The sequence below is a fragment of the Rhinatrema bivittatum genome, chromosome 2 (assembly GCF_901001135.1).
Source record: "Rhinatrema bivittatum chromosome 2, aRhiBiv1.1, whole genome shotgun sequence".
Classification (NCBI taxonomy): Eukaryota; Metazoa; Chordata; class Amphibia; order Gymnophiona; family Rhinatrematidae; genus Rhinatrema; species Rhinatrema bivittatum.
In genome coordinates this window covers 690,506,073-690,578,161 of record NC_042616.1, presented here as the reverse complement: position 1 = coordinate 690,578,161, position 72,089 = coordinate 690,506,073, and the positions used below count along the sequence as shown (strand labels likewise).

Sequence of the window (72,089 nt, the reverse complement as noted above, 5' to 3'; positions counted from 1 at the left end):
TAAAAGGACCAGAACTTGCATGCCTCAGAGCTCCATACTATCAATTTACTACTGAAGGAATTTAATTCAAAATAAGAGTCAATAAAGTGGATAAGTAAGTAATTATAAGTAGATTAATTGTAGTGTTTTGAGGGTCACTGACAGACAATATTAAACAAATCAATAGTATAAAAGTACTTTAGATTAGCTTTACATCCCTACGCCCTTAAAACTTTTAATTCAATAATAAATCATCAAAATTTAGATGCAGATAGCAGTCCAGTAGCGAGATGGAGGCTTCCATTCTTTTGCACTGAGTGCCACATGTATGATTATCTCTCACAGTTGGCAAGAGTTGTAGGTGTGTACTAGTTACAAAGAGCTCCTAGCGCTCAGAGAATGAGTCTGATCTCCGGAGGCTAGAATGGCAAACCTGGAGGAGCTGAGGGAGACAGAGAGATATATAGAGGAGATCTTCAGCGACATAGTAGAGCAGTCCCACCTCCAATCTGGCAGCCCCTGTGGTGCCTTGGAGGAGAAAGGTTACCTGGAAGGAAAGCATCACCTTGATGAGACAGGAAGCAATCCTGTATCTAGGACCTGCTCTCAAGGTGATGTAGTATCCTCTTGCAATGAGGATATGTCTCCAGGGATATGTGCCTAGGAGTGAAGAGTTAGGACAGCTGTTGTAGTTGGTGATTTGATTATTAGGAATGTAGATAGCTGGGTGGTTCATGTGTGTGAGGATTGCTTGGTAACTTGTCTGCCTGATGCAAAGGTGGAGGACGTCATGTGTCACTTAGATAGGATTTTAGATAGTGCTGAGGACGAGGCAGGTGTCTTATTAGATATGGGTACCAATAACATAGGAAAGTGCAGAAGAGAGGTTCTGGAAGCCAAATGTAGGGTTTTAGGTAGAAAATAAGATGGGAGAGTTAGAATGCATAGCACTGAATGAAGAGGTAGATATAATTGGCATCTCTGAGACCTGTGAAAGGAGGATAACCAATGGGACACTGTGATGCCAAGGTATAAATTTTAACAAATGAAAAGATGGATCAAATTGGTGGAGGGGTGGCCCTATATATTAAATAGAGCATTGAATCAAACAGGATAAAATTTCTGCAGGAAACAATTTTGAATCTTTACAGTTGAAAAGGGGAATAAAATAGTATTGGGGGTGTATTACTAACTAGGGATGTGAATCGTGTCCTCGATCGTCTTAACGATCGATTTCGGCTGGGAGGGGGAGGGAATCGTATTGTTGCCATTTGGGGGGGTAAAATATCGTGAAAAATCGTGAAAAATCGTGAAAAATCTAAAAATCTAAAAATCGCAAAACCGGCACATTAAAACCCCCTAAAACCCACCCCCGACCCTTTAAATTAAATCCCCCACCCTCCCGAACCCCCCCCAAATGAGTTAAATAACCTGCGGGTCCAGCGGCGGTCCGGAACGGCAGCGGTCCGGAACGGGCTCCTGCTCCTGAATCTTGTTGTCTTCAGCCGGCGCCATTTTCCAAAATGGCGCCGAAAAATGGCGGCGGCCATAGACGAACACGATTGGACGGCAGAAGGTCCTTCCGGACCCCCGCTGGACTTTTGGCAAGTCTCGTGGGGGTCAGGAGGCCCCCCACAAGCTGGCCAAAAGTTCCTGGAGGTCCAGCGGGGGTCAGGGAGCGATTTCCCGCCGCGAATCGTTTTCGTACGGAAAATGGCGCCGGCAGGAGATCGACTGCAGGAGGTCGTTCAGCGAGGGTTCCGGCGCCTCGCTGAACAACCTCCTGCAGTCGATCTCCTGCCGGCGCCATTTTCCGTACGAAAACGATTCGCGGCGGGAAATCGCTCCCTGACCCCCGCTGGACCTCCAGGAACTTTTGGCCAGCTTGTGGGGGGCCTCCTGACCCCCACGAGACTTGCCAAAAGTCCAGCGGGGGTCCGGAAGGACCTCCTGCCGTCCAATCGTGTTCGTCTATGGCCGCCGCCATTTTTCGGCGCCATTTTGGAAAATGGCGCCGGCTGAAGACAACAAGATTCAGGAGCAGGAGCCCGTTCCGGACCGCTGCCGTTCCGGACCGCCGCTGGACCCGCAGGTTATTTAACTCATTTGGGGGGGGGTTCGGGAGGGTGGGGGATTTAATTTAAAGGGTCGGGGGTGGGTTTTAGGGGGTTTTAGTGTGCCGGCTCACGATTCTAACGATTTATAACGATAAATCGTTAGAATCTCTATTGTATTGTGTTCCATAACGGTTTAAGACGATATTAAAATTATCAGACGATAATTTTAATCGTCCTAAAACGATTCACATCCCTATTACTAACCACCTGGTCAGAATGAACAAAGAGACAATGAAATGCTAAAATAATTAGGGAAGATAAAAAATATGCAGCAGAGTAATAATGATTGATTTCAATTGCCCCAGTACTGAATGGGTGAATGTCAAATCAGGACATGTGCAGCAGATTGATGGTCTGGTCTCCTGGGCTAGAGTGATGCAACTCTGTCGTGGCTTGGCCTCCGGAAGCCTGCAACGGGCAGTCTGGGAAAAATCGTCTTTAGCATCCTGTGCTCCTTCCTCCAAGGTAGCTTTAGCTTCCATTTTGTACGTTCAGCTCTGCTTAAAAAAAAAAAATCCCAACAGTACTGATTCTTGCTAAAAGCCTGGGGCCATGGCCTACCCCTTTCAGGCCTATGTAACAAGATGGTCCAAAAAATAAAATGCAGACGGCAAGCTGTTACTTGCCCCCTTTTAGATGCCCCAAAAAGAACCTCTGGTCTGACCCGACCACCCCAGGCTCTATATTCCCCCTTGCACATAAAGCCACAGAGGGAAATTGTTTTATGTTCACATGCAAATGTCCCAGTAGTAACTAGGGAAGCTTGGACAAGTGCTGCTTCCACCCAGTCTCTTGAAAAAAAAAACTAAGGGCAGCCAGGTTTCTTCACACCTGCAAACGACTCAAAAAAAAAAACAACTTGGTAAAATCTGCCTCCCCTTTAGCTGGGAGATTGCCTATGCCTTTTTCCACCAGAGTCCAAACACAACCAAAAAAAAAGGAAGAACCACTGCTCTCTGCTTATCAGGAAATGTTGCAGTGCTAATTAGCAAACTCAGGTAATTGCTGCCTTTTCAGTCTTTATATAAAAATAAATATCCTGCAGGTAAGCGGTTGCCTGCTCACTTGTTGCAGCAGTCATTAGCAAGTGATGGCTGTCCCTTTCAGTCTCTGCGTGTAACGAAAAAGAGTCCTGACAGAGGCTCTCTCCTGCTGTTGTAAGACTGCCAGCAGGGTTTTTTTTTTTTTTTTTTTCCAAACATCCAGTGTCAGTAGTATAACCCATGTCTCCTAGCAGAGAAACTTATTAGCACGCACGTATAATGCTGTTGGGGATTTCAACCTCCCTCTCCTCCCTCTGAAATCCACTTTGTGTGCAGTACTCAGCTGTCTGTTTTCCCTTCTTTTTATTTTTTTTGCATAAGAAAGCTCTTTGTCCTAAGCCCCAGTTGGGGCATACCTCCTTTGGTATTATCCTGATGTATCCGTGAGCTCAGAATTATCTTGAGGCTCCTCTGTTTCTCCATTCTCCATGGGTCTGGAGCCTGAAGTTCTGCTGCTTCCCTTCCTGAAAAGGGCTCTCCCCTGCTGTTCGGGAAATAGTCCCACTCCTCTGAGCAGTACCTCCTCCCAGTATAGATCCTGTCTTTGCCTTATGAGTGATTCCTCCCTGTGTCTCCCCTCCCTCTTCTTGCCACCAGCTTTCCCTTGCCTGAGGGACCATGGGAACTGTAGTTTACAGGTGTTTTTTTTGTTTTGTTTTTTTTTTTAACCTGGCCAGATTGTGGGCTCTGAGTAGAGCCAGAGGGAATCTCCTCTTCTTTGCTACAACAAAGTTTCCAGACAAAAAAAATGACAGCTTCATGGAACAGCTGGCACAAGAACCAACGAGGGAAAACTATTTTAGATCTAGTCATTAGTGGAACACAGGATTTAGTGCGAGAGTTAACAGTGTTGGAGCCACTTGGCAACAGTGATAACAACATGGCCAAATCTGACTTAATAACTGGAGGGAGGCCACTAAAGAAAACTACTGCAACAGCATGTAACTTTGAAAAGGTTGACTATGATGAAATGAGGAAAATGGTTAGGAAAAAACACAGGCTTGGCATGACCCACTGCATAAGCTGTACACTTGCACAGAGCTCTGGCCCTGAAGGGGCAGCAGCCTAGGGACCACTACTCCAGCCCATCACACTGCAGGCTGAATCAACCTGCGAGAACCCATGACCACTGTGGTATCCCATCCCGCCCTGCAGTCCAACTGGAGGAGGCCCTACGGCTGCTAGGGAATTGCGCCCTGCCTGGATGCCCAACTAAAGGAGGACATGTAGTTGCAGGGGGATTCACCTCCTACCTGCCTGCTACATAGAGTGCACTTCTGTGAATATGTGTAAGCATATGTGTCTGAGACAGAGGGAGCCTGTGTGTGTGTAAGTATGTATGCTGAAAGAGATGGAGCATATGTGTGTGTGTGTGTGTAAGCGAGTTTTGAGAGAGGAAGATTGTGAGAGGAGAGCAAGTTTGGGCACCTCCCTTCACTTCCAACCAATCCATGACAATCTTATGTTGACCAGACGTCAGAAGTTCCCAGTTATGGAAAGTAAGCAATTATTTTATCCTTATTGATTTTAATTAATTGGGTATTATTTGAGGTGTTTTGAAGGGTTTTTTTTAAAGATTATATGAGTTTTTAATTATTGGATGTTGTTCTGTTTTTCGGATGTTTTGAAATATTAATTATTTTAATAAGTATGGTATTAATATTATGATTGATGCTTTATATTTCTTGATTTTATTCTTTGTTCTGAGAATTGGTGATATTTCTGTTTTTCTATTGTTGCACTTCAGAGTCAGACTTGCTGCAGTTTCTAGTTCAATTTATGTCTGTACTTTTCTGTTTATACTTATGGTCACTTTATTTTGTATTTGCTGAGGGTCCACCTCTGTATGTCTGAGGTGATCTGAGGTGAGGTATTCTGCTAACATGTTGTTTCTATATAGGAATCTATAGAAGCCTGGCTTGTTCTGTTTTCCTAATCAGAGGTGTAGTGATGTTTTAGGGCCTGGTGTAATAGTTGCAGTGTTGCCTTTTCGTACGTAGGGTTCTGTTTGAGTGCTGGCAGTTAATGCTGTTTAGGTATGGGAGGTTTACTATATTGTAATTGTAATTCAGTTTACTCTTGGCTTTCTGAGGACCAAGCCCAAATCCAACTTGCATTACAACAGGCCTAATGCCATATGTGTTCCAAGTAGGTTTTGGGCTTTTTTGCAGGATTTTCTGGTTGGCACCACAGAAGAGCATTTAAATATGATATTATGATATTTTTACCTCAAAAGATTATACTTTGAGTGTCCTTTTTCATGTAAAATCTTTTATTATTAAATGCATAATATTAAATTGTGTGTGTAGAGAGCTAAGATGGGAGGAGGGCTGGCCACAAAGCTGGAAGGTTCACTTAGAGCAGGGGTCGGGAACCCATGGCTCGCGAGCCAGATATGGCTCTTTTGATGGCTGCATCTGGCTCGCAGACAAATCTACTAAATCAGTGTGTCGCCACACTTTCCAGTCCCCTGTTGACCCAGCTGCTCCTCGGTCCTCCTCCGCCCGGGCTTAAAATGCTGTCAGCCCGGGCGGAACTCGGCAGAATAGCTGGAGTCGGCAGCACCGGCGTGCTCTCTTCTTCCCGCGGCCCCCCCGCGGCCCGGAAGAGGAAGTGGTGAGCATCGGGTGCGTGTGCGGGAAGAAGAGACCACGCTAGTGTGGTCAGCGTCGGTCCGACGAAAAGAAGACTGTGCAGCGCGGCTCGGAGGAAAATAAAGAAGAGCTTCAACCGCGGCCGATGGGACTCCTCCTCCGCGAGGGCTGAAAATGAAGGTTAGCGTTGGGAGGAGGCTGCTGCTGCCGCGAGTTATGGGGGTGGGGGAGAGAGAGAGTGAATGAGCGAGCAAGCATGTGTGTTTGAGATCTTGTGTGTGTGAGTGAGAGATTGCATTTATGTGAATGACTGAGAGCCTGTATATGTGAAAGAGAGTATGTCTGTGATTGAGAGCCTGCCTGTGAGAGAGAGAGCATGAATGTAAGTTTACAATTGGGAACCTGTGTGTGTAAGTTTGTGATTACAAACCTGTTTGTGTGAAAGAGTATGTGTGTATGATTGAAATCCTTTGTGTGTGAGAGAGATCATGTGTATATGATTAAGAGCCTGTGTGTATAAGTAAGAGAGAGCATGTGTGTCTGTGTGAGACCGAGAGCTGGTTTAGGTGATGGAGCATGTGAGTATGTGATTGAAAGCCTGTGTGTAAATGAGAGAAAGAGAGGACATGTTTATAAGCATGTGAATGAGAGTCTGTGTGTGAGAGAAAAAGACAGCATGTATTTATGTGATTGAAAGCCTGTGTGTGTGTGTGTAAGCGTGAAAAGATAGACAGCATGTGTGTAAATGTGTAATTAAGAGCCTATATAAGTGAGAGAGAAAAAGCATGTGTATATGTGAGTGACTGAGAGCATGTGTGTATAGGTGTGTAATTGAGAGCCAGTGTGAGAGAGAGCGCTGGTATGTGACTGAGAGAGGAGAAAGTTCCAAGCAAACCACCCCTCCTCCTAATTCAGAACAATCTCAGGACACCTGGATATCAAACGTTCCCAGGTATGCAGAGCAAAACATTTTTTGTATCCTTATTATTTTTCATTACTGGGTCTTTGTGTCTGCTATTTTGAAATATTTTGTTGGTATCTGGAAATTTTTTATATGAGTTTTTAATTATTGGATATTCCACTCATCAGCTGTTTCAAAATATGTTTTTTGTTAGTACAGTTTTACTGCTGATGATTTTATATTTCTTGATTTGTTTTATAAGGATGGGTGATGTTTCTTTTTTCCTTTGTTACACTACATACAGAGACTCTGGCTTGTTGCAGTTTCCAATTCAGTTTTTTCTGCATGCTTCTTGTTATGCGTTTTGGTCTCTTTATTCTATGTTAGGTGAGGGTCAGCACGTGATTCAGGTGAGGTTTTCTGCTGGCGTGTAGTTTCTGTGTAGGACTCTATAACAGCCTGACTTGGTCCGTTTTCCTAATAGGAGATGTATTGGTGTCTTAAGGCCTGGTGTAATATTTTCAGAGACTTATTGTACTTTAAAAGTGTGATCTTACATAAAATGCACACATTTACTTGTATTTAGTTTTAAACATATTGCATGGCTCTCATGGAATTACATTTTAAAATATGTGGCGTTCATGGCTCTCTCAGCCAAAAAGGTTCCTGACCCCTGACTTAGAGTGTCTAAGACATTTGCACTGGCCCTGATTAGAAAAGGAATACAAATTTAAGCATTAAAAAAACCCCAAAAACTGAATGAGGAAGCAGCACAGTAATTGTTTGCACAGTGCAGTAGAAAAACTAGAGCCGGCCTGGAAAAAAACTGAAAGGAGCAGCTGAAAAGGTTAAAAGTTTATATTAGGCATGGACCTCGTTTAAAAATGCCATCATGGTAGCCCAGACCAGATTTATTCCACACATTAGAAAAGGGGAAAGGAAGGTTAAACAATTACTGGCAATGTTCAAAAGTGAGGTGAGAGATGCTGTATTCACTAAAAGAACATCTTTCAAGAAATGGAAAAGGGATCTGATTGAAGACAACAGGAAATAGAATAAGCACTGGTAAATTAGATGCAAAGCATTGATAAGGAAGGCAAAGAGAATTTTAAAAGAAGCTTGCTGTGGAAGCAAAAACTCATAATAAAAACTTTTAAAACTAAAGAAATGTTGTTTCATTTGTTTATTTGTGTTACATTAAAAGGAATGGGGGAAGCTCTGCAATCTGTTTTGGGCTCCAGAATAGTGGTTTTCTTATAAATTCTAATGAAACTTGTGGAAGAAATCATCAGAAGTGGGAAAGAACTCCAAGGAACTTAGACTGTGGCAAATTTGTATAAATAGCCTGATTCCGCATAGGGGCATAGGGATTCTCCATAGCTCCATGACAGCAGCAAAGAAGCAGCAAGAGGAGGAAGAATACCCCAAGGTTCAAAAAGAGGAAACCAGCAAGAGTGACATCAACACTGGATGGTATCACAAAAGGCAAAATGGCATCAAAAGTGGCATCCGTATTATAAGGCACCATGAAGGGGAAATGAAACAGAAAATTGACAGGAAAAATCCCAAGGCATTAATAAAGGGACCAAGAATCAGAGAGTGGTATCAAGATTTCAAAAGCATGTGTCAGGTACACAGGAGCGCCCCCCCCCCCTCCCCCATGGCAAGAACACCTCAAGGTATAAGAACTGGAGTATGCCTGGAAGGTACAGTAGAAGAAAGAATGGCCCCAGTGGTTGTGGTTGGAGAGTGGCAAGATGAAGCATGATGATGTCAGGTCACGGTGGTGATGTTTGGAGCAAAGGAGGCAAAAGAACTCAGTGGAGTCATGCCCAGTGGAGGTGATTGTGGCAAATCAGGCAGAGGACATCAATAGAATCATGCTCCAGTGGAGGTGTTTGGCAAACAGAGTCATGATCCTGCTTGGAGCTAAATAGGCAGAGGAACTAATTGGAGTCATGACCTTGTGATGGTTCTTGGAAGAAAACCAACACTCTGTCAAATGCACATGGTTCAGAATGATGTATCTTTGAAGGATACGAAGAGAACAGGGAATTTAGGTCATCCCAATAGAGAGGTTGCAATAAATAGCAAAGTGGACCAGGTGCCTTTAAGTAAAGAGCAGACCAAGCATATCCCTGTTAACTGATAAGTAAGTTGTTAATACAAACAAAACATACTTTGAAATGCCTGTATACAAATGCTAGAAGTCTAAAAAATAAGATTGGAAAGTTAGAGTGATTAGCACTGGATGAAGAGGTAGATATAATTGGCATCTCAGAGACCTGGTGGAAGGAGAATAACCAATGGGACGCTGTTATACCAGGGTACAAACTATACTGAAATGATAGGATGGATCAAATTGGTGGAGGGGTGGCATTATATATTAGAGAGCATTGAGTCAAACAGGATAAACATTCTGCAAGAAAAATTGCAATTTTAAATCTTTATTGATAGAAATTCCAGGTGAAAAGGGGAATAAAATAGTAGTGTAGATATATTACCATTCACCTGAGAAGAATGAACAGACAATGAAATGCTGAAAGAAATTAGGGAAACAAACAAAATCAGCAGCACAGAAATAATGGATGATTTCTATTACCCTAGTAGTAAATGAGTGAATGTCACATCAGGACATGCTAGAAAGGTACATTTTCTAGATGAAATAAATGCTTCATGGAGCAGCTAGTACAAAAACCAACAATATGGGAAACTATTTTAAACCTAGTCCTGGGCCTATCCCTGCCGGCGAATCCCCATCGGATGGGGTAATTAGGAGCTGGGGGGATTATGGTCCCAGCATTTTTCCGGGAGGGTGGCCTAGTTTTTATTCTTTGGCTTTTTTTTTTTTTTTTATTATTATTATTGCTTGATTTGTGTTTTTCAGATGAATGAAATGAATCAAGCAATCCACAAACTAAAATTCATGGGAAAAAAAATCCTTCTGAAAATGAATCGAAAACAAAAAGTAATTTTTTCCCCTGCACATTCTTAATAAGCATGTGAAAAAAAGTTTGACATTTGATATAGTGTACCTGGATTTCAAAAAGCATTTGACAAACTCGTTTATAAACAACTTGTTACAAAATTAAAAAGTCATGGAATAGCAGGCAGTGCCCTATTGTGGATTGGGAACTAGTTAAAAGATAGAAAACAGAGAGAAGGTGTAAATGGTAAAATTTCTCAGTGGAGAAAGATAAATAGTGGAGTGCCCTGGGAATCCATTCTAGGATTACTACTTTTAAAATATATTTATAAACAAACTGGAAATGAGAACAAAGAGTGAGATGATCAAATTTGCAGATGACACCAAATTATTCAAAGCTGTTAAATCACAAGAGGATTGTCAGAAATTGCAAGAGGACCTTGTAAAACTGGGAGACTGGGCATGCAAATGACAAATGAAATGTAATGTGGACAAGTGCAAAGTGATGCACTTAGTGAACATAACCCAAATTATAGCTACACAATGCAAGGCTTCATCATTGATGATAAACTGAAATTTTCTGTGAAGTGTGTAGCAGCAGCCAGGAAAGCAAATATAATGCTAGGAATTATTAGGGAAGGAATGGAAAATAGAACAGAGAATATCATAGTGTCTCTTAATCACTCCATGGTGTGAACTCATCTTCAGTATTGTGTTCAGTTCTGGTCAATACATCTCAAAGAAGATATAGTAGAATCAGAAAAGGTAGAGAAAGGTGACCAAAATGATAAAGAGGACAGAATGATTCCCCTATGAGGCAAGGCTAAAGAGGATAGTGCTTGGAGCACAGCAGGAAGAGAAACTTGGTGGAGTCATGACCCAGTGCCAGTGTTTGGAGCATGGCAGGCTAAATCAGGATGTGTCAGACCCCTGTGGTGTATTAGGGGTATGGTAGTGGAAGGCTGCTCCTGGATGGACTGTGTCAAACCCCTGTAATTGTGCTAGGAGCAAGACAATGAAAGGCTGATGCTAGATGGGCTGTCAGTGTTGGGGTATGACAGTGAAAGGCTGATGCTGAATGGACTGTGTCATGCCTGTATTGTGAAGTTAGGAGCATAACAGTGGAAGGCTGTTACTGCTGGATGTGCTGTCAAACTCCTGACCTTTTGGTGTTGTGGTATGGCAGTGGAAGGCTGATGCTACTGGATTTCTTGTCAGACTTCTTTAGTGTCAGGTCCCAGTGTTGCTATTGGAGACATGGCAGAAGGCGGTAAGATGTATAAGGCTCCAGTTGGGGACATGACAGTAGGCCAAAGAATGTGTCAAGCTCCATTGTTGCTGTTGGGATCATGGCAAGAGGTCAAAGAATGTGTCAGGCTCCAGTGCTGCTGTTGCAGACATGCCAGGAGGTAACAGGATGTGTCAGGCCCCAGTGTTGCTGTTGAAAACATAGCAGGAAGCAGTATGATGTGTCAGGCCCCATTGTTGCTGTTGGAGATATGGCAGAAGGCAGCAGGATGTCAGGCCCCAGTGTTGCCATTAAGGATATGGCAAGAGGCAGTTAGATGATGTCAGTACATGTTGGCCCTAGTGGTGGTATATAGGACAAGGTAGTCAGATGCTACGTATGGCAAATGCCACCCCAACTTTAAACACCAGATTGGGCAGAGATAAACCAAACCCCTGTCTGATCCAACCAATGGTAATACACCTCCCTACCCTAACCCACCCTCCCCCCAGCAACACTCTAGATTCAGTGTGTTAAGGCCTTTGAACTGGCATCTCTGGCCTGGGAAGCAGAAGCAGCATTTAGAGGTATAGCTTTACTAGCAGTGTTGGAGACACAGCAGGACTCTGGATTCAGTATGTTCTGGCCCTTGGACTTGCATCTTGGACCTCAGAGGCAACAACAGAGTATTAGGGGTGTAGCCCAACTGGCAGTGTTGGGGACACGGACTCAGAAGTTGGTGTATTTTGGCTCTTGGACTGGCATCTTGGGCCTAGGAGGCAGCATCAGCATGTTAAGACCGTAGCCCAACTGGTGATGTTGACAACATAGCAGGACTATGCATTTAGTGTGCTCTGGCCCTTTTACTGACATCTTGGGCCTAGAGGCAGCAAAAGTGTATTAGTAGTATGGCCCAACTGGTGGTGTTGGGGGCCATAGCAGTCAGATATAGTCACTGGATGTAGGAACCATTGCTGGTAAGCAGATGCAGGACCCAAGCATGTCAAGCAGACAGGCAGAGCAGCTACAAGACTTTAAATGGCTTTCATTCATTTTGCAACTCACATGGCAAATCTGAAAACCTAAGCAAAGGCAGATTGATTTTCAGGAACACTGGCTTTGCCATGAAGTATGGTGACAACTTTGAGCAATGAGAGATCACAAAGTCCCCTGTCATCGAAAATACTCTTTCACTGAGCACACTAATTGGTCAGCAAGAGATAGCACTGAGCCACTCTAGCTAGGTCTGGCCAGATGGACTTGGGACCAATAGGCCAGCACATCTGTGTCGATGTCCTCAATGGTCTCTGCAAAATAGCATGTCATAGAAATTTGTCCTGCCATTTCCTTTGCTTGTCCTTCTTCCCAGTTGTTTTCACAATCATCTGGGACAGAAGTGAGGATTCTTTCTATATGGCTTTGATGGTTTACAGTGGAGGAGGGATTGCTAGATATCGATCAGGGTGCTGCTCTGACTTACCATCAGTGGACATGTCAGACAGTAGAGCGTGTGCTCCCCTTCAGGATTGTTCAGGCCCCCCCAGTTTGCTCATCCCTGATCTATTGTTACCAATCTTATCCTGGAAGTTCTACGCCTTCTCCTCTGTGACGACATAGTATAGCACAGGTGCTGCTAGATGGTACAGAGACTCTGTCACTAAGTACATATTACCTGGGCAAGTTAAGGCAGAGGCCAAGAAGGGGAATGGGTACTTGGCAGGAGAATCAGGACAAGCATTCCCATAAGGGGTATGGTTGTGGAAGTAGGTAAAAAAAACATTTATCCTGTTTTAACATTTCAAAATTCCAGAGTGTAGGACAAGGACAGCCCAATTCGGAGTTTGTTAATATCATGAGTGGCAGAGCAATTCTGAGCCAATGAAAGTGTACAGTTGGAGTGGTAAAAAACTGTTTCCCCATGGAAAAGGGTTGGTCTTCTAAGGAAGGGGTCTCTGGAGGCCATGATATTCCGAAGGCACCAGCTTTACCTATAATTGTTTACTTCTCCCCTTAATTTGATCTTGTTAGAAGGCATGGACAGGAATTGTTTGGATTCAGTTCAAAGTTCTTTGCAGAATTTGGTGGTTTCTATCCCAGAGCCTGTATTGCCTTCTGCATCTTTGAATCTAGGTTCAGTGAATTTGTTGGTTCTGAACATGAAGATATCACCCTTAAGGATATATGGAGGATTGTGAATAGAAGTGATTAATTCCTTGACAAATACCGTGATCAATTTGTTATTCTTCATCAGGGTTATCTACACTATGGGCCAGATTTTCTAACCTACACGCGGGCGCAGATTTGTGCACGCAATCCGGCACCCCGCAAATCTATGCCTGATTTTATAATATGCATGCGCAGCAGCGCATGTCATAAAATCTGGGGTCGGCACATGCAAGGGGGTGCACACTTGTGTACCTTGTGCGCACCGAGCCCTAGGGGAGCCCCGATGGCTTTCCCCATTCCCTCAGAGGAAGCTCCAAAATCGGAGCGGCCTCGGAGGGAACTTTCCTTTTGCCCCCCCCCCCCCGCCCTACCTAAATCCCCCTCCCCACCGTTATTATTTAAGTTGCGCCTGCCTCTGGGCAGGCATAGGTTGCTCGTGCTGGCTGAGTGTAGGCCCACAATCCCCCAGCATAGCAGGCCTTCGGAGGCCTCTGGCCACGCCCCCGCCCTGGTCCACCCTTTCCCCGCCCCTTTTTTCAAGCCCTGGGACATACGCACGACCTGGGGCTTGCGCGCATTGCCGAGCCTATGCAAAATAGGCTTGGCGCACGGAGCGGGTTTTCGGGGTTACGTCCCTATCTGATTTAGATTGCAGAATGAGGGTGCTTGAATGCCAATTGAGCCCATATTCTGGTGCTATAACATTGCAAAGACTATGGCAGCTACTATTAAGAATAATTTTAATATCCATCATCAATATGAAATGTTTGAAAACAGAATTAGATCTATGAATCTTAGGGTTTTGATTTTTCCCAAAGTGTCGATTAGTGTCTCGGACAGAACTACTTAAATGGTATGTTACTGAGATGCTCCAGTTTTAACCCGATAAGTCTTTTTTGCTGTCAAAGAATTACTATGCATCCAGTATGAGGAAGAGCTTGGGGCCTACTAAAGGAGCATTAGATGTTTTTGCTATCTCTAGCCCAAAGTTTTCCCAATGTTTTCAAGATGATAACATAACATCTAGAGCTTCCTCTGTGATTTTGTTTGCCTTAGAAACTGACAGAGCTTTATTTTTTCAGCAATATTTTAAGTATAAAGAGTCTTTGTTCTGTGACAAAAAATTACATTATTTTTCCTGACATCTCCAGGGAGACTCAGGCTAAAAGGAATCTTTTCTTACAGTTAAGGCAAAAGGTCTTGTCTTTGGGGGCAACTTTCTTTTTAAAGTTCCCTTGTAAATATTTGATACCGTAGCATACCAGGGCAATAAATATATTTTTGTTGACCCAGTTAATTTGCAATCCTTCTTAGTAGATAAATCTCAGTGATTTCCTGTCCATTGTAGGTAGAGAGGTATAATGAGCTACCTTGTATGTTATATATTATGTTTTCCTCCATAAAATGTGGACTTAATTCCTTGTATAGATCTTCTGAAGTATATTTTTGTTTTGTTGTATTCCTTGATTTTATATCATGTAAAAGTTTAAAATGTAAGAATAAATGAAAAAAAAAGGTATTAGGAAAAGACAGAGAGTGTTAGGAAATATACTAAACACAATACCAGAGTTATTGCTGTTTTTATTATAGAATATATTGAAAATACACTATTTGAATTTTTTACATCCTAGGTAACATTTAATTTATAAGTTGTTACAATTATTGTACAATAAAGACAATAAATTGTGCAGATAAACTTTAAAGAATTTAATTCAAAATGTACTGTTAATTCATTATATACATATTTTATGACCAGAAATTTAAAATTAAATTGTTTAAAATATAAATTGTCTAGCTTCTTAAAATCTGTCTTCAGCAACATCCATTTCATGTTCTATATTAATATAAAACTTAACTCTTCTGTTAAATACTCATTGTTAAATAATCATTTGAAAATGTGAATATCTCTCTCAAAAATATTCAGTGCTTCATGAATCAACAATTAGTGAAGTGCAGTACAATTTGTGGGTGACAATAAAGACCTTCTTTGGCCTACACTGAAGAATTATCCATGGAAGAGTAAGAGCAAGCGACAGAAATTAATTTCAAGTGTTGAAGGAGAGGTTCAGAGTGTTTTCACATTAAAGTTACTTGTCTGCCTTTCACATTGCATTACTCAGAGCGCCAGGCACAGAAAGGAAAGGATTAAAGTTCCAGCAGGAGAGCAGACTGATTCATTGTGCTTCATAGAAAGGTTTACTCAATTGAAAAAAAGCAATGCGAAACTGGAAGCAGCGCAGATGTTAAGGGAAGGAGGTTCTCACTTTGCGACCCTTCAGTGGCTGAGGTGGACGATAGTTATTCTCCATGTGACAAGGCGTCTCATTCTCACTGCTGAAGTAAAGGCTGCGCAGCTTTAGCATCTAATCAAGACCAGAAACACAATCATGATTTTTCACAAAATCGGCACAGAGCGTTACGAAAATACATGGAGAATGTGCACCTTATTTTTATATTCATGGATTCGAACGATGCATTTCTAACACTTCAGTTATATATAAATAAATACCTCCACTCAATGTTCCTTCAAATGTTTTAAAGATTGTGTGTGCAAAAGTTTTCTTTGTGCAACATTTATAAGCCAAGTTCAAATTTATGCACTACAAACCAGTATAATGCAAATATCAGGATTTCTTGTGCGTGTTATGTTTTGCTGTGGGCATGGGGTTCCCGACTTAGAGAGAACAGTGCCTCCGTTAGAATAGTTCATTAAAAATACCCTCTAAATAAAGAATGGAAATTAAAAAAAAAACTCTGCTCAGATGAAAATTATAATTAATAGAAAGGACTGTTATGCATGCATGGATATGGCCTATTGCATAAACTCTTCTCCTGCCACAAAAAGAGATACATTAATGTGATCTTTTCACCTGGAGTGTCTTAAGTACAAAAATAAATTATTTATATTAGAACATTTTTATGAATATCTCTTGATCATGTAGAACTTACAGTATGTCTTGACTATGTAAATCAAATCACAACTGAATACAATTGGACATATACTATAATTAGTATTTCATAAGTTTTCAGTCTACAAAAGTACTACAGAGTTCCACAAACCTTGACAGGAAATGGCAAGAATCCAGTTCTTCCCTCAAGATGACATGCCAAGGATTGTTTAAGAGTAATCTGGCCTAAATGATTAGCTACGTTATGTGCCACATAGTTTAAAATAATCCTTCTTAATCCTGAGCAAACAGAATCTCTAGGAATTTATTTCAAACTCATTTTTACAGTACAGCATTACAAAGTACTGGGTTTTAAAACTGATGATTCAGGATGTAGTCCTTTAAGGAGAGCAAATAATTTAATCCATCCTATTGGTTATAAAGAGAATAGAAACAGTACATTACTGGATCTTTCAATATGGGGATTGTTAGCAAAGTGTTTATATAGAGAACTTGTAGACCCTTGAACAATAAGTTGAGATTTTGCCAAAAGGTGTGTAGATAGAAATTTTGAGTTTCTAAACTAATCTTACAATCCATTGTCTTTTTGACAGTACTGGGGCTGGTTCTTTTAAATATCTTTATTAGAGACATTGCTGAGGGTCTGTCGAGAAAAATGTTTGTTTTCAGATTTAAAAAAAGTCTGTAAGAGTTGACATGCCAGAAGGGGTGAAAAAATGCCGGGGGGGGGCCTTGAAAAAATGTGGCAGAATGGGCAATGATTTTGAAAGTGGAGCTTCAGTGCTAAAAAGTGCCCAGTAACGGTATAATCAATGTCAGCAGGAAAAAAGAGATAATATTGACTTTGAATAGGTCACTAGAAAGACCTCATCTAGAGTACTGTGCTCATTTCTGGAGATCATACCTTCACATAACCCAGAGACTGGATGAGAATCAGAAAATGACTACTAAAATGATACAATCCCTCATTATAGGGAAACAATTAATTGGATTTCACTTTAAATGGAAATTCCATTTTGGCACTACAGGGCCTCACTACAATGGAATTTTGACCTAGCTCTCTTTCCATACTGCTGAGCTTCCTATAGGCTTCATGTTCTTCACAGTGGTAAAAGCTTGCTTTAGCTCAGTCATTCTTTAACAGTGACCTAAGTTTCAGGAGAGGAAACCTGGCATGTACAGCTGCAGATCCACTTCAGTAGAGGAAAACTTGACACAAAAGCTCTTGCCACAGTTAATAGCCTCTCTTCAAATTCTGTCTCATTGTGTGTAATAAAAGTAAGTGCAGATATCTGCCAAGCCTCTCCTATGTGAAGGTCAAAGCTGAAGCAGCATAATGATAAAACATCCACAGTAGGAACAATCCATGAAGATAAAGACAAAGTTAAAGTTAGTTCCCAAGCAGTAACACATTTAAGGGCTTCCAGACTGTTCTATGACAGGAATGGTATCATGGAAAACTTCTGAATGTATGGATTGAAGATCAGAGCCAATATAATGTTCCCATAAGCATAATGATAAAACAGGGGAAGGCACAACATTTGTATGAACACTAAAGCATGACTACAGAAAGACCTGAAAGGGAAACTTTTATTGCCAGTAAAGAGTAGTTTACGAGATTAAAATAGTAGTATGGTTTGCACAACATCAAGGAGACTACAGAAAGCACCTGTGCTGATGTAGATGCTGCTCATAAATATCCTGAACAGCTGAACAAAACCACTGAAGGAGAGAGGCACAAACCAGAGCAAGTTTTCAGGGTTGAAGAGACAGGCCTTTTCTGGAAGCAAATGCCTGACAGAACATGTATTGCTAAGAAAGAAAAATGACTGGTATTAAAGCTGCAAAGCTCGCCTGACATCTCCTGGGTAGTGACAATACAGGTGATTTTAAATTGAAACCCCAGCTGGCGTATCATTCAGAAAACAAGGATATTGGGGAATAACTAGTACGGTATTATTATTCAGCTGTGCCTGGTCAAACAGACCTTTTGAGCTGGAGGCACGGCAGCGCGGCAAAATAAAAGTTCTACATTGCAAGCGCCAGATAAGTGCTCCACTATAAAATCATAAAACTTGTGGGGATTTTTAAGGAGTATTGGACACTAGAAGCACAAAGATGTGCTTTACAAAAGGACATAATTGTCATTTGTTGGAAGTTTGAAAGAAAAAAGAAATTTGAAAGAAGGGCTGCTAAGAAATAATTTGAATTAATTTTTGCTGCAGAGGAAAGCATCAAATGGTGTCATTTGGTTCATTAGCCAGTGATGAAAGAGAGTATATAAATTACAATGTTTCAGCATTTAAAACACAGCTGAATAATAATGAACAAATTACAAAGACTGTAACAGCTGAAGATAAGTGCCAGGGTTAAAAAAGAAAAAGAAATCATCATCTAAGTTGGAGACACAATGAGACAGCTATGACTGTTGGAGAAATATGATAACATCATAAGGATTATAAAAAGTAGAAACATCGGCATTCAAGTTGTGACTGTGGATAAAACGGTAAATAATAATCAAGTCACAAGGAGTGTAATTTTTTCAATTAAGATAAATATTGTTAATAGAAATTCATCAAATAACTGGTTAAAACCAAATTACAGTGACATTGGTATAAAAATATAATTACAAAATATAAATAAGAAATAGTTTCTTCAAGTAATTTTACTAAAATAAAAAATAAGAGAATATAAGACCGGTGACTGAAACAATTGGCTACAAAGTAGTTTCTGAATTTCAGATCTCTTGCCAATACGGAGGTCTTTTCTCTAAAATAAAAATAGTTGAGTTATATTGAGATAAATAAAGTTTCATTGCTTTAGATAGAGACAATGCTGGAGATTTAAGTTGGTTCTCAGCAGCAAATATATAGCTAGTTATTTTCCATATGTATCATTCAGAAAATACAGGGGCCATGAAAAGTTATGCAAAACCAAATCTGTCATTTGGAAATCAAACAAAAAGGTCTGGGTGATTTTGAGCATTTTTCAGGAGTGGTTTACAACTTTTTTTGTCCTGTAGTAGAACACTACTGGGCTAGGATGAATCTTGCTAAGATGGTACTGCTCCTCATAGACAATGCCCCATGCCATCTAGCCAACCTAGGGGATCCATCTGATAATATGAAGGTCACGTACCACCCCAAGAACAAACAGTATTAATCAAACGAATGGATCAAGAAGCAAAAAGACAGACCTATAGGCAACTCACCAAGGAACTGATGGGGAAGATACACCAACATTTAGAGAGTTCTGGTGAAACTCCAATATTATGAACACCACTGACATCACCATCAAGTCCTGGGAGAAACTGAAAGTATCAACTCTGAATGGCATGTGAAAGAAGATATGGCCAGATTGAGTGTGTTGTCCAGGGCCGTCAGAAATGGAAACCATTCCACAAATTCGACAGAACCTAGTGACCTTGCAATTGATGTCAAATCTGAAGACATCATAAAAACACTTGTGGTTGAATTGCTACATTCATATGAAAAAGATGTGTCTGATGATAACCAGATATAGTTAGAATAAGAGTGTGCTGCAAAGGACTATGAGATAATAGACGCTTCCACCCTCACGGACTGAAAACAAAACAACTGTCTGAAGCCTCCCCACACTGAGGCTGGCCTGCAGATCCTCAAGGATAACTATCCTAATCACAAATGTAAGACTTTAAACTATAACCATGAATTCATGGTTTATTGATACTCCAGAATATTTGAAAGTGACAAGGTCCTGTTTTGCACCTATTTCTAAATTTGAAGTGACTCAAACTACCAATTAATTCATCTTTTTGTCATATGAATCCCTGTAATGTAGCCACCTTATAAACCATTAGAGACACAATCTAGCCCTAATGCTCTATCATAATTAATCTCTCTCTGAAAGAAGAGTTTATTCCTAACCTGTTAAAACAAGCTGCTGTTAGGCAATTGTTAAAAAAGCCAGATCCTTAAGAACCTTTCAATTACCGTCTGATCTCGTCTCTGCCCTTTGCCAAAGTTATGCAATCAGTGGTTTTGCATCAACTTGATAAGCTGATGCAAAACCATCACGTTCTGAACCAGTTTCAATTTGGTTTTAGAAGAGCTCTTAGTATGGAGACATTCTTCTCTAGTTTAGATATAGTCATAAGAGGCCTTGACAATGAATAGAGAATTGTGCTTGACTGCGGGATACAAATGATCATCAGATCCTTCCATATTGTTTGAGAGAATAGGGGATTTCTGGCACAGTGCTGAAATGGTTCAGGCCATATTTTTTTGATAGACTGTAGCAGATGAGAACGGAGACTGCTGTAGATAGCATCCATTAAGGACCAGGGACCCACAAGGCTCTGTTGGGTAGGCTCTGAGCAGGATACAGGCTGTATGCAGATGTACAGTTTTTTTGTTCCTGTACAATTATTTTGATCTGATACAATCAAATTACAATTTGCCTTTCAGCTTACACACATTTCAGCATTAAGTTTCACTAAAATGGAGATCATTGTGCTTCAATTGTCTATGGGAGAGTATGTGCCTTCTGCTATAGCTTTGGAGAATAATTAGTAGTCGATCGTGGCCTGTGTGAAAGGTCTGGGGGGTAGACCCAAATTTGACTTTTCAGGAGCAAATTAAAGGGGTAGTAAGACTGGGCTTCTTTAAGCTTCGATTGCTTCATAGGCTCAAATCACAGTTGAAATATTCAGATTTTTGCACGTTAGTGCAAGCTATGGGGTAGATTTTCAAAACCTACCCCTGTGCGCGCCAGGCCTATTTTGCATAGGCTCGGCGGTGCATGGAAGCCCCCGGACGCGCGTATGTCCCGGGGATTTGAAAATGGGCAGATCGGGGGTGGGGCTGGGGGGCGTGGCGGCGGTGTTCCCAAGTCCTCCTACACATCGGCAGCGCTGGCGCGCGCAAGTTACACCTGTCAGAGGCAAGCATAACTCCATCAAATAAGGTAGGGGGGGATTTAGGTAGGGCCGGGGGGTGGGGGGGGGATCCAAAAAAAAAGTTCCCTCCAAGCGGTTTTGGAGGGAACGGGGAAAGCCATCGGGGCTCCCCTTGGGCTTGGCACGCGCAAGGTGCACAAGTGTGCACCCCCTTGTGCGCGCTGACCCCGGATTTTATAACATGCGCACGGCAGCTAATAATCTTGTCCCAGTCATGGTTTCCATGTACCACGTCTCCATGAAATTCACTACATCAAAGTCAGCCTCTTCCATGATTACCTCTAGATCCGGGACTTTTTTTTCCATATTATGAGCATTAGTGTACTTGGCTTTCTAGATATTGCCCTTTTGTTTTTTCCCATTTCTACATAAGTGTTTTAATGTATTACTTATTTGAATAATTTTGGTTACCTTAGGGCTTTGATCACCCATTCCCAAAAATCCTATTTAGCAGATTTCTAAACTGCCTACTGCTGAAGATCTAGGTGAGTGTCTACTTATCAAAGATGAAAGGAAAAAAAAAAAAAAAAAGACTGACATACATTTTATATCACTTTTACAAAATTTAGTGATAAACTCTGCACCATGGAGTGAATGTTCAAAAGCATGTAAAAAACATTGTTTGGCATGTATATATAGATATTTTGAAAATGACACTGGGTTTGTACACACAAAAGTATGCATGGAAGCAGTTTCAAGTGTACTTTTATGTGTACTTGAGAGAGGCGTTCCTGGGGCAGAGTTAGGGTGGGAAAGCCATTGACGCATGTACTTTCCGAAATGAAGTGCATAGCTAATAGTGCTCAACACATGCAAATTCCATGTAGATGAGGCCAGTAGCTATTACCCTACAATTCTAAAAACTGCCGTGTGGCCAAGGCACCTATTTTAACAGGTCAAATTTAACCCCTGTCTGGAAGCTGGCATTAAAGCAGGATTAAATTAATATCAAATGCTCCCATGCATGCATAAATATGGGTGTGTATACTGGGTCAGAGTTCACTCATACTGCTAAATTTACAAAAGCGGACTGGTGTGCAAAATCCCACCTTGAAAATTACAATTGAAGTCTGCATGTACTTTGCACATGCAGACTTCAGCTCCAAGCACTGTTAAAAAAAAACAAAAAAAAAACCGGGCTCTATATGATAACCATTTTAGTAGCTGTTTCTAAAGCAAATATCTTATCCAGCCATTAACCAGCTACAAAGGGTGACGCCCTCAAAATGCTGCTGAAATGAATTTGGCAACGACACTATCTCCCCAATGCATATGGATGAAAACATACCCTATCTAGAACACATTTTCAAATGACAGGCTTGTCTCATCAGAGCAGCCTCCATCACCATTTCTGAAAATACTGTTCCAATAATGCTATACGAGGACACGATGGCTCCCCTGCCATGAACCTCAACTGTGGACTTTTCTAGTTCTGGTGCTGAACATAAATACTGAAGATGTACCTGCTCCTTGCTGACACTGATGGGCTCTTTTAGAACATTCCAGGTAACACACTCCAGAAGAGGGGGTGTGGTCAGAGATCCATCATAGGTCCAGAAATCCAAGGTTGCAGGAAGCAGACCCGAAGGATCAAAGTTTGTAAAAGAAGCACTTTTACCCTAAAACACATGAAAAGAATATTAACTTTTAACACACTTCCAGGTAAAGCAGTTGAGGCTGGGCAGTAATATGAGAGGAGGGCAAGCTCCAGGTATCAGGGCAGAGAAGGCATATTTTGAACCTGTCCAATAGTGAAAGACCCACTCCTTGTCACATATGGATTCTGTACATATTACAGTGATAAACAGAAACCCCAGAACAAATTCTGATATTCAAACAGTCAGAGAAACATCTAATGAAATCACAGTATCTGACGATGGTAAAACAACTTGCTTTTTAAAGGTCGCATAATCACAGGTGGAAGTTAGTCATAAAGAAAGATGTATTGTGCAATATTTCAAACTGAATGCCTTCCCTCAACGATATATTTTACTGCCAAATCACTAATGTTAAGCATCTCCTTGGCAGTTTTGCTAAGCATCCTGGGCATAGCCATGTTTGGAATGCATTATGACATCGGTGACAGGATAGCAAGGATTTATTATTTTATTTATTTAGACTTAGCTCATGCCTTGTTCATTCACAGGCCAAGGCGAGCTACGTTCAGGTGCAGTAGGCATTTCTCTGTACTCAGAGGCCTTACGGTCTAAGGGGGGGGTCATTCACCAAGCAGCATTAGGTGTTTACTGCACAGTGAATGCCTTGGATACCAATAGAGTGTCCTGTTTTACCTCAATAATGCCAATTTGATTATGAGCTGCTTTGCAATGCAAAATGTATATAAAGCAGATCACTGCTAGGCAATTTCTTGGTAATTAACATAGCTTGCCTGAAAAATCACTTTCCCGGGGAACATCAGGTGCTAATATGGGTCCCAGGGACCCAGAGCTGTAAGTTAAAGAGCCAGAGCAGCCCAAAGTTCCTCTACCACCCCCCCCCCTCCACCCCCCAAAGTGTGAGAACCTCCTGTCCTACTCCCCAGCACCTCTAGAGGCAGCTCCAGTGCCCAAATTAAAAAAAAAAAAGAGGCATAGCAGCACCCTCCCTTCCTAATGCCACCCATTTGACTAAATTCCCCCACCCTCTCTAGGTGGAGTAGGGGGTCCCAGAGCACCCCTTTAGCTTTAGATTTTGCACCCTCCTAGAAAACCAGTCAGCTGGTGCCATTTTATGTCCCTATCACATGATGGGGCGCCATTTTCTCTAGGAGGGTGCAGGGCCTGAAGCCAAGGGTTAACTCCAGTCCCCATTAGGCCACAAGGTTTTAGAGGTATGATTTAAGGATGATGGAGATGATTTCCTGAGGGGGGGGGGGGGGGGATTTCAGTTACTCTGTCCCTTTAACAAGATGGCATCCCTATTATGAGGGGCTCTTAATGGGATCCACTAAACCATGGTATTTTACTGCTGGGGAAAACACCACACAATTTTCTAAACTAAGGAACCAAGTTTTGGTTTTTTTTTGTTTTAATTCTGACAGAAATTATCACAGCTTAGTAAAAATATACTGTAAAGTGTATATGGAAGGTAAAGGGACTTGCCCAAGGTCACAAGAAGTGTCGGTTGGAGAAGTGAGATTTGAACCCTGACTTCCCTGCTATTCCAGCCACCAGTCTACTCAAGCCAGATCCAGCAAGTATACAGAAATTTGCGACTCTCCTCCTACACGTCTACAAGGCTGATTGGACTTGTGGAGGAGCTATATAAAGACTTAAAAAATTATAAGATTTACCAATAAAATGTGTAAACGATACAGGGTGGATATTACTTTGGAACTATTAAACATTACACAGATGGTATAGCTTTCTTTCAAAGCATCAGTTTCCGTAGGTTATATTATTTCTATCTTCATAACATTTTCTGAATGTTTCACAATCTTGACTCATCCTTCAAAATATTCATGCTTTGAGCTCTGCAGTCTTTCAGCTCCTAGTTTCTCTTATTATATAATGTAACCATGGTTGATGGCAATTCTTTTCTGCTGTTGTACCTATTGCCTGGAATGACCTCCCAATTTTTAATCACTTCACTGAGTTTCTCTCCCTCCAAAATCTCACATCACTATTTCTGTTCGCTGTACTTTGTCCTCTCAAGTTGAATTGCATCACAGTGTATTCTCACCACTTGAATAATCTCCAGACAGGGCCAGATTTTCAAAAGGTTACACGTGCCGGGCCTATTTTCAAAAGGCCCGGCGACGCGCGTAAGTCCCGGGGCTTGCAAAAAGGGACAGGGAGGGGGCAGGGTGTGGTCAGAGGTTCTGGCACAGTGGCCATTTGCCACTGTGCCGGGGATCACGTGCCAGCAGTCGGCCGGCGCGCGCAACTTACTTCAGCCCCGGGGCTGAAGTAACATTTACAACAAAAGACAAAAAAAAGAAAAAAAGGTAGGGGGGAAAGGGCGGGAGAGGTAGGGAAGTTCTCTCCGAGGCCGTTCCGATTTCGGAGCGGCCTGGGAGGGAACGGGGAAGGCAGTGTGGCTCGGCGCACGCAGGGTGCACAATTGTGCACCCCCTTGCATGCGCCGACCCCTGATTTTATAACATGTATGCGCCTGCATGTTATAAAATTGGGCGTACACGTGTGAGCGCCGGGTAGTACGCGCACATGTACGCCCGCGGACACCTCTGAAAATCTACCCCTAAGTTAAATAGGAATGGATAACAATTCCATACTTTGGTTGAGAACATTTATTAAAAATAGATTCAGGGATAGAGCCTTTCCAGAGAAAGGCAATGATAAAACCACCCCACATTTCACTTACATTCACCAGTATGATGAGGAAGAGAGGCAAAATTTAGTAAACATTTGTCGGAAAGATTTTACAGAAATACAGTGAATTATAAAATGGATTTATATCATAAGCTTAGCTTCAGAAAAAGAAACAAATTTTCAAGGAAGATCTCTACCAAAGATAGTCTCAGTAAAAGCTTAAAAGGACATTTTCAAAAGGATTTATGTGCTTAAAACTGGGTTTTACGAGTGCGAACGCATTTTATGTGAGTGGGCTTTTGAAAATTGCTATGATAAATGCTACTTTCACTTGCTTAAATCCTTTTGAAAATTACCTCCGTAGTGTGGATCTGGGCAAGTATTCTCCATTGTGAAACTGAAGAATCTTCCTACAACAAACTTTTAAAGAAATATTCAACAGTCCACAATAAAAGAAGGTACAAAGAAGGTCAACCAAAATGATAAAGGGGATGGAACTGCTCCCCTATGAGGAAAGGCTGAAGAGGTTAGGGCTGTTCAGCTTGGAGAAGAGACGGCTGAGGGGGGGATATGATAGAGGTCTTTAAGATCATGAGAGGACTTGAACGAGTAGATGTGACTCGGTTATTTACACTTTCGAATAATAGAAGGACTAGGGGGCATTCCATGAAGTTAGCAAGTAGCACATTTAAGACTAATCGGAGAAAATTCTTTTTCACTCAATGCACAATAAAGCTCTGGAATTTGTTGCCAGAGGATGTGGTTAGTGCAGTTAGTGTAGCTGGGTTCAAAAAAGGTTTGGATAAGTTCTTGGAGGAGAAGTCCATTAACGGCTATTAATGAAATTTACTTAGGGAATAGACACTGCTATTAATTGCATTAGTGGCATGGGTTCTTCTTAGTGTTTGGGTAATTGCCAGGTTCTTGGGGCCGGGTTTGGCCTCTGTAGGAAACAGGATGCTGGGCTTGATGGACCCTTGGTCTGACCCAGCATGGCAATTTCTTATGTTCTAAAATGGACATCCTGGTTCAGAAGCATGACCTAAACACCCTGCAGGACACGTAATAGTAAGCTGCTATCAGCAGACTGCAGTTCCATATCCACACACATATATATATCTGGGAGACATCTCAATGAAATTCAAAGGTAAATAAGACATTAACAAATTTTCTACTTTTGAAGTTTTTTCTTTGTTATCTATTTGGTATTACCTTTGTTTCAATAGAGTCCAGGGCATCAATAACTTTCTGCAGCTGTGGCCTGGCATTTCCTACCTGTAAAATGGAAAATGAGAAATTTATGGCCATCTGTCTTACTGGCTCAGTGAACATAAATAATATTTTAAATGGCCTACGAATGATGGGCACCAGCAGTGAAATGGATATTAAAATGAAGCAGCATGGAACTGTCTCAGGACAGTCAACATAGCACAGCTACTTAACTTCTCCAGGAGTATACATACACTGCATGATCTCACGTAAACATCCAAGGATTGTAGGCCAAGAGTACAGCCATAAATCGTGAAATACGGATTAGAGATACTGTAGTTTAAAAGTAAGTGGATTTTGCTAACCTTCAAGAAAACTCCAACAACAGCTAGTCCATCACAGTGCTGCGCAGCTTCACCAAAACTGCCATACTTTGTATTCCAGTGTACCAAGTGAAGCTGCAAACAAAAGAGTAAATTAAATGTACCATCCCATTAATGTTATTTTTAAATAGTTAAACCTTACCCAAACATAATCAATGTAACAAAAGAGGGAAAGGAAACCACCTTTCAAACCCATTTCCAATCTAGGCTCAGATTTTTTTTTTTTACATTTCTGCCCAGGCTTTGCCACTATGCATTAGGCCTGTGCCTAGGATGGCAACAATTAGGGGGGGGGGGGGGGGGGGGGGGGGGGAGCAGGACATCTCAAAATTTGCTGCCTCCCCACAGGGCTGAATCTTACTCAGCAGAGAACAGCCTTCTGCTTCCTGCTTCAGTCCCTCCCTAGTGCAGACAATAGGAGGAGAGAGTAAGAAAGGCTGGAGTAGGGAGTAGAGCAGTTTTTCTCCTCCTGCCATTCAGGAGCAATTACAATTTTGTCTTTTATTGGTTTTTTTTAATTATATTTTTGTATGTTGTAAACTATTTTATTGTATCTCGCTATGATGGATATTCTGATATGGCACACAATCAAATATGGTTAAAGAAAAATAAACAAACATGAAGGGATAAGGTGAGCCTGGAGACAGAGCAGAGCAAAGAAGGCTGTGACTAGATCTTCCACTCTATTGCCCTTTATATTGATCCATTCTTCATAGTATTGGTCCCAGTGTACCAGGGAGTGTACTCTATTTTTACCCAGATACAACTTTGGTAAAAATATATATATATATTATTTTATATTATATTTTTATGTATTGAACCAAAAATATTAAAAATATTAATTACAAATATTTAATATTTTTAACCAAAAATATAATATATTTTTTATATTATACATTTTTTAATATATCTTTTTTTTTAACCAAAGTTGTATCTGGGTAAAAATGGTCACTGCCATCATTCCAGTATATCCTGTTCAGTTCATATTATTGCATCTTAACACATATAAACGATAAATAGGGAACCACTATTCCTTTACTTACAGGAGAACACAGTTATATAAACAAAGATAACTAACGGGGTCATTTTCCAAGTGGCTCGCACGCGAAAAGTCCCTTATCGCGTGCGATACCAGGATGGGGGCGGAGTCGGCCCGGGAAGAGGAGGAGTCGGGGCATCACCGGAGCAGACTCCATGAAGACGCCGCAGACGGCGAAAAGGTAGGTGCCTTTTCGCGTCCTAGTTCGTGCCCAATAGCTACACCTTCTATGGTGGCGCTATTGGGTGCGAAACCGGCAGCGATTGCACCGCGGCGGTGCGATCGCTGCCGGCTAGCGCAGGTCCGCCCCCCGTTTCGGGGTAGCGATACTTTAGAAAATGAGGCCCTAAATCTCCAATCTGAAAAAAACCCACAAAAACAGATCTACCGACACTTGACCAGACACACTTGGTGGGTTGGATGAAGTCACTAAGGCCTGGATTCATTCTTCGCAGAATGTTGAATCCTGCGAAAACGGGGGACGGGCCTGGTAAAGCCCGCAGCCTTCGCACCATGGCGGTGGGATTTCAGCGGCCGCGGTATGCCGGCTGCCGGCTTTCGCATCGAATAGCGCCACCATGAAAGGTGGTGCTATTGGGCTCGCAACTGGCGACAATAATGTTAGTAACATTATCACCGGCAGCAAAGCCGCCGACTCCGCCCCCTCCCTGCCATGACTCCACCTCCAATCTAATTTGCATGCTATCACACACAAAAAGGGCGATAAGCCTTTGGAAAATAACCCCCTAATTTTGTTATTTCTGTCGGATCCAGGAAAATAAAGGGCCACTAAACACAAAATCTTATAACCTGACAGAAGCATCAATTTCTTTTTCAAAGGAAATTCAACATTTCACGTATTTGTATCATCAGATACAAAACTCTTAAAAAAACCCCCAAAAAACCCTCAACTCAGATTTTCAGGCTATAACACTGTGCTGCTAGCAGCATCAAAGCAGCTTACAGGAACCCAGCAGGAATATATTCTCCTATGTATCAATAACACCCCACGTAAAAAGCAGATCACATGGTACCTCAGCTGAATACTTCACTCCATTGACAGTGTGCTCGGACCCATGTTCATCACAGGATCCCCAATGGATGTGGAACTGCTTTAGTCTGTAGATTCCATTAAGACATCCTCCTGTCAGTACTGCAAACCAGATAACATGGGTTAATGCTAGATAGAAGCCAATTGATTGAAGCCTTACTTCAAAACATAATGTGGCCAATGCAATACTATCACGTAAAAAATGTGCATCCAAACTGGGCACACATTTTTTGAACGCCCGCACATCCACATCTCCTGGGTGCTTGATGCAATAGGAAAATGAGCTACTGTGCTAAAAGGGATGTGCAATGCATAATGGGCCAGATTTTCAAAAGGTTATGCCGTAAATCCAGAGGATTTATGCACTTAACTGGTCATACATGCGCCAGGTCTATTTTCAAAAGGCCCAGCGATGCGCGTAAAGCCCAGGTACGCATGTAAGTCCCAGGGCGGGGCATGGGCGGGGTCAGCGGCCTCCGACACATCAGCCATTTGCTGCTGTGCTGGGGATCGTGCGCCGGCAGTAAGCCGGCGCGCGCAACTTACTTCACCCCAGGGCTGAAGTAAGTTTTGAAACAAAAAGTTAAAAAAAAGAAAAAGGTAGGGGGGAAAGGGCGGGGGAGGTAGGGGAAGGGAAGGTGGAGTTGGGGGGTAGGGAAGTTCCCTCCAAGGCTGCTCCGATTTCGGAATGGCCTGGGAGGGAACGGGGGAAGGCAGCGCGGCTCGGCGCATACAATGCCTTACGCGCGCCGACCCCTAATTTTATAACATGCGTGTGCCTGTTCGCGCATGTTATAAAATCGGGCGTATATCTTAAAATCTACCCCAATTTGTGCATCCCTAGCATTCTGCATTGGGCACCCAGGAGAGTGGCTGTGCGTCCACAACAGCCTGGCCAGAGCTCTCTCTCCAAGCCTCCCGGCAGGGCTGTTTCTTCTAAAAGGGGATTGGTCCTTCCTCTGACATATGACAGTGAATTTACCAATCAGCAGTAAGTGAAGGGATGATTAAATTAATATCAAATGCCCAACACTTAATATTAATTTATTCACTCCTTCAATCGGGCCAGAACTTGGGGATGCTGCTTTCTGTGAGTCCTCCTACTGAGACGCGATGATACTAATAGGAGGACTCACAGAAAGCAGGATTTTTTTGCTTCCAGGCAGGGGTTATATTTGACGTGTTAAATTAGGTGCCTTGGCCACACGGCAATTTTTAGCATTGTAAGGTAATAGCTACTAGCCTCATCTACATGGAATTTGCATGTGTTGAGCACTATTAGCTACGCACTTGATTAGACACAAGTTTTGGACACGCTAATCCCCGTACTGCATCAGGTGTAAGTCTACCATGTCCAAAACGCACATCCAGCCACGTGTTAAGCGGTGTGCTGACCTGAGCGCCCAATAATCGCATCGGCCTGAATGTGTAAATAGTATTTAACCCAGTAAAAAGCATCAAGTAATTTTTGAAAATGCATGGTTATAAAAAAAAGCTACCAGGATCTAAGGAGACCATATGCTAACAGCATACAGGACATAATTTATGAAAGTTTCTCTCATTCTCCACCTCTAGCATCCCTCCCTCCTCTTAAAAAAAAATTACATAGATAACTCGAGCATACAAATCGATTTATGTGGCTCATGATCTGTATTGCTCTGATATCTTAGAGATTTAGAAAACAAATTTGCATTATGTGTCTTCATGTTTTCTAGGTGCAGAACAATTTTATTGGGGGTAGGGGCAATTTTCAAAGTGATTTCTGCAAGTATAAATCATTCTATTCTCAGAAACTGGCTGGCTGAAGATCGCCTACCCACCCTGAGAGGAGGTGTTCCCGGGGTGTTTTTACCTCTGGAGAGTATAAGCATGCACACAGATTTATATTTTCATATCTACTATTGGCCTTTTCCAGTCAAATTCTACCTGCACGAAAAGTGAGTGCAAGTGACTTTGTACCCGTGGCACTTTAACAAGAAAATATATATGCAGTCACTTTGAGAACTGGTGCGAAGTCAGTGGGTAAAGAAAGTGTGCACGATTTCTCCCCCAGTGTGGATAGTTTGAAAATTGTCTCCAATATGTTTACAACTTTGTCTGCCAAACTCTTTTTGCCCGAAGTACTCCCAGACAGGATTGCAATATATCAATTCTCAAAGTCTTGCAATCCAGGTGTTAATGACCGACTGAAGAAAAAACTTACCAAAAGGAAAAAAAGGTAGTGAAACTAAATCAAGGACTAAAAGCAGTAAATATACAAAATAAAAACATAAAAAAACAAAACATACCATATAAGTCGAAACGTTTTACTCTCAAAAACAGTCCTGAAAATTGTGGTCATCTTCTGCATGGCGGCTCAATCTACATAGTGCCGGTACGACAGCACTTGCCGTTGCGCAGGCAAGTCCTCCCCCCACCAAGCCAGGGTCTGACTGGCGCACTTAGAACCACGTGGTTCAGAGCGTGCCAGTGGGACCCTGCGAGGGAGACAGGAGGATGTGCCTGAACAATCGCAAGTTCATTGTCATCCTCATAGCGGCAGCACTGGATCCGGAGGATTGGGGGGGGCAGGGGGCAAGCTGTCCTATTGGTACACTGGGAGACCACAGGGAAGAGGAAGGGCAAATGCCTTCATGATCCAGATAGCAGCGGGGAGGGGGGGGAAGGATTCAAACAGGAGGGGCAGCCACAGAGGAGGAAGGGAAGGAGGGAACGATTCAGACAGCAGGGACAGCCATTTGAATGACAACATCTTACTCTCTGGAAAACAGGCACGGAGAAGAAAAAAAGAGCATTTTAAACTGCATCGCTGAAACTGAAGGATATAGAATGTGCAAAGGAGGCCAATAATTGTGTAGCTGTAAGAAAATGTGACATTAATGAAAAATTCAGTTTGCTGAAAAAATAAAGAAAAGCTGCAAGAAATGCCGAAGTCAAAGAAAGCCGTACATTTCAAAACTGTGCCTTTTGAAGGAATGGAAAAGGATTTGAATAACTGAGTAATGGAATGTAGACAGAAAGGCTACATTGTGACTCGCTTGAGCATTAGGATTTGTGCCCTCCAAATGGCAAAAGAAGAAAAGCATCGTCTGGTTGGTGTTTGCGGTTCACGAATCGATATGGATTGTGCTTTCACCAGCACACAAAGATTTCACAGAAACTGCCTAAAGAGCTTGATGAAAAGATCTGTTCGTACCATAAATTCATTATTCGGCAGAGAATAAAGAATCATTTCACTATGAATAAATGTTGATAATATGGATGAAATGCCAATGACATTTGATATGACTGGCAATCGCACTGAAGTTGATGTTTGTGAGAAGATCATACTTGTAGAAACAAATGGTCATGGAAAGCCCCATTTCACTGTGGTCCTGTCTTGCCTGGCAAATGGCACAAAACCGCATCCAGTGGTAATATTCAAGAGGAAAAAGATGCCGAAGAACTTAAAAATTCCAGCAGGCGTAACTGTTTGGGTTTATCATAAAGGCTGAAAGGATGACGAGGGAACAAAATGGTGGCTGTGCGATATGTTCTGTGCATATACAGAAGATAAGAACATAAGAACATGCCATACTGGGTCAGACCAAGGGTCCATCAAGCTCAGCATCCTGTTTCCAACAGTGGCCAATCCAAGTCACCTGTTGCTAGTAATAGCAGTGGCTATTTTCTAAGTCAACTTGATTAATAGCAGGTAATGGACTTCTCCTCCAAGAACTTATCCAATCCTTTTTTAAACACAGCTACACTAACTGCACTAACCACATCCTCTGGCAAAAAATTCCAGAGTTTAAGTGTGCATTGAGTGAAAAAGAACTTTCTCCGATTAGTTTTAAATGTGCCACATGCTAACTTCATGGAGTGCCCTCTAGTCCTTCTATTATCTGAAAGAGTAAATAACCGATTGACATCTGCCCGTTCTAGACCTCTCATGATTTTAAACACCTCTATCATATCCCCCCTCAGCCATCTCTTCTCCAAGCTGAAAAGTCCTAACCTCTTTAGTCTTTCCTCATAGGGGAGCTGTTCAATTTCCTTTATCATTTTGTTCGCCCTTCTCTGTACCTTCTCCATCGCAAAAGGACGATGCAAAGAAAATGGGGATCACATTTATTTATTTATTTATTTATTTTTAATTTTTATATACCGAAGTTCTTGTAGGGACTACAAATCACTCCGGTTTACATCAGCAATAATTCCAGGAGGTCTGACATCAATGCTCCAGCTGTTAGATGTCTGTCTCAACAAGCCTTTCAAGGACCAATTGCGGCATATGTAGCAATAATGGATGTGTTCTGGTCAAGCAAAGTTAACAAAAGGAGGAAACCTGATGAAAACAGACATTGATTTGGTAGCGAAATGGGTAAAGGATGCCTGGGAGTCAATTCCACCAGAAATTGTCAAGTCGTCATTCCTGAAATGCGGCATTAGCAATGCTATGGATGGATCAGAAGATGCCATCGCTGAATATTCAACGATGGAGACAGCGAAGACAACATTTACTCTGATGGCATCACCAAAGAACAGTTCCATGATTTATTCGGACATTCAGACAATGAAGAATCGGAAGGATTTGAATAAAAGAGAAGGATTCAAATAGCAGGGTTAGCCATGAGGGAGGGAGGCAAGGATTCATACAGCAGGGACATTAAGTTGTTAAATGATGTTTCTTATGAGACACTTTATTCTGATTTTAAAAAATAAAAAAAAGTGATTTTCTTAAGTTATCGGTTTGTTTCTTAATATGATTTCATCATTTCATAAGCCCCTTAGGTTTTACCCTTGACTTATCCATGGGTGACAGATAAATCTTGATTTTGGGGGCCCAAAAATACTCTCGACATACAGTAATAAATAGATTAATTAAAATGTATCTTGAACAAAAAGGTACCTTGAAAATATCACAGAAAAATTAATTCCAATAGGGCCATAGTAGTAACTACCTACTTTAGGAAAATAAAAACCCATCATGTCTGCCATTCCTGATGCAATACCATACAGGCTAACCCAATCTAAAGCTTTACTCTCTCATCCTTGTATTTAAGGATCTTCTGTTAATACTATTCTTTCTTGAATTCTATTACAGTTTTGGCTTCCAAAACCGGGGTGATGTTTCATGTGTACCCCAGCGCTTTCTGTGAAATTTCCTTACTCCTAAAACTACCCCACTTTTGATCTCCATAGCATACCTTGTACTAGAACATCCTTTCTATTGAAAACTGCTTGCTTCTTGTGCATTAAATCTTTTGAGGTATCCAAATGCATCTAACATATCCCCTTTTCCTTCCTAGGGTATACATATTTAGATCCTTAAGCCTCATTTCACACTCTCTGTACCATTTGGTAGCAGTTCTTTGGCCTGCCTGCAATCTGTTTATATCCCTTAGTATATAGACTCCAGAACTGGCCAAAATATTCCCATGAGTCTCACTGACCGGTAACTCTTCCAGCTCTTGCCACAAACTCATAGCCTGTAGGTTTCAGAACAGTGTAATCAAGTACAAGCAACCTGACATCTCTGCCCTGTTTGGTACATCTCAGCAAATCACTTTCCATTTCTGCATCTCAAAATGCATGACCATACATTTTTTGCATTGAATTTTAGTTCCCAAACACTTTCAATGGGTGAATTTTAAAAGCATTGCTTGTGCAAAAAGGCCTGCATATGAGACGCACGTGAGCAACACATATTTTAAAACCTAAAAATTATGCACATACATGAGCAAAACAAAAAAAGGGGGAGGAGTTGGGCAGGGCATGGGTGTTCCAGGATGGGGCCAAAATTTACGTGGGTAAATCCGTATTTTAAATCTGGCAGCTGCGGCACATGGAAGGCTGTTCGCCGCACATGTTTACTTCTGCCCTTGATGAGGTACAAGTCTTCATAAATCTCTGTTTAGGCCTAAAACAACTGGGTGACTGGACTGGGCAAACTAGTGGACTAATTGGTAAAACTGGGAATGGCCTTCACATGAGCATGTTTTAAACTCCCCTTACCTGCATGCATTAAAGCTGACAAAGTCCTAAGGAAGATACGCAAAATACGTTTGCTCAACTAATCGCTTAAAATTAGAGGCATATATGCGCAGCAGACATATTTTAAATCATGTATGCACGCATGATTTAAAATACCAGCATGCTCGTTTTAAAGTTACTGTTCCTGTTTTCTTAGATCGTTTGTCATTGTGTCTACTTTATCTGGAGTATCCACTCTGTTGCAGACCAATATCTGAAAAAAACCCCAAAACATTTTCTACCAACCCCTTTTCAATATTATTTATGAAAATATTTAACAGAACTGGTCCCTGAGACACTCCAATGACTCCTTTCCTTCCAATGAATTCCATTTACCACTACCCACTGTTGCCTATCTTTTAACCAGATCTTAACCTAAATTTTCTACCTTAGAACCACCCCTGAACTGTTCTGCTTACTTATGTTCCTTCTGTGTGGAACACTGTCAAAAAAGCCTTGTTGAAATCCCAGTACACAACATTTAGCACATGCTCTAATCTTATTCTCTGGTTATCCAGGAAAAGAAATTCAGATTTGTTTGGCATGGTCTTCCTATGCTACCTTGGATCCTTTAATCTGCCAAAATTCAAGATATTCCTCTATCTTCTTTTTCAGTAGTGACTCCATTAATCTACCCATCACCAATATTAGAGTGACTGGCCTGTGGTTACCAGCCCTCTCTATTTCCACTTTCATGAACAGGGAAAGCATCCGCTATAGCCAGTGCCCTGGAATCACTTGATCTCCCCAAGATTTAATGAACAGCACTGTCAGACAAGCAGTCAGACTTGGATATATTCCATCTGGCCCCACTGCCTTGGCCACCATCAGTTGTGCTAGTTCCATGCAAACCCTCTCCTCTGCAACTATAGAGGTCTCTACCCCTGGATCATATATACAAAGCTATCACCATGTCACACTGCTTCACCATCTTCAAATTGCCAGACACTGTTAATCCCAAGATCCTTCTCTTGGTCCTGCACACCAGTCTTTCACCCCCATCACATACAGCTCTTTTGGATTACCGCATCCAAGATGCAGGACTCTGCACTTCTTGGCATTGAATCCCAGCTGCCACATCTTTGACCACTCTTCAAGCTTTCTTAAATCACTTTTCTTTCTCTCTACACCTTCAGGCATGTCCACTCTGGATTAGAGAACATGAAAAGTAATTTAAGAAAGCTTGAAGAGTAGTTGAAGAATTGTCAGCTGGGATTCAATGCCAAGATGTGCAGAGTCATGCATCTGGGATCCAGTAATCTAAAAGAGCTGTATGTGATGGGGGCGGGGGTGAAAGACTGATGTGCACAGACCAAGAGAAGGATTTTGGGGTGATAGTGTCTGGGAATCTGAAAACTGCGAAGCAATGTGACAAGGCCACAGCTAAAGCCAGAAGAATGCTGGGCTACATAAGGGAGAGGAATACCCAGTAAGAAAAAGGAGGAGATAATGCCCCTGTACAGATTCTTGAGGCCTCACCTGGAGTATTGTGTTTGGTTCTGGAACCCGTATCTCAAAAAGGATAGAGTCGGTCCAGAGAAGGGTGACCAAAATGGTAAGGTGTCTTTATGGAAGACTTATGAGGAGAGGCTGAAGGATCTAAATATGTATACCCTGGAAGTGAAGAAATACAGGGGAGATGTGATGCATGCCTTCAGATACCTGGAAAGTTTTAATGATGCATGAACGTCAAACCTTTTCCATTGGAAAGGAATCAGTAGAACTAGGGGGTTACAAAATGAAACTCCGGGGTGGGGGAGAACGTCTCAGACCCAATATCAGGAAATATGTCTTCATGGAGAGGGAAGTGGGTGCTTGGAACATAAGAACATAAGAAAATGCCATACTGGGTCAGACCAAGGGTCCATCAAGCCCAGCATCCTGTTTCCAACAGTGGCCAATCCAGGCCATGAGAACCTGGCAAGTACCCAAAAACTAAGTCTATTCCATGTTACCATTGCTAATGGCAGTGGCTATTCTCTAAGTGAACTTAACAGCAGGTAATGGACTTCTCCTCCAAGAACTTATCCAATCCTTTTTTAAACACAGCTATACTAACTGCACTAACCACATCCTCTGGCAACAAATTCCAGAGTTTAATTGTGCGTTGAGTAAAAAAGAACTTTCTCCGATTAGTTTTAAATGTGCGATATGCTAACTTCATGGAGTGCCCCCTAGTCTTTCTATTATCTGAAAGAGTAAATAACCAATTCACATCTACCCGTTCTAGACCTCTCATGATTTTAAACACCATTCTGAAGGAGAATTCAAAGAGGCATGGGATAAACACTGTGTATCCTTAAAAGTTAAAGGATGGAGATAAAGAAGAGCACGGTCCAAGAAAACAAACCGGTAACCGATCCAATGTAGCGAACAGCAGAAAGATGAAAAGATGGAATCGGTGAAAAATGGACTTTATTGAAACTTTCAATAAACTCGGCCAGAGTCGGGCAAGTTTCAATAAAGTCCATTTTTCACCGATTCCATCTTTTCATCTTTCTGATAAAGAAGAGCATGCATGGGGTAAATTGCTGGAGCAGCAGGTACAGAGATTACTACCCTTAGCCAATAAGCCTTAATGCTCTGACGCAACTGCACATCGCTATCTGCTTCGATGGCAGGGGAGGGGGAGAAGGGGAATTGGATTTGGAATCTATCATGGGCCCTTTTATGGTCTGGGGTCTTGATACGCAGATATAAGGGAAAAAGCACAGGACTGCTTCTGCAGCAGAGTCCATAATTTTCTGAATTTTCAAGGCGGCTCATCACCAAGTAAAAATGTTGCTAGCAGTCGTGTTTTATGGATTATCGTAAGGCTTGGGGATAACTGCATGGAGTGGCAGTTACTACCATAAGAACCATTTGCTCTTTTTCTGCCATCATTACTATGTGTGTATATATATATATATATATATATATATATACACACACACACTGTCAGCTATCTGTTGGTCTTCCCCAACCCTTTATTTGCTGAAAACAGAACAATAGATTTGTTCTGTATTTTTGCTTTTACATTACTGTCCACATCACTTTCTTACTTTTTGTTTCTCAGTCTTATAATCTCACCTCTGCACTTCCTCCTTTAGATAACAAACATAAAAACAGTGTTAATGCCCTACTTCACTATGTTAACTATTTTTCTTTGCTGCTGCGGTCCTCTGACAGCAGGGAAGCCGTCCTTGCCGGCGCCTGTCTCTTCTTCCGTCTTCATGGCAGGGAGCCGCTTCTCCTCTGGCTCTCCACGCAGCAGAGACGCCATAGCGTGTCTGCCTCTTCCTGGCTTCCCCATAGGCACGGGCGTGCACCTCTCCTTTACTTTTAAAGGGCCAGCAGTGGGAAAAGCCCTGCGGCCCTCTCTGCTTATAGACCTTCCAACCATTACCACAAAACCTCTACAAATGTTGCAGAACTCCGCCGCAAGGATTCTTACTAACACCAGCAGAAGTGAACACATAACACCCATACTAAAACACTTACACTGGCTCCCCATCAGATCCAGAATCATTTTCAAAGTGCTAACTATAACACACAAGAACATCCATTCACAAACGTCGCTAGATCTAAGCCTTCCACTTCGCCTACACGAGTCTTCAAGACCAATCAGAAACAGATACTTAGGCACCTTACACGTACCTTCAGCCAAGTCCTCACTCAAGAAACGTGCATTCTCGACTGCCAGCCCCCTTCATTGGAATGCCCTCCCCACGGACATTCGCCTCGAAACGTGTACTAGAACATTCAAAAAGAAACTCAAGACCTGGCTCTTTACAAAAGCCTACACTTAAAGGTCTAGCTCAGAACCAAGTCCCAGAACTTGAATCATTCTCGCTTTTATAATCATATCAAACAACTCCTAATTTTTATCCTTGGTCTCACAATTCCAAATCATTAAATATTTGAGCATGCTACACCAATACCTCTTAATCCAGATGTAACCTCAGTTTTTGAAGTCTTCACTCCTATAGAAATAACCGCCAGTTCTTATTTACTTAACCCTATTCTGTAGACGTAAACTTTTCATGAAGACTGTAATCACCTGTATTTATTATAAGAATTTGTATTTACTATTTATATTTATTATTTAGCTATTAACATTGTTCTGTTACCACTTGGTACTATTTCTCTCCTTTACCTCAAACTCTAAGTTCCTACTAAGTTAGCCATGTTATTTATACCCAATCGTTGGATGTAATTGTATATTTGTTTAATTGTTCAATCTGTTTGATGTAATTTTCTGTTCCTTGTTCTGTGTAAACCGAAGTGGTATGCACTAGTGCATGAACTCCGGTATATAAAAGCCTTTAAATAAATAAATAAATAAATGATGATGTCATCCATTCTAGTCTGCTTCAGCCCTGTAAAAGGGCCTTGCTGCCATTCCTCAGTGCCTTCGGATCGGGTTTGCTCAGTGTCTGTGTTCTTCCTTCCGATCCAGGTCTTCTGTGGTCTCCTGTGCCTTGATGGATCTTCGTTCCATGTTCTTCGTGTTCCTAAACTTCGTCTCCTTGATGTCCCTGGTCTCATCCCTTATCGGAGCTCCCTCATCACCTGTCTTCTGTTCCTGATGTTCCAGGTGTTCCGTGTTCAGATGTCCTGATGTCCCAAGTCCTGAGGTGCCATGTTCCTGATGTCCGATGTTCCTGTCTTGACTTAGTCCGTCTCAACTTCAGCTCTTCATCCAATTCCCAAGTCCCTCGTCTGTCCACCTTTCCTGGTGTGCTATGTCGTGGTTCATGACCAGCCCCGGAGAGGCTGTGTAGGGCGCCTCGTAGTACAAGGCCTTCTTCTCATCTGCAGTGCAAGCCTCCGGGAGACTTCTGTTTTTAAAGCCTTGTTCCTGAGAATCTTGTTCCCGATCTACGGAGTCCCCTTGTGCCTGCTCCGTCAATGCCTAAAACTCTGCCAGAACCTGCTCTGCTCCAGTGTGGTCTGTGGAGGGAGCACTGGATGGCCGGTGCCATCTTTAAAAATGGCGTAGGCCATCCAGTGCTCTTACCATGTGACAGGGGCCGGCCAATGGCATGGATACCTTGTCACATGCTAAGGGCAAAAGCCATCGAAGCCATATTGATTAGTGGCAGCTGACGGCCAGGGAGCAGGAGATCGCTCCCGGGACCCCCACTGGACCACCAGGTACCTGTAAAAAAAAATTTTTTTTGGGGGGGGGGGAAGCTAAGGGATTAGTTTTAAAGGGTTGGGGTGGGTTTAGGGGTTATTTTTGTGTGCCGTTTTTCCCGCCCTCCCCCAAAACAATAAGAGAACCCCCATGAACAATATCGTGGGGTTTTCCTATCGTTTTGGGGGAGCCCCCAATTTCTGACGATTTGGAAAATATCGTACGATATTTTCAATCGTCCGTAGCCCAATTCACATCCCTAGTATTTTGTACTAGAATTGTAAGACAAGTTGTGTAATTCCTTGCTTTCTTTCTTTCCTACTGTTGTCCTCTTCTCCTCCTTTCTCTTGTGCTCCTCTCCTTCATATCTACTGTTCTCTGCCTCACATCTGCTTGTGCTCCTTGTCCTTCTGCCTTTGCACCAATTCCCTCTTTATCTCCCTGTGGCATTTTTGCTCTGTCACCTCCTTCCCCTTCCCGCTTACGCTATTTAGCATCTATCGATAGAGCCAAATCTCTACGTACAGCATCACGGTGCTATTTTAACTGCGCTGTGCAGTCTTCAGGACAGTGCAAACGAACCTGGCCTGGCGGCGGTCAGACACCCTAGCAGCCCACGCAGCCCTGGCAAGTGACGGCTAAGGACAAGCACCAGCAGGAGGGAACAGCCCACAACCAGACGGAAGCAGAGCCATGCATGCACGGGGCCGGCAGGAGCTAAAGCTAGCAGCCGAAGTAGGAGCTGATGCACACGGGGCTGGCAGCAAGTAGGTAGAAAATTAATATAAAAAAAGGGGGGGGGGGCCGGGGAGAGGAACAGGAGAAGATGAGTGAGTGAGTGGAAAAGGAGGGGAAAAGAAGGAGGGCAAAAGTGGAGGTGAAAAGCAGGGGAGAGAACAGGAAGAGACGAAAAGGTGATGGGATAAGAAAGATGGAGGATGAGAGGTGGCAGAGACAGTAAAGCTAAGAAAGAGGATCTAAAGCAGTCAAGGTAGGAAAACAAAGAAAAAGCTATGGTGCAGGCACAGAGGGGAAGAGGAAGAGGTAACAAATATGAAGAAGGGAAGCCGAATGGTTTTGCAAGAGACAAAAATTTCACACAAAAATTTAAAAAACTTGGCTGAGGTTTGAAGGTAATGGTATTTCCATCTAAGCCCAAATTTAAGCTTTGCAGATCCTGTGTTATGAAAGATATTTGGGAATGAGTTTTGGCACTGTATATCTGATTTGCATTATACTGCCTGCTTTATTTTGTTCATCGCTTTGGGTGATTTTTAATCCGTAAAGTGATTAAGAGATGCTGTTAAATAAATAAAAGAAGAAATTAATAGCACAGAAAATGAAAAAGAAAAATGGACAGAAAATCTAAATGAAGGAACCTGAGAATAAAACACAAACACTAAAAGAAAAACTGAAGCAGAAGCGACTGGCACAAGAGAGAAGCAGAAGGAAAAATGGCAGAGGCTAGTTGGGGAGGGAAAAGAAAAGGGTTGGTACCTATTTATTTACTGAGTTATTGATGCATCAATTGCACTAGGAAGGCTGGGGGAGAGAGGGTGAGCAATGTGCAGAACCCAGGAGGCAAGAAGGGGAGGGCAGATGAAGGGCTGAGAGTTAAGAAATGGACACTGGCACAACACTCAGCTGGGAACAAAAAAACCTCCACAGAGCCCCTCTCTCTCTGCGTAGAAAATCACATATAGATATAATTTTATACGTATGTGTGTGTGCACGTAGGAGAGAGAAAAGCTGCCATTTCATTACTTCACCGGGTCCTGCTCCAGCCCCGAATGCTAGACTTATAAATGGTAGGGTTCCCAGTACTTGTGGACAAAAAAAGAGGTAGTATATGTTTTAAGATTACAAAGGAGAGAGAGAGAGTTGTTTTGAATTCAAACAAGGAGAGAAACACCTGTCCTGGAAGGAATCAGAAGAGTGAAGCTGGTAAGATTTATTCTAAAGAAACTGGCAGGATCCAGTACAGACAACTTTACAGGCAGGAGCAGTATCATAGCGCAGCAAAACTAAGAAGCAAGATCTGTCAAACTAGTTTTCAAATGCTGTGGACAAAACGTTGTTTCTTTAAAATCCTGTTTATGGTACTTGGTCAAATCCAGGTTTCTGAGCAGCTGCACTGCGGAGCGCTGGGCTGGCTGAAGTTTTGGGAAGCGCAGATCCAGGACTCTAAACCAGGGGTGGGCACTTCCGGTTCTCGAGGGCCACAAACCAGTCTGGTTTTCAGGATATCCCTAATGAATATGATTGAGAGAGATTTGCATGCACTCTGCCTCAGTTGTATGCAAATCTATGTCATGCATATTCATTAGGATATCCTAAAACCTCAACAGGTTTGTGGCCCTCGAGGACTGGAATTGCCCACCCCTGCTCTAAACACTAAACTAACATCCTATCAGGACCGTGCTGGCTGTAAACCCCCTCCATAAGGGAGGAGATGCATAGACATGGCCAGCTTTTAGTAGGCACATAGCATTCTCTACCAATGCCAGGGCAACTCCAGAGGAGGCAGCTACATCCGTGAAACATGTTCTGTGTGCTTGCTTTAGCATTTTTAGAGGTCAATTTTCAAAGCGTTACATGGGGGCTATAAGTCTAAAAAAAAAATAAAATAAAATAAAAATTATGATATTCTTGTGTATGTAGCCTTCATGCAAAATTTTCAGAAGGTCAGAAGTGTACATGAACTTACAAACAACTCACATTGAAGTATTTTGTGCATACATCTATGCAAGCTGGGAAAAATAAATAAATAAATCAATAAAAAGGTTTCAAGGGCTTTCCGGGGTAGGGCTGAGAAGAATGCTCTCAAGTATTTTGTAAACTGCGTACATGCAACCTACAAACCTGCTTTTACCCTTGCTAGCCAAGCTGCGGAGGTGAAAATCGTACTTGTTCTTTGCCTGCAGTTTTTGGATGGGATGGCAAACCAGTGACCATAAAGCACGTGCAAGAGTATTTCCAGAAGCGGAGTACGCGAGCGTGTTATAAAAATACCTGCCTCTGTGCATAAACTCAGAGTTGTTCAAGGATTACAATTATTTCTCACGTAATCACTATGCATACTGTTATAAAATAGGTGCGAAAACTAGGCAAATCCCTCCATTTGGAAAAAAAAACAAAAAGAAAAGGAGGGATCTGCACGTACTTTCAGTGCAGACAGTCACGGTTATTATACAAACTGTGCAACTGGGTATGTACTATTTATGCACACTGTTGAAAATGACCCTCAATATATTCATTTAGATGAAATGTTGTGCCCTGCTTAAAACTGTGACGGTTGCAAGGATTTGAACGCTTCACACCAGGATTAATGGCTGAGCGCTAATGAATATTTTTGGATTCAAAATACTAAACTTGTCTAGGGTGGAAAAGCTTTGCTCGGCTCACACCATTTTAAAAGAAGCGCACTCTAATTTTCTGTCGCAGCCAGTTTAATGCCAGATAGCAGGTGGGAAGAGTGAGAGCCTGTGAATTAAGGAATTCTCTCACCTGACTTATGCCTTCTGGCATCAAATCGGTATTTGAATCTTGGCCAAACCAGAGTTGGCTCAGACGCAGGAGAACCACGCTAAGCTGGGACAGAGTTATCTGAAAACCTTCAGCTTACCGCGACCTGCACTAAACCCAGGGCCTTCCGGTTGGGGGAACCACTGCAGTTTTTTCACATTACATTCACAGTTTCTCATGCTATCGGACAACAATCTTCGCATAAATCAGGGTACAATCTTTCATTCCAGGACCAAATAAATGTTTGATGCTATTAAAACAAAAAAACAGATATAGTAGTAAAGAAGAAAAAGACAAAAAAAAACAGCATTACTAACAAAAATGTCAGTATTAAGTGACTATTCTGAATTGCATGGAGAAAAAAATCAAGTACCAAGAGTGAGGGCTGTAGTGTTAAACACCCAACACAAGAAAGATGACAAAGGCTTGGTAGGGCCCACATAATGTGGTATGTTGGAGCCGCTGAGCCGGTGTCTTTTTTCGGGGGGGGGGGGGAGGGAAGGGAGATGGGGAATGGGGAGATGGGAAGAGAGCAAGGAATGGGGATAGGGAGAGAGGTGGGATGCGGAAGAGAAAAGAGGAAGAGGCTGAAGGGGAGGCAGGAGGGAAAGAGGATCGAAGATGCATGGGGGCCAGGAAGAGAGGCTGCCTTCAAGAAAAACGAAGACTCTGCAGCCATAAACAGACTATGGGACTATCTTGGTCCTTCTGGGCTTTTGCTGGAAGGAGCAGAAAGAGCAACAGGTGGTGTGGGGGAGCAGGGGTAAGGAGGAGAGGGGATGAAACAGAGGAGGTGGTGGAGAAAGGAAGCCAAAGAGAGAGGAGAGGTAGAGGCAGGCTGTAGGGGACAAGGGTGGAGAGAGACTGGAAGGAGAAAAGGTGGATGGGGGAGGGAGAGGTGGGATTGCTGTTGGGGCAGTGGAGAAGCCTTTCCCCTACTCCCCCGGCAACCCCTCACTTTCCCTAGTTCACCCATTCCCTCCTCCCAAACCTTACATGCACCCTAATTCATTCCACACCCAGTGACCCCTGGTTCAGTCCCTCCCCGCTCCCTTTGGATCTCCCTCCTCACCAGCTCCTATCATCCTAAAACAAAGAAGAGCTCTTCTATGGTGTCCTCCCTCTTCCCTCCTCCCCTGCTGGGGGCGGGGTGTGTACCACTCAGGCCCTGGCAGTGGAGGAAGAAAGAGGGGAGAGAGAAGACATCACGGAGGAGCTGTTCTCGGTTTCAAAATGATATTGGCCGGTGAGAAGATTGCACTTTCCACTGCCACCAATGTCTTCTTTTTCCCGGGCGGAAACACCAATGCTTGCAGGCTGAATTTTTTGGTGGGGTTTCGCGCACCGGGCCTATTTTAGAAAGCCCCAGGACGCGTGTGTCACGGGGCTTCAAAAAAGGGGCGGGGTGGGGGCGGGGCCAGAGGCCACTGGCACAGCGGCCATTTGCCGCTGTATCGGAGGATCGCGTGTTGGCAGGGTGCCGGCGCGCACAACTTGCGCTTGCCCGGAGGCAGGCGCAATAGGTAAAATAAAGGTCGGGGGGTGGGGTTAGGGTTATGGGGTTAGGAAGTTGCCTCCCAGGCCGTTCCGAAATCGGAGCGGCCTGGGAGAGAATGGGGGGAGGGGGGGGGGAGGCCGTGGGCGTCAGCGTGCGCAAATTGCACAATTGCGCACCCTCTTGCACCCGCCGACCCCCAATTTTATAACATACGCGCGCATGTTATAAAGTCGGGCGTCCGTGAGCGCGCAACCTTTTAAAATCTACCCCATAATATTCTTAAAAACCACAGTAAATTAGGTCCCCACAAATTGTACTTTAAAACAATATAGTTCAAAAACACTTTTTTTTTTAGAACAGCGACCGTCTTGAAAAGCGGCAAAGAAAAAAAAAAGTTCAATTGTTGGTTTAAATAGAATTTGTTGGAAGAGTTGTTATTCTTTCGAATTAACGGGTTCACCATTCATACGATAGAAAATCACTTCTGATGTCAAAAATGTCAAAACCAAAAGATTTCAATACAGCTTCCACAGCAAGGTGAAGTTCCAAGGAATTACAACATCTGACCATCGAATTTACCGCCAAATGCTGCACAAATCACACAGATCCAAGAGGCTTAATGTAGCTTCCATAGCAGGGTGAAATACCAAAATATAGTAACCCTGGCTCACTGCTGCGATTAAACCAAAGATTCCACTACAAGACCCACAGCGATCCCAACATGTTTCACCACAATGGCTTCTTCAGGGGAAATAGCCTTATTTAACCAAAGTCTTCTGTGGCGGCGTTGCTGCGGCCAGCAAAATGGGGAACAAAATCTCCCTATTGTAGAAGACGCCATAAAGCCAACGCAAGGAGCAGTGAATAAGAACACAGTCCTAACTCTTTCTACGCAAGCACAGCCCAACAATGGAGCAATTATGAAGCTGATAATTAGATCTGTAGCTCAGGGTCTGTATGGACCAGGCCTGTTTTACTGCACAACCAAGCAACTCCGCAACCACCCTTCCCTCTCTAAGCCTGCCCCCTCATGTGTATAGTTCGCATGTCTATGGGCTGGAAAGACTAGGCTGTCTCTACTTAAAAACAGGGTTTTAATTAGACTCCTGTCATAAGTTTCTACTTAAACCCGGGTTCTGATGATAAGGGGGAAGAGGGGCCCTTACCAACAGTGCACTTTGTGCTCCATTGTTTCTGCTGCGGTATAGAGAAGGAGAGGAAAGGCAGTGTCCAGATTCACTCATCGGAATCCATTCCTTCCTCCTCTTAGCAGCCAACGTTGAAAGCTTTCATGTTATCCGGACAAAAAACAGTACAGGTCTTACGGAGCTAGGAGCAGATTCTCTGTTTGGGCTGAGGCGCCTGTCTCAGTCCTGATGGCCCACTTCCTCTGCAGGTGAAATTGACTTTGAATGGACCTGGAAGTGGAGATGCGGGCAATAGAGAACTGCCTCCTCTCGTCTGCAAGATGGAGAGTTCCTAGAGAATGCCGGTCTACTTCCATCCATTCCAGCTACACTGGAAACTACTAATCAATCAGTGCCTGCAGTAGTTATGCAACCACCAGTTTAGAGAGAGATCTGTGTCTACTAAAATTGATTTAATGTTAAATTTCTTGTCTGGTTTGACAGCACAGGTTAATCAATATTCTGTATTAAGGAATCTGTTCCCTCAATGTCTAAGCTAAATTCTTTTCCCAAGTGTAATAAAACATTTCTTCTCCTGAGAATTTGGGTAAAATTGATTTTTCCTCTGAGAATCTGTATCTCACTGGTTTCTTAGAGCAATCACAATCTGAAATACTTGATAGTGCTACTCTTTTAGTTACTTTTGCTCAAGAAATGGCTAAACAATGGACGATGAGATTATTATTTTTTTTTCCTTTAAAAGAATTTTTCTTAGGACAAAAATTCTGTGAAGGAGATGCAGCAAAGGAGGACATTGTTCCTTTTGATAAAACAGAGGGCAATTGCTCTGGGAAGCAACTCTTCTTTTAACATTTCCATGCAAATGTGTTGTGAAGTTGCAGGGAATGAAGTACATTTTCTTCGATCCAATTCAAATTAGAAGGTTTTTGCAGAATAAGAATTCATCATCTGATCCGGTCACAATGTTTTTTGGAACTAGGCCTTTAATTAAATTTGTAAGTCATGATGTTTTCTTATTAATCTCTCCTTCAATATTTGGCCTAAGCAATGGCATGTTATATGTATTGTTTATTTCTTTTTATAATTTTCAGCTTCACATGCACTTACTGTGCTTTTCATATTTCAAGGTTCTCTCGAATTAATTTTTAAATTTATGAAGAGTTTAAAAAAATAATCATAAAAGAAAGCAAGAAAAGCATACCTTAATAGTAAAGTAAAATGATTTGATGTTGACAGTAAACAGTTCATATAAGCGCAAACAAGAATAGCTCATTTGATGCCATCCAAAGTAAGGAATCAGCACTGCAGATTAATTGGAAAATACTACTGCCTCTCAATTACTTTCATAGGCTTCAGAGTGTGTAGTCCCATCAGGATCTTCCAACACAGTACGCAGTTCCACGTGGAGCAATAATGTTTTAATAATACACTGTCCACTTTGTGAACCGACTGAACCTACTGCAAAAAGAAGCTAAGATTGAGCATGTCCCACAGTGCCTCAGAAACCAGTTTTAAAATTAATGTGTCGATTGCTCCCGTACTGTAAACACACTCGTTAAGATACCAGCTGCTTATCGTCTGAATTGGTCACCAAGGCATTTGTTATCAGGTGTAAACCAGCACCCTTTTTTTCTACAAAATATAAAATGTAATACAGTGCTATTCATGAATGCTGGCAAAAAAAACAAAAAAAAAAGATAAATATTTTCCTAGGATATCAAATGGTACAGGGACTAGGTGAAATGTGCAACCATCCAAAATGATTGAAAGGACGCCAAAATCTGCAACACAGAAAAGTATATAGAATATATGCATACACACACACTGTACAGAGCCTGTAACTACACAATACAATATACTGCCACCAAATTCTAGAAAGATATTATGCTGTACTATTTAGCAGAAATGCAATATTGAAAAAAAAAACCAAGATACTAAAAATTATATATATATATATATATATATATATATATATATTTTTTTTTTTTTTTTTTACTTTCATTAAGGGATAAACTTGAAAATATACATATTAGGATCTAAGTGCCCAATATATATATTTATGTGGGCAGATTGGCTCAGTCTGCACAAGTGGGTTTTCAAGTTGCCTGAAAAGTAGGCATGGACTTTTAGCTGCACAAAAATGAAGGGTTGAGGGGAGGTGGGGAGAAGCAAGTCCAGGGGTGTGTTAGGAAACTTCTCACATATATATAAGCTTCAAAAATAAAAAAAAACCATGGTCATAAGCATGCCACTAGCACACATGCTATATCATGATTCAACACCACTTTGGTGTACATGCATACGATGTTAGCTGCATGACAAGATCATCTTCAAAGGTAATGTATGTGTGTTTGAAAACTGGCTGGGTTTGTGTAGGCTGAAAATTTCACCTTCTGTGCAGTCCAAGGAGACTAAAAATCCAAACGGATCTAAAACTTCAAGCAGATTCAAATGGGAAGATCATTATGAACAGTGTTTAAAACTGGTTGAATTTTGGTTTTTTTTTACCCAATAGTTGATATTTTTGCATGCTTCTGTAACATTCAGCAGCATCCAAAATTCTAGGGAAAACCATCAAAAAGACTAATGTCGAACTCCAAAATATTTTGGTTAAATAATTGCGCCAAAAGGGTAAAAGATCGTTTGAGGACTGGTCACCTGGATATCCTGTGTGGTGATCCCTAATCTTTAGGCCACAGACAATGGGTTAGGATAGGGATAGGAATAACTTTGCCATGAAAAATACATTGCAATAAGATAAACATTTCCCAATAAGCTTTCTGGAACATTGCTTATGAAAATGCTACAAAGAATCAATTCAAAAGACCGATCCCTGCGGCACATCGCTGGTAGCACCCCCTCTCCTTGGAGAGAGCTCCATTTACCTTTGGCACCTCCCACTCAACCAGTTTCTAACCCTCACAGTCACTCTAGGGCCCAGATGAAGGTGCTCAGTTTATTTACAAGTTACTTATTCAGGACCCTGTCAAAGGCTTTGTAACTTGCTCGATACGACAGTTACTACCCTCAAACATGAAGCCTTATACCTCACTTTGATGCAGCTCCAACACTGCTCTCTGCATCAATGGCGGGGGTGAAAGGGAATTAGAATAAAAAAAAGTTACCAATAAGGGCCCTGAACTCAGCGGCCGGAGTAACAGATAAGTACGAGAAAATAGGTGTGAAAGCTTGCTGGGCAGACTGGATGGGCCTATTGGTCTTCTTCTATGTTTCTATGCTGTACTTGGATTTCAGTAAGGCCTTTGACATTGTTTCTCATAGGTGACTTGTAAATAAATTGAAAGCCTTTGATATGGACCCTAAAGTGACTGATGGGGTTAGGAAATGGTTGAGTGGGAGTTGCCAAAGTGTACTGGTAAATGGAGTTCTCTCCAATGAGAGGGGTTCTACTAGTGGTGGGCCACAGCGATTGGTTCTTTTCAATATTTTCATATGAGATAGTCCTAGTGCACTATCAGGGAAAGTGTTTGTCTTTTTGCAGAAGACACCAAAATCTGCAACAGAGTAGCCATCCAGAAAGTATCTTACAAAGCTTGATGAATGGTCTAGAGTCTGGCAGCTAAGATTTAATGCTGAAAAATGCAGGAAAAATTCAGAAGGCTGCTTGGGTGCACAGAGAGAGAAATGGTCAGCAAAAAAAAAAAAAAAGTGATATTGCCTTGTGTAAGTCCTTGATGAAACCTCATTTGGAATACTGTATACAAATCTGGAGCCTGCATCTTCAAAAGGATATAAACTGGATGAGTTGGTCCTGAGGATTACTACTAAAATGGTCAGTGGTTTTCATTGTAAAGCATATGGGGATAGACTTAAATAGGGATGTGAATCGTTTTTCTAACGAATTGAAATATCGTATGATATTTCTAAATTCGTTAATATATCGGGTAAAAAAAGAAACGATCACTTTTCCCCCCGAAGTTTTGTAAAAATCGTTTTTCGGGTTAGTGCGCGCTAACTCATGTTAGCGTGCACTAACAAAACCCCGTTTATTTTTGTTATTTTTTTGTTACTTTTTGCTATTTTTGTTAGTGCACGCTAACATGAGTTAGCGCACACTAACCTGAAAAACGATTTTTCACAAAAAAAAAACAAAAAACAAAATGGGGGATCCGCGGGAAAACAAGATTTTCCTGTGGCCAGACGAACCCGAAAGTGGGAACGATTGGGCACCCGATTCACATCCCTAGACTTAAAGATCAACTGTACGTAAACTGTAGAGGAAAAGCAAGGTAGGGGAGATATGAGAGAGACATTTAAATACCCTCCAAGTTACTGATGGGAGGTGGGTCTCTTCCAATGGAAAGGAGGCTCTGGAACGAGGCATCATGGGATGTAATTCAGGAGTAATCTTAAGGAAACCTTTTTTTTTTTCTTTTTTTACAGACAGGCTGGTGGATGCATGAACAGCCTCCCAGCGGAGCTAAGGACAATATCAGAATTCAAGAAAGCATGGGGATGGAGTGGTATGGACTGTATAACTGAGCAGTTGGTTTGGATGGGTAGACTAGATAGAAACAAGATGCCAGAAATCTCATATGGCCTATGTTTCTAAGTTAATGGAAAAATGAACACAGATTTTTAAAAAAAAAAATGATGCTTAAAACTCCTCAGAGGAGATTAAAGTTCCTTGTCCTGCATACAGTACAAGTTAGGTTAGCACCAACCTAAGTAACCACTATGCTTTCCGCCAATCCCATCTCTGTGTTGTGCACTAGAAAGGTCACAAGGAAAACGGAGGGAGGATGATGAACCTTTAGTTGCTATTCATAAACAAAGTTGGTGAAATAAGAGTAGTTACTTTTACTTATTTCCATGTTTATTTATAAAAACTTGATTAATGTACTATTTCCATACAAGATTAAACTGTTTACAATAAAACTAATCAGCAAGCTATCAAAGTTCCAGTAGACACAAACAATATAATCAAACATAATTAACATCACTAAATAAGGACAACTCAACCTATACATGCCAAACCAATAAACAACATCCCAAATAATCGTGCATTTAACAACGGTGCCACGGAGATCTGCGTAGACAGCAGGCAGACGGTACATATTAATAGAACTGCTGGTCGCAACAAGATATAGAGGTCGATTTTAAGACCTCTGCACACATGGACACGCCGATTTTATAACATGCGCATGTTCTAAAATCTGATGGCCACATGCATATGCGCACCAGATTTTAAGATCCACGCACGCATGTGCGGATGGCCTGCAACTCCCATGTGCGGGGGAGGGGAATTTTACAATGCAATGCATGGCGATGTGTAGGGCTTCCCTGGTTCCCTCCCAGTCTGCTCTAATTAAGGAGCTGGTTGGGAGGAAACTTCCCTATACCCTAACCTTCCTACCTTTTCCCCTCTTTTCCATGACCTCTGCCCCCTAGATTCATCATTCTGCTATATTTATAAGAGAATGATGAGTTGTGGGGGGGGGGCGATAGTGGGCAGCCGGTGGTATTGCAGCGATGTGGTTTTGCCTGCTGCGATGCGGCCACGCCACACACTATTGCCCACATAAAAAGTGGTGTTTTTTCCCCCGCAGTGCTGCCAGCGATAATGGGGAAAAACATCATCACCAGCAGCACTAGCAGCCCACAATCCCATCCACACTCCTCCATTCTCCTAATTAGCAGGCCATCGCCGCGATGAAGCAGTCATCACGTGCGTTAGAGCCTTGTCAGACGTGATAAAGCCCTACCGCACACAATAACGTCCCATCGCAGAAAAAAGAATGACCTTGTAAGATTTTCTTTTTTAATATTTTTTGCCTTGTTGCTCCTTTGGAGCAGCAGGAGATTCTGCGCGTTGGCTGGCTGCCAGCACATGCTTCCCTAGCACAGCGGCTAATGGCGCTGGCCCGGCCCCTTTGGAGAGGACTAGCACTTCGGTGCGTATCGGAGTTTACGGACGTGGCTGGCCCTTCCGAAAATGCACGCAGCGGGCACAAGGCCTGGCCATGCACGGAACCCTCCTGTTTTTATGCACGTGGCCCTTTTAAAATCGGGCCGATATCAAATTAACCAAAAATGAGCTTGAGAAAAAAAAATCAAACAAAGAAGGGTCTTTAACCTTGGCTGAAACAAACATCATAGGAGGGCTCCTGGGATGTCAAAAGGAAGTTTGCTTCACAAATTAGGTGCAAAGACAGAGAAGGCGCCACACAAAAGCTTGCTGGAAGAGATTACTGCTAGTATAAATTATCTAAGTAGCATTTTCTTGTTATTTAGCTAGCCCAATGCACGGCCTTCCACTACATGAGTTTTGGAAACCATACCATGTCCCAACCACTGATAAAAGGAGGAAGCTAGCTGGCCTCAAAAGCTCATGTGCAACAAGGGTTTCTGTATTCCTGTGCTGCCATCACAGCCTGCTCTGGAACGAAACTCCCTCCAGGACCAGTATGGCTTACCTGACATGTTCATTACAGAGTGCATTGTGTTAAAAGCATACAAACAACTTAAGATACCAAATACTCTGGTGTCACTTTCTTCTCTCAGAAAAATGCATCACAGTAGAAGGTCAAAGCATGTTTAGCCCTAATTACCCACTCAAAGAAATAATCAAAATTTAAATACAGAACATGATTCTATCTTGTATTATGAGGGATGTTTCTTAAAATTAGCTTGCCAAAGAAAGCAAGATGTGTATATGATGTTCTGGCCTCCTTAAGCAATGTTTAGGTTGAAGCTTCACTTTTTTTATTTTTGTTAATTCAGGTTAAACATTTTCTCCTCTTCTATGCATTGCATGTCTGTATCTACCTTCTGCACTGAATTTAACTGGACAAGTAGTAAAGGAATACTGCTGTAGAAGGCTTGTCGTGGCATACAAGGAAGATCTGAGTGTATACATGTTTACAGGCTAAGGACAGCATCAGCAGAAGTGAGTTAACAGACTTTTAAATTGGAACCCCAGTTTTTCTTGCTAAAACACTAGATGCCTGTACAAAAGATTTTCCGATTCCTATATTTTTTTCCTCATCTATCAGAAAGATGCGTGAAGGCTCCACGAGAATGCTGGCCCATTACCCAACAGGTCGCACAGAAGTAAAGCAGTGAATTCTTCCCACAGCGATGGGGCTCCTAACTAAATCTGGGTTGGCAACAAGGAAATCCAAAAATCTCTAGAAAGAAAAACGCGCCTTAGTAAGCTTTACCTCATGTTTCGTTTAGCCTTTTTGGCTGTTTTTTTTTTTTTTTTAATTTAAAAGGAATTTGATATGAAAGATTTAAGCCCACACTGTGCCAAGCCTACAGGGACTGACATTTCTTTCCAGCTGTGCTGAAGCAGCAAGGATTTGCAAATCGAACCAAAGACTCTGCAAAGGCTCAAAGCAGGCACCGCAGAAGAGCCAATCTTGGCATGTGTCCATTTAAATAAAATTTTAAAAAATCCTCTCTTCTCTCATTAAATGAACCTCCCCTAGGTTACTGAAAACCTACACTAATCTACAGGCTGCTGTTTATGTCCTAGAACCCCTTAAAATAAAAAAATACCACACATTTTAGAAAGAAAAAAAATCTTTTCAGCCGTGTCGTCCTGAAGTCAACTACATCTGCTGCATTGAAATGAAGTCCATGGCAAAGCAGGAATTCTAATTAAAGAAATCATTCTATAAAGCACCGTGAACACACTTTAAAAGTACATTTAAAAAGGTGTGTGTTGCTAGGTAACTTTCCCTCATGTGTTACTTGCCTTTTTTTTTTTGCTCTCCAAACTAACTTAGCACATAAGCTACCCAGGAGCGAAAGGATTCATAGTTTAGCCAGTGCTTGGTGACACGATTAAAAAAAAAAGTGTTAAGGCCAAACTGAGCACGCACAATGCACCGCGGATGGCCAGGCTGCGTGACGCACACCAGGACAGTTCTGGGACACGCAGGCAGGCTGGCTGCAAATCCCGCAGGTTCCACCAGCTTCACTGAATTTAATTGTCTAGGACAGTGAAGGCCTTCCCTCTCCTCGCTCTGTTAATTACTGCAAAAAAAAAAGTTTCCACCTACACTGTGTGCAAAAGATGAACTAATAGTTAATTACAGTCCCCGAGGAGGACTCGGCACAGGGTGGCCATTCAGTTTTTAAAGCTCTCATCACAGGAGCAAAAAAGCATAACAGATCCCTAATTCCAGGTGGAGTTCTTGCCCCCTTTATCCTAGAGCTCTGCTCTGGCCAATGTACGGCGCTCACCATTCATGTCCAAAATTTTCATATTTCGTTTGTTCTTACACAATAGGCACAATAAACCAAATACTTCACCACTGACTAACACCACCCTTAAAAAAATAAAGATTAAAAAACAAACCTTAAATTTTGCAAAAACAAATTAAAATGTTGCAAACATTTCCACAACAAGGGCTGTAGTATTCACTTCCAGTCCGGGAGGGCTGCAAAATGGGTTGGGTTTTCAAGATACTCCCCCCCCCCCCAATGAATATGCATGAGATAGATTTGCATCCAAGTTAGGCTGTGTATGCAGATCTCTCTCATGCATATTCATTAGGGGTGTCCTGAAAACTTGACCCACTTACGGCTCTCCAGGACTGGGAGTGAATATCTCCTGCCCCCAGGACAGCACCACCCCTGAGGCTAACATTCAAGCTGGGCTGGGTTATGAAGCTCGGTTTAAGAGTATACTCATGGAAAAAAAAGAAAAAAAAAAAGGCAAAACTGATTTTAATTGTATTTCTCCTTCAGGACTGACTAAGCCTTTCTACCTAGATCGTCTATCTTAATGCTCTTAGATACCACACCCCCAAATCTCACCCACCTAGAAGAAACCAAAACCGCCTCTATAGCATGCGAGTTTTGTGTCGCGCATATTCACTGTGGATATCCTGAAAACCTGACAGGGCGGGAGACCCCCAGGACAAGTTTGGGAACTACTGCCCTAAAGGACAAATTTTAGGCGCCCCACCGAGAAGAGAGACTTAGGGGTCGACTTTAAAAAGAAGCGCGCGGGCGTACATGTGCATGCGCTACCCGGCGCGCGCACATGTACGCCCGATTTTACAATATGCGCAGGTTATAAAATCCGGGGTCGGCGCGTGCAAGGGGATGCACAATTGTGCACCTTGCGGGCGCCGAGCCGCACTGCCTTCTCCCGTTCCCTACACCCCCCACCCCACCTTCCCTTTCCCTACCTCCCCCACCCTTTCCCCCCTACCTTTTTTTTCTTCTTTAATTTTGGTTCTAAACTTTCTTCAGCCCTCGGGCTGAAGTAAGTTGCGCGCTCCGGCCGACTGCCGGCGCGCGATCCCAAGCACAGCGGCAAATGGCCGCTGAGCCTGGAGCCTCTGGCCCCGCCACGGCCCACTCCCTATGCCTTTTTGCAAGCCCCGGGGCTTACACGCATCCCAGGGCCTTTTTAAAAACAGGCCCGGCGCACGTAACCTTTTTAAAATCCGGCCCTAGGGAACCAGACTCCCAAGCATCAAAAGACCCAAAAGGGCAGTGCAAATTAGTATTTGAGTGTGAGCGATTGTGCTGCATTTTCAAGATATGTGATGTTTGACTCCAGTAACTTTCACTCCTCTTGGGGCACCAGCAAAAACTGTCCCTTGGGAAATAAAGCCATTAATGGTGATTCCTCAGTTTGTGTCCATGGGGAAACAAAAACAAAAAAAAAAAAGTATACAGGTGAATTTTCAAAAGGAGTTACACATGTAAATGTAGCGTACTTTCGTAGCAATTTTCAAAAGACATTTGACTGCGTTAAGGGCACATAACACGGGTAAATCCTATGGACAATTCAATGGCATATACTGTAGCAATTTTCAAAAGTCCCTGTACTCAGGTAAAATGCATTTACATGTGTAAAACCCAATTTTAAGGATGTAAATGCTTTTGAAAATCAGACTCTTAGCAAATATGAGCCTTAATTACAATTCTTTAGGGACAATTTTGTGTGGGGAGAGGAGAGCGTAAAGAAAGGAAAAAAAAAGGCATAAGGCCGAATTTTCAAACGGCCGCGCGTATAAAAAAATCGGCACAGCCCTCCACGTGCTGTGCGCATTTTCAAAAGGGCCCGGCCCTACGTGTAAGTGCCGATATGCGCACAAGTGCCGGGCGGGACCGCAGCCATTAGCCGTTTTTCCGGGGAGGCGCACACTGGCAGCCAGCTGGTGCGCGTAACTTACTTCAGCTCATCAGAGCAGGTGAGTTATAAAACAAAAAAAAGGGTTAGTTAGGCTAGATTTAGGAATCGGGGTGGGGGAATGAAAGGGAAGAAAGGTCAGGCATGGGGGAAGCCAGATTGCATCGCTGCGCGTATCAATGTAAACCTCGGTCACCCAGCGCACGCGGATTTTAAAATCCAGCGCACATGAACGTGCGGCCTCGGATTTTATAACATGCGCACGCACGTGTTACAAATCTATCCCATAGGGAGAGCAGTGGATGGGTTGGACCTATCCTATGGCTGAAACCAGACTGAGAGGCTGCCTCTGTTTATTAGGGGCATAGGATTGGGTTGAAACTGGAAAGGAAGGGCTGAGAACATGAAGGCCAGCTGGATGTATATTTTATTTGTATGTTTGCTAAGCATTTGCATTTTTTTTTTTTTTATACAGGACACGCAGATTTGTATAATTTGCTGCCTTGATGCTTATGCTACAAAGGCAGGTTACCAAGTAGAAGGAAAGAAAGAATATCTTCAAAGGCATTTCTGGAGGGTGACAGCATTCTACCTGCATTTTACAAAGCTGCCTGGCCAATATGTGATAAAAACTTAATGCACATGCTGCCTAATGTTCCCATAAGTGCAGCCAGGGAGGGGTTTGGACTCATGTACATATATTTTCAAAAATATGCACATTTAGCTTTCCCCAAAAACTTTCTGCATGCACAATACCAGGTAAATTCAGTGGGATAATTTTGAAAGTGGACTTATGAAAACTGGTGTAACCTGTACACATCTTGCCACCTAATTTAGGAAGGCTATTATTCCCAAAATGTCCTGAAAAGGCATCACAAATAAGCATTTTTTGGTGTGACCAAGTGACCCAGACACAAGAGGATACAGACTGTATTTAAAGAGATACAGCATTTGAAAATCAGTCCATTGACTCACCTATTTTGTAAATGAATTAACCTGAAAACAGAGTTCATGACTATGTTCTGAAGTATCTCAGATAGTTCTTTTAGCATGCAAACTTCTACAGGATCAATTTTCAAAGTGTGTTTACCAGAAAAATTGGGTTTTTGAAGGTGGACAGCCTCTGGGCTGATAAAAGCATGGGCACTCTCACCTGCAAAGAAAAGGGGCTTTCCTGGGGAGGCAGTGGGGATTGTCATGGTAATGTACAATGATTTGATTTTTCCCTGTGGATTCGGCCCACACAAACAGCAGAGGCAGAAGCACCCATGGACCTTGCGGGCCAGATTTTCAAAGGGAATGTGAAAACTTCCCCCCTAGTACTACACTTTTCCATACACAATACCACAACATCAGTTTACTTCTCGGCACAAATTTATTTTTAGCTTTTAATTTTATTTGATTTCTGTTCCGCCTTTCGGATACTGCAAAGTGGATTACATTCAGGTGCTGCAGGTATTTGTTTATGGGCATTGGATAATTCCTCTTTTTCCTACAGGTAGGCCCAAAGCAGATTACATAAAATAAGGCGGCACCGAGTAAATGGGTAATGGATATATACAGATAAGTATAGGGGGTGCATTAGGTAGGAGCAGGGAAGTGAGTGCAGTACGCTGGGCATACATTTCACATCCATAGTTAAGCACCAGCGGTGTGAGAGATATTATGAACCAGTTAGACATGGGGGTGATCTGGAAACGAGCAAACCTTGCGGGATTCGTGGTCGGGTGCTAGAAGATGAGTCTCTGCTGTGGAATCGAAGGGAAAGTCTAGCTAAACAGCCAAGCTGTGACCTTTTATAAGCAGAGAAAATCATGGGACTGTTAAGGTTAGAAAAAAAAAAAAAAAAAGATGCAGTTACTCTCTCGTGTTATATAGCAAGGTGTATCAGAAAACAAAGGGGCTGTATGCGCGCGTGTCTCATTTTTCGTTATACTTAATAGCATTACCAGTGGGAAAAAAAAAAAAAATAGCGCCATCGCTCAAGGGATTTTTCCATTAATAGGATACTAATCTACTGGTGACTTATCAAAGACTAATATATAAAACAAACATGAGATTACTTTATTTTAGAAGCCGTAAAGATAAGGATAAAAAAATACACATTTACAACACAGTTAAATGTTCTTAATGCATTTTGCCTCTTAAAAGATTTTTATTAATGCAGGATTCTGCAACATGAACATTTCATTCCAATTGTCAGCTTGAGAAAATGCTGAAGCATTTTGGATCCTGAAGTAGCTGTGCACAGTACTTCAGGCCTCTGCTTGTGAACGCTGCTGGCAGGTCTCTAAGCACTGCCTGACTGTGTGGGGAACACCGTGTCCTTTCCCTGCTGTAATTTACATAGGGCATAACACACTCTTGGGGGACAAAAAAGGCAACAAATCCGATCAAATGGCAAGCCTGTGTGGCCAAACTTATTGTGACTTCAATTAAGAGCGTGTTCACCCCACTTACTATGAATTAGTCACGGAAAATTACTGCAGCTTAAAAATAACACTGGCATTGCTAATTCATGCCTAGAAGCACAGAACTTGATTAAAAAAAAAAAAAAAAAACAACCCACCTCACTGCACCTTACTTTGCTTTAATCGCCCAGCTAGGAAATAACTGCAAAAAAAAACAAAAAACCCACCCCAAAAAACAAAGGTGAAGGTGATTAGAGGCGGCAGGAGGGAGGCAGGAGATACTGCTGTTTCCTCTTCGCACCCATCCTCCTCCTCTGCTGACGGCCGAGCAGGTTGATCAGAGAACAGGCTGCACCCTGGTCTTCTTGTTAATATCCTAGCAGGCTGATCAGACAGGGGAACCCAAACAGCATCTCCCCTCTTTTCCATAGGCCTTTCAGACCTCTCACACCACCCTCCTCCCTACTAGAAGGAAAGGTGTCCTAGAGGGGTCATCCCTCTTCCCCACTAGCTCCATTTTATTCCTTATGTTTGTTTACGCCTATTATAATCACATCTGCAATTTTTAAAACTACCCTTCTCAAAGCACAGATTTTGGCTCTCGATGGTCACCTCACGCCTCCCATGGGTCGTTTGCCTGCTCAAGGTTCTGATGAAAAGCAGCACAGCGATACTCTGACTTACAGTCCCCAGGAGGGGGAAGGACTTTCAGGAATTTCAAAAATGAATGGCTCAGAATAAAATACAATTGCTAAAAGTAAGTGCCTTCAAGTAAAATGAGGCTAGGTTTACAATGTTGCAGTTTCAAAGGAAAAAGTTGGCACACTTAATAATTTTTCATCAATGAAACTTGCTCCAATTTATTGTTCAAATGTTTGCAAATAAGCACTCCTGGACATTTCCGTTCCATATATAACTGCTGACAGTTGATGGTTTGTCCACAAGCAAACAACATTTCTGGATTAATTATTTTGCTGAAATAGCAAGAAAGTAACATTTTTTAAACACCCAATAAAAAAAATCCCTTAAATATAAATTAGGAAAAAAAGCTGCACATTTGTACTATATTTAAAAAAAAAAAAAAGTAAAAGGGAGTTATGGTATCTGCCTCCAGAGTGCTGTTGCGGCACTGACTGCATGCTGCACTGTTCTAGGAAGGGAGTCGAGCCCCCAGAAATAGTCAGCGCTAACCACCTAGTGTGGGGCGGCCAGCAGGCCAGGAGCAGTGGCAGGACAGGTCAAGGTGCATGAGCGGGATGCTGCTGAGTAAGAGCCAGTCTGTTCTCCGGTCCCCACTGCAGCCACCTGTGCCTGGCCCAATTTTCCCACCTTGGACCTTCCCCAACCTGCCACAGTTGTGGGGAGGGCATAATCACCCAAGCTTGCCGCCATCACCACCCCGATTCACCGCCACAGCTGGTGCTTTGCTCTCTCCCTCACCACTACAAACCCTCCCCTAGAAAAGCTGATGCAGGTGGGGAAATGCAAACAGAAAGCGTTGAATCGATATAAAGGTGAACAGAGCCTTTATTAATAATATCACAAGGTGACGACTCAGGCAGAGTTTCGCCCATAGATGTGGGCTGCTTCATGGGCTTTAAACAATCTATATGGCCAATGTGCAATGATAGCCAATGGTATTCTCTCAGTGGTATGTCTAGCACAGCTTCCACTCACTTCAATAGGGTCATGGAAAATCTAAATCCAGCGTAAACAGATCGGATAAACATTTTTTTGGCATGTGTGACTTAAATTGACTTCTGACTGAAAATTCTTCCAGTCATCTTAAAGTATAAGGCAGCAGTCACACACACTAAACTTTTTATCCGATCTGTTTACGCTGGATTTAGATTTTCCATGACCCTATTGAAGTGAGTGGAAGCTGTGCTAGACATACCACTGAGAGAATACCATAGGCTATCATTGCACATTGGCCATATAGATTGTTTAAAGCCCATGAAGCAGCCCACATCTATGGGCGAAACTCGGCCTGAGTCGTCACCTTGTGATATTATTAATAAAGGCTCTGTTCACCTTTATATCGATTCAACGCTTTCTGTTTGCACTTCTGCTATACTGGATCGGCTTCTGTGCTGTTTTTTTGGGACCATCCCTTTTACGGAGCAGGTGGGAAATGGGCAGCACTGCTCCCACATAACACTGCACTCGCTGCCATCGGCCCGGATTTTCTCCGGCGCTACTTCCTGGCTTTAGGCTGCCTGCCAGGGCTGCTGAAGCCTGCCTCGGCGCCGGCCCCCAAAACTAAACATTAGGCTGGCTCAGCCCCACTGCCATCAACGTTACCTCCTCAGCTCTAAAAATAGGGGGCGAGAGTGCGTGCTGTAGTCCAGTTTGGATGGAGAAGGAGATAGTGTGGTGAGGAGAGAGAGTGTGTTGGATGTGGAAAAGCAGTAGGGGAGGGTCTTGCTTGGCCCCTTTCGGGGAAGGGGGCAGGGTTAAAGGAAGGAAGAAAGAGGGGAAAAAAAAAAAAGAGTATAGTGGAGTCCAACATGTAGGGAGGAGAGAAAATGGTGAAGTCTGGCCTGGGGGAGAGAGCACAAAAGTGGTGGCATATGAATGTACGAGTACATGTGGGGTTTTTTTTTTTTTTTTGGGGGGGGGGGAGTTGAGGGCCCACAGTGTACTTGCCCCAGGGCTCAAGAGATCACTGCTCCACCAAGGGATTTCAACTAGTACTGGATAAAAGCCTTCAGGTAAGTTTATAAAGCAATGACAAAAAGACAAACCAACTCTGCTAGCCATTTTTAATTTTATCTTTTGTCCATTAAATATGAAGACCCATTCAGTGCAGAAGCATGGCCATTTCTATCTGCCAAATCACAACAGTGCAACCACCAGAGTCCAATCCAACAAAGCTACCTGGTTCCCCGTTAACTCTGTGAGCAGAGGGTAGGTAAAAATATACTGTCGGTATGCTACCAACTACAAGCTCCACATTACTAAACTAAAAACCTTCCTCTAAAATCCAACCAGCCACGGCAGCGTTGCTGTCAGGACTTTTGCACCATGTTTGCCTATTCTGCCAGTCAAGACACACCTGGTTTCAGCTACCATGGAACCAGTTTAGATAAGAAAGTGCAAGCTACATTATTCTTTATTCCTACTTCACCACTGCAAAAAATCTCAGCATAAACTTTTCCCCACTGCTTTCTGACATATGAAGGACACCAGCTGCAGCCGATTTCACCTGCATTAGCTTTGCTCTGCAGCTACCAAGAGAAGCCATAATGCACTGTGCTGGCAAACGGAGCACCTGGGGATTTGAAAGGCATGGAAGGAACATCTTTCCACCGCCTCCTTACTTAATATTTTACGGGAGGTCCCGTTAATCCGATAGATGCTTCAGACTAAAGTGCCTACCACTTCAGTTTGTTCATATCAATATCCTACAGCCAGCGGCGGTAATCTTAATGTCATCCATGCTTTTGAGCCATTATGTAGACGGCAGAGGATGCATCAGTGCCATGCCAAAAGCTTTCCATTCTACTAATTATTCCAAAAGTACAAACAAGACCTGTTTAAATGTAAATTTACAAAAAAATTCATAAACTGTTTTTTCCTGAGTGTGACCTATCAAAGCAGTGTCCAACTGGCAATAAAATTAATGCATAAAAGGCATATGTACAAAGCAGAAGACAATATAAAAAGGTAATATACAAACTTAAAACATAAAAACAAAGTCCATGCATGTATACAAAACCTGGGCTGTTTGATAAATTACAAGTCATAGAATAAATTTGGTTGGATAAAGTACACTCAAAAGCGTATATCTAGGTATTGTATTATATTATAACCTACAGAAAATCTGACCAAGTGATTAATAGAAAACATTAACCATACCCCCCCACCCTGATCTCCCATTCAATTGCCATTCTAATCAGAAACCTCTAAAATTGAAATAAAAAAAAAAAATCAAAAAGGATCACAAACCTCAAATAGGATAAAACAGGCTAAGTCGTCATTAAAATCTAGAAAACAGAAGTAAAATTTATAGCTCACATTTCAAAAACTTAAAGAGCAATAAACTAAGGGCATGATTTAACTATTTTCCCCATAGACAGAGAATGGGAATAAAAAGCCTTAGAAAATGACCTTCCTTAGATTGTGTTCCCTTTGGGGACAGGGAAATATCTACAACATCCTGAAAAGCAGAATATAAGTCATATAAACAAACCCAAACAAACATCCCTAGAAACTCAGGTGAAAATATTGTCAGTTCCTTTGTGAAAACGACTAGGTTTTTATAATTTTTCTAAACCTAAAGTAGTCCGGCTCCCGCCTTGCCTCTTTAGGTCTATTACTCTGTGTGCATGCACTATGCATGACAAGAGGATTTCATTCTCCCACACATGGCAAATCCCTTCGCACATGTGTTTGTCTGTTTTTCACACCCGTCTGTCTTTATTAGATTGTAAGCTTCAAGTAGGAACAGTTTACTTTGTGTCTGTAAAGCGCTGCATACGTCTGGTAATGCATTCAGGTAACATGCAGATTTAATTTTGTCCCACACTCAGCTGCCATAGAGCTATTGACATTTAGTCTAGTGAGATGTTCCTTGTCATGCACTTGACAAATTAAAAATGAAAGATCCCTAACACTGAAATAAATTGCCAGGATAATGAATGTGTCTGTAAGCACAGGATCAAGCGCAGCTAAAACCAATCCCTTTTCTCTTTCAGAAACAGCACACAGGATTAGGCAAAAGAGTAACCATACAGTAATTATAATTTCCTTCTAGTGAAAACTAACCTGATTTATCCTCAGAATCATCAAACTCTACGTTGAAAGAATGGCCATTGTTAAGGATGGTGATGGCTGAGGATGGATCATAGCTGAATTTTAGGGGGAGCAGGGCAGGGTCATGCTGCGTGTCTTTAGTTATAATATTAATTGGAGACTGATGATCTCCTTTGGCAATTGGAAAGTTCTCATACCAATGGTTGGGTCCTATAAGATAAAAAGATGATGAATTAAATGATATTAAAAGATGATGAATTAAATCACAGAACCTATGGTTATGTAGGTATGCCAGAAACATAAATCCTGCATAATTTGCCATCTTTAAAATAGACACATTTCATATTACCTGAAATAACCTTAAAGATGTCAGTGCCTTTAATACATATCAACTATATCAGCAGGGCAGTGAATTTTAGACTGCTTCACAAGTTGTCTGCCTCAGCTTTTACAGACATCCAGTGACATTGAAGGTCAACCAGAAAGAGGAATCAGTCTAGTACAAGGACACTTGAAGGAAATAACGTGAAGGCTGACAGAGCTTGTTCAGCCTTTAATCTACTACTGGTGCAGAACAATGCTGCAGCAACACACTTCAACCACTGTGGAAGTGGATCTTCAAAATCTGCACGAATATAGCACATCCTCATACGAGATATTTCTAGGAGAAGTCTGCATTGTGGAATGCTGCAATTCATGTTTTATTCCCTAATGGTCTCCGAGTAATATTCTAAAAAGGCAGACACTACCAGAGACCCACAGACATTTACCATTAAAGTCTCATTTCTCTAATGAAGAGAAAAAGTCTTTATAGGAAAAAAAAATAAAAACCTCTTTGGAAAACTGAATCCATCATGCAGACTGCATGTGTATAATTTTGTGTGTGATTTAACCAACAATAAAAGGGATTTTATTTAAAATGGCATTTGTAATAACCAAAACTTTTAGGTGCCTACCACTTATTCCCAAGACAGAATATTTCAAAGTGTTTTTTTAATTGTTATACTCTGAAAATATCTGGTGGCACCAATTAAAGCAAGAAGGGATCTATGCAATCACTTTTCTGCTTTCTAAAGGAAAAGCTTTTAAGGCTGTGCATCATTAATATGGGGAACACAGTCTCACTGCACCAGTTCTCACTGGTGTCCTCTACACATGTAAGACACAAGACACATGCAGACACACATACTTTCTTGTATAATCAATTTTTTTAAAATTAGCTTTAGGAAACAAAACTATATACTTAATACCCTACAGCAGAAAATGAAATTTTGTAAAAAAAAAAAAAAAAACCCAAAAAAAAACTACAAAAAATTTGGTAAAGACTTGAGGGGATGCTTTTAGAAACCATCAGTGGCACTGCCACATGCTCAGTGCCTGCTCCTATGCTAGAGGGGTTTGATGCTGGTTGGACGCGGCAACGGGTCTCTGTGTGACTGCAGACAGCAAGCACGGAGCTGTTCCTGGCCCCGAGAGCTAAGCAGCGGTCCCTACTAGAGTCACTCACCGTTGTGATGGTCATAGCCCCACACATGTGCCATCTTCTGTTTGTCCCGGTGAATATGTGGCCCCGATTCGTGGTCTCTGTTTCTCAGTCCTTGGGCTCCTTCTTGGGGACTTTTTATAGGCTTCCCTGCCTCTGTCGCCCTCTGACCACAGCAGGTGGGTTTGGCTCCTACAGCTCAGCCTGCTCGGGGGCGGAGAGAAAAGCACATGAATCCTCAATCACCTCCTTCTTCTCCTCCTCCTCCTCCTCCTCCTCCCTCTCCACCCCCCATACCCTGCCGAGCCAGCCCGCGACCGGAGCTGCCCGGAATCCTGCCCCGCGGCCAGAACCAGTCCGCACCCGCCGAGCCGCTGCGGAAGCCCCGGTCCCTCGTCCGATCGCTGGCTTCCCTTCCAAATGCCGATCAGCGCAACCTACCGGCTTTCCGTGACATTCCTTTGCGACGGCATCCCTTTCCGTGCTCTTCTCTCTCCTTCCCGGCCGTCCTGCAACGCTGCCTTCGCATTGCCCAAGCATAATTATCCGCTTAGCCCCATCTAAATGCCCGAGCTGCGCCGACAGCAAACCTCTCTCCTCGTGTCAGAGCTTCCTCCGTGCGCTGCTTTTCAATTAGCAAAGCAGGACGCTGGAGGAGAGGACCTTCGTGCCACTGCTGCCCCCTGCTGGAGGAGAAAAATATATCAACGGCGGCTGAGGCTCAGCCTTTACATTTTCAATGCCAGTCTTGCCTTAGCGTTCTCTAGACCAGTGGTTCTCTACCTTTTCCCCATCGTGACACACCTGACAGGCCACACTCATATGTGTGACACACTGCTCATTACAACTCACGGCTGAAATAAAAAAAATAAAGGCCCAGTATTATTTTTATTGTTAAGAATGACACAAGGGAAAGGTACATATACTGTCTGAACAGAAATTGCATAAATAGTAAACATCCCACACCAAAACAGCACCAATTTCCAGTACTCAAACAGTAAGCACCTTATTTAAGAAAAGGCAACACTGAAAATATTACACCTGGCCTTAAGATATCAATACACCTCCTATTAGGAAAACGGAACAAGCCAGGCTACTATAGAGTCCTACACAGAAACTACAGGCCAGCAGAAAACCTCACCTGAATCACGTGCTGACCCTCACCTAACAAAGAATAAAGAGACCAAAATGCATAACTAGAAGCATGTAGACAAAAACTGAATTGGAAACTGCAACAAGCCAGGGTCTCTGTATGCGATGTAACAAAGGAAAAAGAGAAACATCACCAGTCCTTATAAAACAAATCAAGAAATATAAAATCAATAGCAGTAAAACCATACTAACAAAAAGAACAGATTATTTCGAAACAGCTGATGAATGGAATATCCAATACTTAAAAACTCCTATAAAAATTTTCTAGATACCAATAAAATATTTCAAAATAGCAGAAACAAAGGCCCAATAATGAAAAATAATAAGGATAAAAAAATGCTTTGCTCTGCATACTTGGGAACGTTTGATATCCAGGTGCCCTGAGATTGTTTTGAATTAGCAGGAGGCGGGGTGGTTTGCTTGCAACTTTCTCCTCTCTCTCTCACACTGGCTCTCAATCGCTCACATATACACATGCTTTTTCTCTCTCACTTATATAGGCTCTTAATTACACATTTACACACATGATGTCTGTCTTTTCATGTTCACACATACAGGGGTAGATTTTCAAAAAACGCGAATAGGCGTACTTTTGCTGGCGCATCAGGCGCCAGCAAAAGTACGCTGGATTTTAGTAGATACGCGCGGAGCCGCGCGTATCCACTAAAATCCTGGATCGGCTCGCGCAAGGCTATGAATTCTGTATAGCCGGCGCGTGCCGAGTCGCGCAGCCTACCCCGTTCCCTCCAAGGCCGCTCCGAAATCGGAGCGGCCTTGGAGGGAATCCTCTAACGCCCTCCCCTCACCTTCTCCTCCCTTCCTCTACCTAACCCACCTGCCCGGCCCTGTCTACACCCCCCCCTTACCTTTCTCCGGGGATTTACGCCTCCCGGAGGGAGAAGTAAATCCCCGCGCGCCAGCGGGTCTGTTGCGCACCGGGACGCGACCTGGGGGCGGGTACGGAGGGCACGGCCACGCCCCCGGACCGCCCCGGGCCGTAGCCACGCCCCTGTACCCGCCCCCAAACGCTGCCGACACGCCCCCTAAACGCCGCGACAACCGGACCCGCCCCCGACACGCCCCCCTCGGAGAACCCCGGGACTTACGCGAGTCCCGGGGCTCTGCGCGCTCCGGTAGGCCTATGTAAAATAGGCTCACCGGCGCGCAGGGCCCTGCTCGCCTAAATCCGCCCGGTTTTGGGCGGATTTAGGCGAGCAGGGCTCTGAAAATCCGCCCCACAGGCTTTCAATCGCACACATACGTGCTGCCTTTTTCTCTCACACACAGACTCTCATTCACATGCGCTCTCTCTTCCTCTCATTTACACACAGGCTCTCAAGCACATACTCACATGCTCCCTCACCTAAACCAGCTCTCAATCACACTCAGATACATATGGTCTCTCTTTTACTTATTCACACAGGCTCTTAATCATACATACACATGATCTCTGTCACACACAAAGGATCTCAATCATACATGCATTCTCTTTCACACAAACAGGTTTTCAATCACAAACTTACACATACAGGTTCTCAGTCATGCACTTCCATTCATGCTATCTCTCACACACAGGCTCACAATCACACACATACTCTCTTTCACATATACAGACCTCAATCATTCACATCCATGCTGTCTCACTCACACACACCCACACAGCACTTCAAACACATATGCTTGCTTGCTCATTCACTCACTCCCACCCACCCCCCCAAACTAGCAACAGCAGCAGCCTCCTCGACTTCCAACCCTAACGGCAGTAGCAACCTCCTTCACATTCAGCCCTCGCGGAGAAAGGAGTCCCATCGGCTGCGGGGGTTGACGTTGTTCTTCGTTTATCTCCGAGCCACGCTGCTCATTCCTCAGGCTGCGCCTCTCTTCTTCGGACTGACGCTGCCCGAATTAGCATGGTCTCTTCTTCCCGGGCATGCACCTACTGCTCACCACTTCCTCTTCTGGGCCGCGGGGGGGAGGGTGGGAAGAAGGGAGCATGAGTGTCGCTGACTCCAGCTGTCCTGCTACGTTCCGCCTGGGCTATCAGCGTTTTAAGCCCGGGTGGAGGACCTATTTTGCTCGGGTAGGGGGAGCAGCTGGCTCAGTAGGGGTCCGGGAAGTGTGGCGACACACCTGCCTGTGCTACACACCGGTTGAGAACCACTGTTCTAGGCTAACATCTTTAATTGCTTTTTAGAAAGTTAAAGTGAAAACCAAGATAGATACAAGCCTGACAAATTTTAAAATAGTGTAACTTTGTTTCCTATTAATGCCTTTCAGTAGAAAATAGTATTTTGATCTGTCTTATATCATTTTCAGATTATCTCTTACACTTTAGAAGGTCGTGCTTGATTTTGGGACCACCCCCTGTTATTGTTTGTTAGGTTTTGGGTGGACCCTTGGACACTGTGGCAGATGACTACAGACCAGTTAGCCTCACTTCGGTGGTGGGAAAAGTAATGGAGTCATTGTTGAAAGAGAGAATAGTGAACTATCTACAGTCGGGAGAATTGCTGGACCAGAGGCAGCATGGATTCACCAGGGGAAGATCCTGTCAGACAAATCTGATTGACTTTTTTGACTGGGTAACCAAGAAATTGGATCAAGGAAGAGCGCTCGATGTAATCTACTTGGATTTCAGCAAAGCTTTTGATAACGTCTCGCACAGGAGACTGGTGAATAAAATGAGAAGCTTAGGAGTGAGTGCCAAGGTGGTGGCCTGGACTGCAAACTGGTTGATGGACAGAAGACAATGTGTGATGGTAAATGGAACTCTCTCTGAAGAGAGAGCGGTTTTAAGCGGTGTACCTCAAAGATTGGTGTTGGGACCGGTCCTGTTCAATATCTTTGTGAGCGACATTGCGGAAAGGATAGAAGGTAAGGTTTGTCTTTTTGCGGATGACACTAAGATCTGCAACAGAGTGGACACGCTGGAAGGAGAGGAGAGAATGAGACGGGATTTAAGGAAGCTGGAAGAGTGGTCGAAGATATGGCAGCTGAGATTCAATGCCAAGAAATGCAGAGTCATGCATATGGAGAGTGGAAATCTGAATGAACTGTATTCGATGGGGGGAGAAAGGATGATGTGCTCAGAGTAGGAGAGAGACCTTGGGGTGATAGTGTCTAATGATCTGAAGTCGGCGAAACAATGTGACAAGGCGATAGCTAAATGAGGCCTCACCTGGAGTACTGTGTTCAGTTCTGGAGACCGTATCTCCGAAAAGACAGAGACAAGATGGAGGCTGTCCAGAGAAGGGCGACCAAAAAGGTGGATGGTCTTCATCGAATGACTTATGAGGAGAGATTGAAGAGGATGTTGGGGAGATACCAGTTCCAGAGATGGTTTTCAGGGGTGATGAGTCAGACAAACTGAATTTTTTCTGGCACTGAAGTTAGGCTCACTGGTCTATAGTTACCCGGATCGCCCCTGGAGCCTTTTTTAAATATTGGGGTTACATTGGCCACCCTCCAGTCTTCAGGTACAATGGATAATTTTAATGATAGGTTACAAATTTTAACTAATAGATCAGAAATTTCGTTTTTGAGTTCCTTTAGTACCCTAGGATGCATACCATCTGGTCCAGGTAAATGCTACTCTTTAGTTTGTCAATCTGGCCTACTACATCTTCCAGGTTCACAGTGATTTCGTTCAGTTGGTCTGACTCATCACCTAACAAATCTCCTTCACTTTTTTGAAGGGGTTAATAAACATGTGGATATAGGTGAACCGGTAGATGTAGTGTATTTGGATTTTCAGAAGGCGTTTGACAAAGTCCCTCATGAGAGGCTTCTACGAAAACTAAAAAGTCATGGGATAGGAGGCGATGTCCTTTCGTGGATTACAAACTGGTTAAAAGACAGGAAACAGAGAGTAGGACTAAATGGTCAATTTTCTCAGTGGAAAAGGGTAAACAGTGGAGTGCCTCAGGGATCTGTACTTGGACCAGTGATTTTCAATATATATATAAATGATCTGGAAAGGAATACGACAAGTGACGTTATCAAATTTGCAGATGACACAAAATTATTCAGAGTAGTTAAATCACAAGCAGACTGTGATACATTACAGGAGGACCTTGCAAGACTGGAAGATTGGGCATCCAAATGGCAGATGAAATTTAATGTAGACAAATGCAAGGTGTTGCATATAGAGAAAAATAACCCTTGCTGTAGTTACACGATGTTAGGTTCCATATTAGGAGCTAGCACCCAGGAAAAGGATCTAGGCATCATAGTGGATAATACTTTAAAATCGTCGGCTCAGTGTGCTGCAGCAGTCAAAAAAGCAAACAGAATGTTGGGAATTATTAGAAAGGGAATGGTTAATAAAACGGAAAATGTCATAATGCCTCTATATCGCTCCATGATGAGACCACACCTTGAATACTGTGTACAATTCTAGTCGCCGCATCTCAAAAAAGATATAGTTGCGATGGAAAAGGTACAGAGAAGGGCAACCAAAATGATAAAGGGGATGGAACAGCTCCCCTATGAGGAAAGGCTGAAGAGATTAGGGCTGTTCAGCTTGGAGAAGAGACGGCTGAGGGGGGATATGATAGAGGTCTAAGATCATGAGAGGTCTTGAACGAGTAGATGTGACTCGGTTATTTACACTTTCGAATAATAGAAGGACTAGGGGGCATTCCATGAAGTTAGCAAGTAGCACATTTAAGACTAATCGGAGAAAATTCTTTTTCACTCAACGCACAATAAAGCTCTGGAATTTGTTGCCAGAGGATGTGGTTAGTGCAGTTAGTGTAGCTGGGTTCAAAAAAGGTTTGGATGAGTTCTTGGAGGAGAAGTCCATTAACGGCTATTAATCAAGTTTACTTAGGGAATAGCCACTGCTATTAATTGCATCAGTAACATGGGATCTTCTTAGTGTTTGGATAATTGCCAGGATCTTGTGGCCTGGTTTGGCCTCTGTTGGATACAGGATGCTGGGCTTGATGGACCCTTGGTCTGACCCAGCAGGGCAATTTCTTATGTTCTTAATCTAAATATGTACACCCTGGAGGAAAGGAGGAGCAGAGGTGATATGATACAGACTTTCAGATACTTGAAAGGTTTTAATGATCCAAAGACAACGACAAACCTTTTCCGTCGGAAAAAAAATCAGCAGAACCAGGGGGTCACGATTTGAAGGTCCAGGGATGAAGACTCAGGACCAATGTCAGGAAGTAGTTCTTCACGGAGAGAGTGGTGGATGCCTGGAATGCCCTTCCAGAGGAAATGGTGAAGACCAGAACTGTGAAGGACTTCAAAGGGGCGTGGGATAAACACTGTGGATCCATAAAGTCTAGAGGATGTAAATGAAGAGTGGGTGGCTCGCGGGAATGATGGCTACTGCCTGGAGATCATACCCTTATTCAATAAACATACACAGGTTAATGCGACTCCAACATTGCTCTAAGCTTCAACTGCATGAGGAAATGTGGAAAAAAGGATTTGCATGTTACTTCACACATATCCAGCATAGCTCTCTGCTTCAATGGCAGGGGAGAAAGACTGTTACTTCACGCATATCCAGCATAGCTCTCTGCTTCAACGGCAGGGGAGAAAGACTGTTACTTCACGCATATCCAGCATAGCTCTCTGCTTCAACAGCAGGGGAGAAAGTCTGATACTTCACGCATATCCAGCATAGCTCTCTGCTTCAATGGCAGGGGAGAAAGACTGTTACTTCACGCATATCCAGCATAGCTCTCTGCTTCAACGGCAGGGGAGAAAGTCTGATTCTTCACGCATATCCAGCATAGCTCTCTGCTTCAACGGCAGGGGGAATGGATCTATATACAGACAACAACCAACAAGGACTGAATTACATAGTCTGGGCAAACAAATAAGGATGGGTGTAGCTTGCTTATTGCGGCGGTTACTACCCCCTAACTAAGGCCTGGATTTATCAAAATGCGGTAAGTACCGCATGCGATAGCAAAAGGGGTGTGTTTTATGCTAATATAGTATTTATCACAATTTGTGCTAATTACCTGTGCGAAGAGCTAAGTTAGTGCAAATTGTGATACCATTTCAGATTCTGCGATAAGTGCCAGACCTGTTGTATTTCCTGTGTTCAACCACTGGGGGACCACAGGGGGGACCATTTGTAAT

General features: G+C 42.7%; 1 protein-coding gene across 1 annotated transcript; it reads right to left on the bottom strand.

Annotated features, from left to right (window-relative positions):
• Positions 1 to 14,517: 14,517 nt before the first annotated feature.
• Positions 14,518 to 65,431, bottom strand: LOC115085500 (carbonic anhydrase 2-like). The gene is made up of 8 exons (XM_029591603.1): positions 65,271 to 65,431; positions 64,854 to 65,033; positions 63,359 to 63,556; positions 28,736 to 28,854; positions 26,645 to 26,737; positions 26,283 to 26,345; positions 22,263 to 22,418; positions 14,518 to 15,317 (listed from the first exon to the last, which is right to left on the bottom strand). Exons 2-8 carry the CDS (start codon positions 64,885 to 64,887, stop codon positions 15,198 to 15,200), a joined length of 783 nt encoding a protein of 260 aa, XP_029447463.1. The 5' UTR covers positions 64,888 to 65,033; positions 65,271 to 65,431; the 3' UTR covers positions 14,518 to 15,197.
• Between the last annotated feature and the right edge of the window lie 6,658 nt (positions 65,432 to 72,089).

Coding starts and splice junctions, on each gene's coding strand:
- LOC115085500 (XM_029591603.1), bottom strand. CDS start 64,887: ATGGCACATGTGTGGGGCTATGACCATCACAACG. Junction 63,557..64,853: donor GGGCTATGACCATCACAACG/GTGAGTGACTCT, acceptor TTTATCTTATAG/GACCCAACCATTGGTATGAG. Junction 22,419..26,282: donor TGGACTCTATTGAAACAAAG/GTAATACCAAAT, acceptor CATGTGTTTTAG/GGTAAAAGTGCTTCTTTTAC.